We start from the raw sequence: 72089 nt of genomic DNA on the forward strand, positions 1-72089 counted from the left end.
TTTACACCGGTCATGAAATCTTCACTGCTACCAAAGTTGAGAGGAATTTCATCGTTATCAAATCCTGTGAGGTCGAGGCCTTCGTACAAATCAGTCTCCGTTTCAGACCCCTCATTGTAATCTCCTTGTACCTGAACAAATGTCAATTCGTGTTCCTCAGCTACTTGAGCATTAGCAGCTGGAGTTTCTTCCTCATCATGATCTGAAACTATGATGACATCTTCAGAAACAACTCTCTCGGAGGAAGTGGGCTCAGAAGACATCTTGTCAGACGTTCCATGAGATTCAGAAGATTCATCTATTTTAGCAAATTTCCCGAATTTCACGAGAGGATGTAAGCCTTGGAAGTCGACTTTGCCCTTTCGATTTTGCTTAATGAGACCAATCGTGTGCGGGCCTAATGACTTTATATCCAGCTTGTCACCATCTTTGATCATCTCTGGGAATTGGTTGTCGATGAACGTCTGAATAAATCTCGGATATAGCAAGAATGCATCTCTGGTCTCCCGGCTTATAGCGTTGATATTTACCAAGAACTCATCCAAAATGAACTTCGAGAAGTTGAATTTGATGCCAGCAGCCAGTGAAACGATAGCCCCTGTGTTCCTGAGAGAGATTTCATCAGCTCCTGATCTCCTTCCCGAGATACAGCTCACGAACACATGTGCCAAAAATCTCCAGTAGGGAGGCAAAAGCTTCTTCACCGTGGGAGGGTAGATGCCCTCATATCCCATCCTTTTGAGAACTTTTTGAACATCATCAATCCCAATTTCAGTAGGAAAATCAGGTTGATCATTGATCAGCAATGTTTCTCTGATATACTGCTCAGTGATTATGATCTTGCATCATTTAACCACAGCTTTAACAGCAATCGCACCATTTTCTTTTGACATCTTGGCCGTCTGCCAGAACTCCCGGACAATGTTCTGATAAATAACCGGATTCACAGTGATGGCACAAGCCAGGTAGCATTCTCTTAATCTGTAGATCATTGATCTGAAATCTCCATGAGCAACAGGAGGTTCATCCAACACAATCGCCAGGTTATGCATGTCAGCAAACTTAAGATTCGCCATTGATCTGCACTAAAACAGGCCAAGTAAGAAAACAAAGTATTTAAACAATTTGAAGCTTTAAGTTTTCTTAATTAAACAATTTTAATTTGGCCTTAAAAATTATTTTGACCACAAAAATTGGAGTTTACGGTCAATATTGGTCAAACATTGAGTTTACGGTTCAAAGTGGTCAAACAGAGTTTACGGCCCAAATTTGGGTTTACGACCGTAAACCCATAGCAATGGTCACCTGACCGTAAACAGAGTTTACGGTCGTAAACTCGGAGGAGTTTACGGTCGTAAGCCCAAAATGAGTTTACGGTCGTAAGGCCAAAAGGAGTTTACGGTTCTTGAATCTCCCCAAACCGTAAACCCTCCCCAAACCGTAAACGCCGACGAACACTTAAACCCCGATTACTCCTTCAGTTTCAGTCGAATCGAAGAACAAACAGCATTTTCCCAGTCAGTTTTAGCATACCTTCGAAGTGGACTAGTTGATTTCGCAAAAACTCACAAAAAAAATTTCGAGGAGAGAGAGTAGAGAGAGAAAGAGCTTGCGGCTGAAAAAGGGAGAAATGGGAGGTGAAAAAGGGTTTACGGTAGTAAGCCCCACCTTTTATACTTCCTTCGAGATTACCTGTCTCCCACACAGTATAATGCACAGTCCAAATCCCGATTAAAATTTTTAAAAATAAAACTTTTGAGGATATTTAAAATAAAAGTAAAATTAAAATTAAACTAAAAATAAAATAAACTAATTTCTAAAATTTAAGAATTAAAGGATTTAAAAATTAAATTTTGACAATTATAAAAATAAAATAAAATTAAAATTAAAATAAAATAAAAATTAAATTAGAATAACCACAGACAAAATTTATCTTAAAATTCATTGAAAATTATCTTGTGACACTGGGATCAAAGTTGTTAGACAACCTTACTCCACTTGTCGGTACCCTCTATCTTCATGTCTTTGTCTGGTTGATCGCCAGTATTGTGGTCCACTTAAACACGAAAAATTGTGACAAAATTAGGACATACTATTAATTATAAGACAAAGTGATCCTAAGTTCCTAGATACTATATTTTAAGGACCATTCAGCTGACGACGACCAGGGATATTGTTGTCCACCTAAATTTAGCAGCGAGATCTATAGACAATCTGTGAGTGTTCAATTTTAATTGTACTGGAACATGTTTCCCGCTTCCTGATCTACTCCAGTAATCAAGGACTTCCAGAATACTCCTTACATCGGGTGAGCAGACAATCATTAAGAGAGAAGATAGATTTAGAATGCATATGCTATACACCCAGGTCGGATCTCTTCCAATCACGCAGAGGGTGGAACATATGACTAACTGAAGTTTTAGAGGGATTGAGAAGTAGAATGGTGCATATACTGTGTACCAGGTCGGATTGTGAGTCACGCAAAGGAGACAGTATATGGCTAACAGACAGAAAGAATTGCATAGATAGAAGATGCAGAGAAGTAGAAGTGCATATGCTACAGTCCAGGTCGGATTTTGAGTCACGCAGAAGAGGTAACATATGACTAACAGACGGATAGAGAAAGAAAACAATTTTCTACAGACCTAACTTATCGGAATTCACCAGTCACCCCATCAATACCGGGATTAAGGACACAATCCGCACATCGAGGAAAAATTAATCCACGGTTCCAAGTACAGGTTCTTTAATGTGACCAGTAGATTCCCATATATATCTCCCTGCTTAACCTATCCAAGCGTCGTATTGTCAGGCTAAACGGATCTAACTAGGTCAAGATTTGTCAAGTCTATGAATTCATTAAGTTCAACTCTGCCTAGTCATGTCCATTTAGAATCTTTCGTGCCTACCAACGCATCAAACCCAGAGCATAGACCCTTCAACTTTGGGTACGTTACGCAGACTCAGATTGTCTGTTATCACTTGATAATATCACTTCCCAGTACTATATCAACAAGCAAAACTGAAAGCGACAATATTTTTGATTTTTCTGAATTTTTTGTTAATGTTTTTGGATTTTTGAATGTTTTCTGAAAAAAAATAAAACAGAAACAAAATGTTTTTGGATTTTTTTAATTTTTCAATTTTTTTTGTTTGGTTTTTGTTTATTTCTCCCCCTAAAGTTGTGCATGGGGGAGAATGAAAACACTAAAATGCACAAATTTAAACTAACATAATGAATAACAAAAAATTTAATCCTCAAAACGAATCATTTTTAAAAATCCCACAAGCACATCGAATCGAGCTTTGTTAAAAGGCTTGGTAAACAGATCCGCCACATTTTTGGCAGTGGGAACCTGTTCTAGCCTAATGAGCGAGCGCTCATAACAATCTCTGATAAAGTGAATTTTGATATCAATGTGCTTGGTTTTGGAATGTTGGACCGGTGTTTAGTGATTTGAATTGCGGCCTCATTATCACAGTGAATTGGGGTTTCTAGATAATTCAAACCGTAGTCCAACAGCTGATGTTGGATCCAGATAACTTGAGAACAGCAGGCAGATGCAGCAACGTATTTCGCTTCTGCTGTTGAGGTAGAGACGGTATGCTGTTTCTTGCACTGCCACGACACCAGCCTATCGCCAAGGAATTGGCACCCTCCTGATGTTGATTTCCTGTCAAGCTCACAGCCTCCATAATTACTGTCAGCAAAAGCATATAACTCAAATTCAGAATTTTTCGGATACCAAAGACCCAATTTTGGGCTGCCTTTGATATACCAAAAAATTCTTTTGACAGCAATAAGATGAGAGAGTTTAGGATTAGCCTGATAGCGAGCACATTGACAAACTGCAAACATGATGTCGGGACGACTTGCAGTAAGATACATCAACGATCCGATCATCGACCTGTAGCGTGTCTGATCTACGGATTCGCCATCAATATCTGGATTCAGCAGGGGTCTTTCAGCCATTGGTGTCGATGCATGTTTTGCGTCTTGAAACCCGAACTTCTCAAGAATATCCTCCACATACTTAGCTTGATGTAGCAGGATTCCGGTTGAATTTTGTTTGACCTGAAGCCCCAGAAACATGGTCATTTCACCCAGTGAACTCATCTCAAACCGCTTTTTCATCACGCCTTCAAACTCTTTACAAAGCTGTGGACTGGTAGACCCGAAGATAATGTCATCAACGTAGATCTGGACTAGTATCTGATCATTACCAACATGCTTGATGAATAAAGTTTGATCAATAGTGTCGCGAGAGTATCCATGCTCGAGTAAATGCTTTGTTAGAGTCGCATACCATGCTCGAGGAGCTTGATGTAACCCATACAATGCCTTGTCCAACTTGTAGACATGATTACGAAGCTTGGAGTTAATGAACCTAGGGGGTTGATCAACAAAAATTTCTTCCTTCACCTTGCCATACAAGAAGGCAGTCTTGACATCCATGTGGTAGACCGTGAAGTTCATGTAGGAAGCATATGCGAGAAAGATACGAATAGCCTCCAATCGAGCCACAGGAGCATAAACCTCAGTATAGTCAAGACCCTCAACTTGTCGAAACCCGCGAACCACCAACCTTGCTTTATTGCGCACTATTACACCAGAATCGTCTTGCTTGTTACGATAGACCCAACGCGTGTCAATAGACCTTTTGCCCTTTGGTAACTCAACCAACTTCCAAACCCCGAGCTTTTCAAACTGATTTAGCTCTTCATGCATCGCATCTACCCAGCTGAGCTCATTCAAATCCATGTCAACGTTCTTGGGCTCTATTTGAGATATAAAGCAAGAATAGAGACATGCATTTACATCTCCACTCTGACTTCTAGTTTTAACTCCGTCACCCAGCTGGCCAATGACGTTATCGATCGGATGATCGCGTTGAATTCTTGAAGGAATGTCTTGGCTGATATCATTGAGTGAAACAGGAAGAGCGTGAATGTTGAAACCTCCATCATTTGCTGATTGATCCACATTGGATGGATCTGTTACAAACTCATTAGCAATTTCTTCAGGAAAGAGTAGTTCCATAAAAGTTGGATTGACAACAGAAGCATCTCTAGACATGAACTCTCTTTCAATAGGGGTAAGAGGTGTAGCATCAGCATCAGGAGTTCCATCTTGAACTTTAGACTCTGGACTAGTAGGTCGATCAGATGACTCCCCCTCAGGTGGAGCAGAGGACTCCCCCTCAGATGGAGGAGAGGACTCCCCCTCAACCGTTGGAGGTCTGTAAACAACTTCTTCGTCTTCGTCTTCAGAAATAATCTTCGAACCAGAAGAGGATCTATTCGAACCATCTGAAGACACATTTAAGGATTTGAAAAGCGATGTGTAATCAAATAGCCAGTCAGGACCCACTCGAGCGTCTGTTTCATTCTCCTCCAACCAGCGCACGTCATAGGATTCAACAATCTGCTTAGTCTTCTTGTTGTAAACCCTATACGCAGTGCGCGCAGCATATCCTATAAAGTAACAATCATCGGTTTTGGCATTGAATTTAGGGTTGGATTCCAAGTGAAGAAGGGTGCAAGGGCAGCCAAATACACGGAAATGGCTGACTGAAGGCTTGTGTCCATAGAGAATATCGTACGGTGTCTTCATTTGTGCTTTGTTGATTAGAACACGATTCTGCACGTAGCAAGCAGTGTTAATCGCCTCGGCTCAAAAGAAAACAGGTAATTTTGAATCACATAGCATTGTCCTTGCAGCGTCTTTTAAAGTTCTATTTCTCCTTTCAGCAACGCCATTTTGTTGAGGCGTGTGAGCAAAGTTGTATTGACGCACGATCCCTTGTTCTGCGCAAAAATGGTCAAGAACTGCATTCTTGAACTCAGTTCCATTGTCAGTACGAAGCACATTCACTTGGTTGTTGGTTTGTTTCTCAATCATCACAATGAACTTCTTTATTAGATCAGCAACCCCCGCTTTGTTGGATAAGAAGAAGACCCACGTAAACTGAGAGAAATCATCGATCACAACTAGACAGTACGAGCTTCTATTGATGCTCAGGACGTTGACCGGACCAAATAAGTCCATATGCAATAGTTGAAGCACCTGACTAATTGAGTTGACTTGCTTGGGCAGGTGTGGTTTTCTGTGATGTTTTCCTTGAGCACAGGACACACACTTCTCAAATGTAATAAAGTCTCTGACAGGTAAGCCTCGTATCATCTCATTCTTAGCAAGGCGATTCAGGTTTTTCGCGTTAGCATGACCAAGTCGACGGTGCCACAGCATTGCGTTTTGTTCGGAGACTTTTGAAAATAGGCAAGTGACTTGTTCAGGGATGTTGTTGTTCATGTCAATAATATAAGCATTCCCATCCCGCTTAGATTTGACGAGAATCCACTCTTTCGGGATGACAATGCCTGGCTTGAGAATCATGCATTCTTTATCGGTAAAATGGGTAGAATAGCCTTTGTCGCAAATTTGGGAAACACTCAACAAGCTATGCTTTAACTCGGGAGCAATGTTGACATTCTCAAAGCTTAGCACTCCACTTGTAACAGTTCCTCTTTGAGTGATCTTGCCACCATCTCCGCCCGCGAAGGAAACATACCCCCCATTAAAAGATTGAATTTCGCTCAATTGGGAGATGTCTCATGTCATATGTCGGGAGCAGCCGCTGTCGACGTACCAATGACGAACGAAATTCCTCCGTAACTATCCCTGCAAAATGAGCGGAATCATTTAGATTTGGGAACCCAGGTCATTACTGTCCTGGGTTTCCTTTTCGCTTTCTCTGATTTATCCTTTAATGTTTTCAAATTAGAATCCTCATTCCTAATCACTTCAGAGGATGGTAATGATGGATTGGAAATTGATTTGGACATCCAATGATATTTAGGTTTTAAAACATTCTCAGGTGGTTTTGAAATAGGTTTCTTATGAGTTTGCACTGAGCCTCTGGATGTTCTACCAGAAGTGGAAGACCCATAATTGCTTTTTGACGAAACCGATCTTGGCGGAGCCTTGTTCGGTTTTGGCAAACTATTTGGAGATTTGTTAGTAAAAACCCTTTTATTCTTTTGAAAAACCGTCCTTTTTCTGCTTCGATCATCTTTCCAATCATCATTTCGAGAACGAGTTCTTGAGGATTTTCTAATTAAAGACCTTCCTCGAGATTCATTCTCTCCTCTTGGTGACATATAGTTCCCAAAGATCCTATTTTGACAATTCCTAGCTATATGACCACCAACACCACAATTAAAACAAATATGTTTATTACCAAACAGATTTACCAAACAGTTCATCAAACATATCAAAGAAATTGAATTCAACAGTATCAGATGTGGAAGCATCACACGAAACATTATCAGTCTGAACATTAGAAACATAAACATTTTCATTTGAAACAAAAATATCAGAATTAGGAACAGAAACAGAAACAGATTCTCCAGCTTCACACGTTGCCTTATCTAATGGTTGATCTGCAGGGGAAGTAGAAATGTCAGTACTTTCAACATTAATAAATCCTCCTGAAACGAAACCAGATGGCTTGCCATAAACCATAAACGGTTCATTGGCAATCTCATCCTTGGATAAGGTTTGATACTGATATGTATGATTATAAGGAGGAGGTACACTATCAAATCCTAAACCCTTTGACTGGTTTCGTCTGAACTGCATGCAGTGATCAATCATGTTGGCAACTACCTCGCTTGATCCATCAAATTTTCTAAAATCAAAATTTGCAGTTTCAGATTGTCCTTTTAATGTATCAAGCTCGGTAATTAGCGCATCATTTTGTCTTTTAATATAATCATAAAGCTCACACTTTTCACTGTATTCTGCCTGAATTCTTCTAAAATCTTTTATCTTAGTTTCTAACTGGGCCTTAAGGGGCTTTTGTCCTTTCCTAAGTTGGTAGCCCTCATATCTAAGGTCCTCTACTTCTCTACGTAATAATTTAATTTCATCATGAAGAAGTTTAACATATTAATTATAGGCCTGAGAACAAGACGGTAGATTTACCTCACTTTTCCTGGGCTCGGAAGTAGTAAACACCATTAGAGCAAACTGCAGCTCCATCATTTCTGCTTTGGGATCAGCTGCATCATTCTTCAAGGAAGCATCATCAATCTGAGCTAGGTGAGCATTTTCTGGCCCTGAGATATTCAAAGCCTGAATCTGGTCCTCCCAGTCAAAAGACTGAGCGACCATAGCAGTCTCACCATTGACCGCAGCACCTGCACGGTTGTTTCCCACTGCAACCATCGTCCTGTTGTTGTTCGTCCTACGATTAGGCTTTGCACACTCACGAGAAAAATGACCCGGCTCGTGGCAGTTGAAACAACGTAGCATGCCTTTGTTGAATCCCACCTTCTTGTCAGCATTCATGCCCCAGTTGCTCTTCCCTGTCTTCTTAGAAAACTGCTTGGCCCTAAAGACAGCTATAGCAATCTACCATGTGATATCCATCTCCTCCATGTCTTTTGGATGAATCTGATCCAGATCAGCAAATGACAGTTGAGGTGGAAGCTCTCCAGCTACGAAAGCATTGTAGCAGTTAACAAGCCCAGTGGCTAGAGCCAGATTTTCATCAGTGTCCTTTGTGTTTCAGGAAGATGCTACAACTGGTACATTTGGATGGGGAACAGCTTGTGGAGTGACAAATGGTTGACTTTGTGGACTGGATGATGCAGCAACAAAGGTTTGAATCTGAGGTTGTTGAGCAGCAAACACATGGTCTGAGGAAGTCATGATTGAGGAGAGAGCATTGTTGGATGAGATTCCAAGATTCATAGTAGAGTACGAGTTCACATGGTTGATTTCTCTCTGCTTGTCATCAATATCACAAGCTTTGATGATTGCCATGATTTCAGCAAGATTAAGGCGATTTAGATCCTTGGTCTTCTTAATCACAACAACATTCATATCCCACGATCTAGGAAGAGCATTTAGAAGCTTCTTGTTAATCTCTGACTTGGTTAAGAAAATCCCAGATATATTCATGTCAGTGGTGAGAGTTGTGAACCGTTGCAGCTGTGTCTCAAGAGTCTCTCCGGGAATGTAGTTGAACATGTTGAACTTTTGTCTCAACATGTCCTGGCGACTCTCCTTCATATCTTCATTGCCCTCATATACCTCAATTAGGGCTTCCCACAAATCTTTAGCTGATGTGTACTCTCGGAAACCTTGAGCAATATCAGGAGATAATGTCATGGTTAGAGTGGCTAAAGCCCTTTCCTGTTCTTCCACTTTTTCAAACTCTTCATCAGTGTAGTTTTCAACAGCCTTGTCAATCACCTGTCCTCCAACTGTAATAGTGATTCTAACAGGTCCTCTAAGTATGCTTCTCCAGACTTTAAAGTCCTTCATTTTGATGTACTTCTCAATTCTATACTTCCACTCAGGGAAACCATCTGCAGACATTAATCTTGGAATGCGCGTAGTAGTGCCCATGACAGTATCAAGTTCGTGAAAATGATTTTGACTTTGAGATTCCATTTGAAATTGAAGCAAATTAAAGTCACAAAGGTGTTTACGGTTGATGATTATTACGACTGTAAACTGAGTTTACGGTTGAAGGTTTACGACCGTAAACTTGATTTACGGTTGAGCAGTTTACGACCGTAAACTATGTTTACGGTTGAGCAGTTTACGACCATAAACTATGTTTACGGTTGATGAGTTTACGGTTGGTGAGTTTACGGTTTAAGCGTTTACGGTTAATGAAGCTTGGTTTACGGTTTTTGAGGATTCACAGTTTACGGTTCTTCAAGATCTTGAGTTTACAACCGTAAACAGGGTTTACGGTTGGCAGTAAACTCCCAGAAAACCTTCAGAAACACGTTTTTGCAGTTGATTCAGTTCCTTTAACCACTAAAACACTAAAACCAGGCTCGAACAATAAGAATATCAGTTTAAACAGCCCAAAAATCGATTGAATGAAGCTTTGACACCGGTTTTTGCTCTGATACCAATTGTAAGGTCCTGAAAAGGATCTTTACCAATGATCAAGCAACAAACAATCACAAAAGAAGAATAAGATGAAAAGAAATCGAGCTTGCACACGTTTATATTCAGAAAAACGTCAGGTACAACTCGATGGAACACTTTTGTAAATGCAATGGCATCAACAACCACACAATGACCTACACCTCCACTATTTATACTGAACAAGACCGGAAACAGGGTTTACGACCTTAAACGCGGTCGGTTTACGGTCGTAAACGTGTTTACGGCCGTAAACTCTATTTACGGTCGTAAACACACTTTCTGAACAAAAACACTTAAACAACCCACAAACTGTGTTACAGACTCATACTGAACATAATACAATGAAAGCCTAGACCAAACCATTTACTGGACCCTTCACTTTTATACTTTTGGTTATACATTTTTGTTGTATACAAACTATGTATCGAACATATGTAAATATTTTACTTATTAAATGTAATTGTTGTGTTTACTTTGATTACTATGATGCAATTGTTGTGATACTATATATGACGTCCTCCACCCCCGAACGTTTCCGCCATTCCAGTTTGGGGATGTGACAAGTAGACTTCAATTTCTTTTTGGCTAGATAATGTGAAAGGGGAACCTTGTTGCCTTTGGGAAATGTTGATTGCAAGAACTCAAGGAGTTGATCAAATAAAGTGTCAGTCCATTTGTTGTTCACCTTGATATGCATTAACTTTGCTAGAAACTCAAGGGAAGAAAAGGTGCAGCTAGGATACAATTTAGTTTCCACTTCTTCTAACAACTGTGTAAAATCATCATCCACGCCGCTACCCCTTGTATTCGAGGTTCCTTCATCGAGGTTGGTATCATTTTCTCTTGACTCCCACATCACATCGTCGATTAAATCGGTCATTTCGTTACTTGGCACGACGACTGGAGGAATTAAAGATTCACCATGATAGATCCAAGTTGTGTACGACTTACTAAAACCATTTATAAATAGATGAAAGGGGAACCTTGTTATCTTTGGAAAATGTTGATTGCAACAACTCAAGAACTCAAGGAGTTGATCAAATGAACTATCAGTCCATTTGTTGTTCACCTTGATATGCATTAACTTTACTAGAAACTCAAGGGAAGAAAAGGTACAACTAGGATACAATTTAGTTTCCACTTCTTCTAACAACTGTGCAAAATCATCATCCACACCACTACCCCTTGTATTCGAGGTTCCTTCATCGAGGTTGCTATCATTTACTCATGACCCCCACATCACATCGTCGATTAAATCGGCCATTTCGTTACTTGGCACGACGACTGGAGGAATTAAAGATTCACCATGATAGATCCAAGTTGTGTACGACTTACTGAAACCATTTATAAATATATGAGGTTCCACTGCTATCAGGTACTTGAAGTAACAGTTATCACATTTTTGACACGCAGATTTGATTTTACCATTACTATCAAGGTGTGACTTGGACTTCTCGATAAAAGCTTTGAGTCCAACTTGGAACTCAGGATATTTCGATGTGGATTATTAGTCCAGCTTTTACAATCCACATTGTTTCAATTATAGCATTGTATTTTAAATAATTATATTATATTGTTATGTAACATCCTGTTCCGAATCGATTCCTAGTCCGAGGATGTGGCCCGAAGATCAGTCATCATAAGAATTAGGGCTTTTGAAAAGGTAAGATCTAGGCCCATTTGGGTGCGGGTGATGCATTAGAAGTGATCCGGGTGTCGGTTCGTATTTTGGAACGTAGCGGTATTTCGGTAAAGTGTAGTTCGGGCTTTTGTGGAAAATGGATTTTTGTTCGGAAGGTCTTAAGAAAGGATTGAGTTGTTAGAAGTGTAGGGCTTCTCATTACCTTTCCGTTGATATAAGGATTGTCGGATTCGGGCTTATAACGAAGAAGTTATGGCCTTCGGAAGTTTTGTGGGTTTCAGGCTTAGCCGAGTACGCGGAGCGTACACAAAGCGTACGCGGAGCGTACTAGTGAAGAAGGCAGTACGCTAGGCGTACCTTGGAGTACGCTGGGCGTACTGACCAGGATGGTCGCGAAGGTTACCAGGAGTACGTTGGGAGTACCATATGTACGTTGGGCGTACTCCAGTCAGGTCAGAACCCTATTTTAGGGTCTTGGACCCTATTTAAGCTCCTTATCTCATAACCTAACCATAATATCTTCAGCCTTCACCCCTCTAAACCATAGAAATCGACCCTTAGCACCCATTTGAGTGATTGTAGAGCTTCAAAGTGATTTTTGTGTGTTTTGGTGCTTGAGGAGGAAGAAGGAACTTCTTGAAGAGTCATTGTTTGACTTGGAGCTTTTGGATCCAAGCTTTGTGCACCTAGATCTATCTCCTGGAGGTATAAAGTCTTAACCTTGACAACTTTTTCATGTAGATCTAGCTAAATGGTACATTGTTATGGTTTTGGTCCCTTTGAGATGGTTCTTGTGAGTAAAAGTTACTCCAGAACCTTTGAGCTTCATATTTGGTCCTTATGGAGGTTATGGAGTCATAAAGTTTGTATCTTGATGGGTATAAACCTTCCATGCATGATTTGGTAGTCATTTGATGAAGTTTGAGACTTAGGGTTTTGATTTGGACCCCATTGAGTTGTGCTAAGTCATATAATTGGAAACTTTATGACTTAAGATGTCCCTTGAAATCAGATCTGGAAGTTTGGACAGAGGTCTTAAGGTATTAAGAAGTTTTAAGACATTTTGGAAGTAGATTATCATTTTTTTTTTTTTGGAGTTTGAGCTTATGTGGGACATGAAAAGTCACCAAGTCCGTTAAGAGGAACTCATATCTGTGATTTGGACCATTGACTAGAAGTATTAAAGGCTTAATAGCAAAAAGAGCTTAACAGGGGAGTACGTTGGGCGTACAAGCTGGTACGCACAGCGTACATGTCACATGCCCAGTACGCCCTGCATACAACTGAGTACGCCCCGCGTACTCAGTCAGAATAGGTCTTGAGTTAGTGGGCCTCGGTTTGCTCCATTCTTTGGACTTGGCTACTTTGGGCCTTAGTGGGCCAACAGAAGTCGCATATTATGGACTAAGGAAATTATTGGGCTTAATGATAAGACCCATTAGAGAGGCTTGGTCCTAATTTGGAAAATTGGGCCATATGTTGGGCTTTGGCCCATTACTTGTCTATTGGGCCTTTGGATTGTAAGTTGGACCTTGGGCTTGGAACCCAATTATTAATTGGGTGTCGTTTTTGATGGGTTTTGAGCATTCTAACACTCCTATGGTGTACATGCAACCCTAGAAACCTTGGATCTATGTTTTCTCTAATATTCATGCAAATTTGATTTTCCAAGGTTCTCATCCTAGCTTGCATGGCATGGGGTACTTGTAATATAAAAAACTAGTAGAATGACATACCTTTGTTGTTGCTTGGATTCCTTAAGACCTTGTGAGCCTAGCACCCCAAATGTGATGCCTCAAATGTTTCACACAACACCACAACTCTCGGAATAACTTGAGAGAATAACACTTTCACTCAAAAATCGGCTAGCCCTCTTGTTCTTGTCCTAGTGGCCGACTTTGCTCCATATGAGGTTGCTTATATAGTGTGTCACATGTAGGGTTACACCATGTAAACCCTAACGTGCATGGCTTTTCATTTCCCCCATGATCCATGGGTTTTAACCTCCATGGAGCATCCATAGAGCACCCAATGGGTCCTAGCCCAATCTAGTGAATCATGGACCATAAGCCCACTATATAAGAATGAATGATTTACAAATCAGTCCCCATATATTTAATTAGTCTCTTTTTTATCACAAAATTAATTCCAAATTAATTCTTGATCAATACTAATTAAATAATATGATTTCATATTAATATATTAGAACTTATAATATATTAACAAACCATAAGTGTCCTTTTCTCATTATGTTTATCCAATTGTTGAGATGCCGAGCAACCCAAATGGACCATGGCAAGCCGGGTCAAGTACACACCAAATATAGTTATGGACTTAGACACCTTATCCAACAGTCTCCCACTTGGATAAGTCTAATAACTATAGTTGCAAGTATGACTTCAGGAACCGACCAGCAATCGTAGCTCTTTCAAAGTCTCGCGGAACTAAGATGATGATGCGTCATTTAAGATAAGTGATCATATAATCCTCTGTTCTAGATATCAGTCGGACAAATACATGGAACAATGTCATACTTATTGTCTAGCAGTTTGTTTCCCGATTTCCGATTTTGTTTGACATAGAACTAAATTGAACACATCAATTTGGTTCTGATCGAGCCCGGTACATAGGTCAAAACAAAATAATCGAGGGGCCCAGATATCGCTTCTAATCCTCCAAGAACTAGAAGGAACAGATAAACTTCGACTCATATGCTTGTACTAACTACTTGTTGAATCGTACACAAAAGTACGTTTTATAACATCGAGTTACCGATGCGTTTTCGTACAATCAATGCACAACCAACTCATAATCAACAACTCATATCTCTAGGTTTGAAGAATTATATGATATTACCGTCTCACGGTCACTCGAGATCAATTCCATGAAGTGATACAAGTGAGCGTGGGTTGAATCCAATACTCAGAACTTATGAGCACTCATGAATGTTGTAGCATCTTTTCCTATGTCTAACATCTTAGACATCTACAAACTCAATTCATGACAGTCTGGATTCATATCTACTTCCAACATATGACGGACTGTGGAGAGTTTGAATAAAGTAATTATTCTGGAAGTCAAAACATGCAAAATTGAAACAATAGTAAACAATTGACACAAGATAGCAACACTTTACTTATAAATAAACAACAACTTTTATTTAATCATCAAATGTCAATTTACATTTTACAAGTTTCAAAAAAACTATCTAATCTGTAAAACTAATATCATCATTCAGCCCGATGCGCATCGCATGCTGCAAATGCTTAGCCCTACACAGTCCCTTCGTGAGGGGATCTGTTGGTTTCTCATCCGATGATACCATCTTCACCACAAGGAGTCCTTCTTCTATCCAATGTCTAATGAAATGGTATTTTCTGTCGATGTTCCTGGATCTGTTGTGATCCCTTGGTTCCTTAGCTAAGGCAACTGCACCCTTGTTATCACAGAAAATCTCCATAGGTTCCTTAATAGCTGGTATAACTCCAAGGTCTCTAATTAAGTTCTTTAGCCATATTGCCTCTTTTGCTGCCTCGCTTGCCGCTATATACTCTGATTCGCAAGTTGAATCGGCCACTGTTTCGTGTTTGGAACTTTTCCAAGTAATTGCTCCTCCATATAGGGTATAGAACCAGCCTGGCTGAGAACGGAAATTATCCCTATCAGTCTGAAAGCCAACATCACTATTTTCAAGTCATCACTCCCACCAAGGGTAAGGACCCAGTCCCTAGTGAGCCTTTCCCGGATTCCCTTGATATCTGCTGACCATGCTCAAAGCAAAGGCCACATCAGGGCGAGTACAAGTCATAGCATACATGATCGAGCCTACAGCGGAAGCATACGGTACTCGACTCATCTCAACTATCTCAGCCTCTGTACTCGGGCTCTGAGTCTTACTCAGTTTGGCGTTGCTCTGGATTGGCAAGTCTCCTTTCTTGGAATCTTGCATGGTGAACCTTTTCAGCACCTTATCCAAGTAGGTACTTTGACTAAGTCCAATTACTCTCTTACTCCTGTCTCTTAATATCCTTATCGCTAGGATATATGCAGCTTCTCCAAGGTCCTTCATAGCGAAACGCTTCCCAAGCCAGGACTTAACCTCCTGCAAGGTTGGGATGTCATTTCCTATGAGTAGTATGTCATCCACATACAATACCAAAAACCTAACTATACTCCCATTAGCCTTAACATATACACAGGATTCATCTTCACTCCTCGAAAAACCAAACTCTTTGACTTTCTGATCGAAACAAAGATTCCATTTGTGAGATGCTTGTTTCAATCCATAGATGGATTTCTCAAGCTTACACACTCTATTAGGGTGCTTTGCATCGAAAAAACCCTCTGGCTGACTCATGTAAACATCCTCAGCCAACTTTCCATTAAGGAAAGCGGTTTTGACATCCATTTGCCATATTTCATAATCATGAAATGCAGCTATGGCTAGCAAAACCCTAATAGACTTAATCTTCGCTACTGGTGAGAAGGTCTCATCATAGTCAACTCCCGGAGTTTGAGTAAAGCCCTTCGCAACCAGTCGCGCTTTATAAGTGTGTACATTCCAATCCATGTCGGTCTTCTTCTTGAAGATCCATTTGCACCCGACCGTCTTACGACCCGGTACATTATCAACCAAGTTCCAAACTTGATTGTCATACATGGACTGAATCTCGCTATCCATGACTTCCTTCCATTTAGCAGATTATGGGCCTGCCATGGCTTCCTTAAAGCTATTAGGTTCATCCAGATTTACCAATGTACTTAAATGCATCACCTTTCGTAGTAATATGAAAACCATAGGAATGCTCAGGTGGATTCCTAACTCTTGTGGAACGCCGCAGAGGTACAGATTCATCAATAGGAGTTTCCTCCTCAGGTTGATCGCTAGGGTTTGAGGTTCCTTCACCGCTTGACTCTTGAATTTCTTCAAGATCAATTTGCTTCCCACTGTTTCCTTGGCTTATAAATTCTCTCTCTCGAAAGACCCCTCTCCCTGCCACAAAGACCACATTCTTACTGGGTCTGTAGAAGAGGTAACCAAAAGAATTCTATGGGTAGCCGATGAAAATACACCGCTCAGTACAAGGTTCGAGCTTGTCCTGAGTCTCGCATCTCACGAAAGCCTCGCAACCCCAAATCTTGATGTGGTCTAAATTGGGAACTTTCCCAGTCCACATCTCGTGAGGTGTTTTACCAACCTTCTTGGTAGGGACTAGATTAAGGATATGGGAGGCAGTTTCTAAGGCATACCCCCAGAATGAGATTGGTAACGAAGCTCGACTCATCATGGAACGAACCATGTCCAACAAGGTTCGATTGCGCCTCTCAGCCACAACATTTAGCGGTGGTGTCCTAGGAGGTGTCAATTGTGAAACAATTCCACATTCCTTAATATAGTCAATGAGCTTTGTACTAAGATACTCTCCTCCTCAATCAGATCGGAGCATCTTAATGTTCCTGCCCAACTGATTCTCCACTTCCTGTTTAAACTCTTTGAACTTTTCAAAGGTTTCTGACTTATGCTTGATTAAGTAGACGTAACCATATCTACTGTAATCATCAGTAAAAGTCACATAGAAGCGGTTAGCATCCCTTGTGGCGGTTCTGAAGGGTCCACACACATCTGTGTGTATGAGGTCCAACAAACCTTCACCCTTAGCACAAGTACCAGTGAAGGGTCACTTTGTAATTTTTCCAAGCAAACAAGACTCACAACTATCATCTGACTTTAAGTCAAATGACTCCAAGACTCCAGCCTTCTGGAGTTGGCCTATGCGCTTCTTGTTAACATGTCCAAGACGACAATGCCACAAGGATGCCTTATCCAAACTAGTGGGAGAATCAATATACTACACATTATTTCCTAAGTTATCTACAACCAACACAGTTTCATATACACCATCACAAGGTAATGCTTTAAAATAAAGAATATTATTATAAAAAGCATTAATACCACCACATTCATTATCAAATGAAAAAGTAAACCCTTGTTTGTACAAACCGTGAAAAAGAAATAATATTTCTCGCCATTTCAGACAAGTAACAACACTTATTCAAATCTAACACTAACCCACTACTTAGCAACAAAGAATAAACTCCAATCTTGGAGACAGGTGAAGCTTTGCTCCACATCCTCACTTCTTCTTAGGCCCTGCATATCAGCACATATATGAATACCACAACCTGTATCAAGAACCCAAGAAGTAGTATGTGGTGAGTTATTAGACAATATAGTGTAAATATCTGCATGGGTAGGCTTGAGCTTCCCATCTTTAACATCTTGCAGGTACTTGGGGCAGTTTCGTTTCCAGTGCTCCTTTTCCTGACAATAGAAGCATTGAGCTTCTTTTGGGTTGGAAGAAGGAGTGACAGAACCACCTTTGGTTCCACTTGAAGAGGAGCCATCAAGAGACTTTCCCTTGGTACCCTTCGAAGGGGTCTTCCTCTTCTTCCCTCTACTTTGCCCGATTGCCAGAACAGGGGCAGCGATAGGAATTGGAGTAGTAACAACCGATTTACCCTTGAGACCACTTTCGGCGGTCTTCAAAAGTCCTTGAAGCTTGTTGAGTGTGACCTCCTCCTTGTTCATATGATAGGTCATTCGGAATTGATCATAACAAGTAGGTAAGGAGTGCAGTATGATATCAATAGCCAACTCCTCAGGGAAGTTCACATTCAACTTAAGCAAACGGTCCACAAACCTTTGCATTTTCTGCATGTGGCCCGTGATGGGTTCACCATCCTTCATTCGGGTTGTTATCATGAAAGAGATGACTTCATACCTCTCTTGTCGAGCACTTTGATGGTAGCGGTCCATCAAGTCCATGTGCATCTCAAAAGGGTAAAAGTCCTCATAGTACTTCTGGAGTTCAGCTTTCATTGTGGCGAACATGATACATGCCACCTTGGTAGCATCTCTCTCATGTGCCCTAAAGTCAGCGATCTCCTGTGGAGTAGCAGTGGACTCATCAATTTCCTTCTGCTCCTTCTCGAGGATATATTCCTTATCCTCGTAATGTGTGACCATCCTGATGTTCCTGATCCAATCATTAAAGTTTGAACCATCAAAGATGACTCTCCCACAAACGTTCATGAGAGAGAAGGAGACGGTAGGGTTTGAGCCAGAAGCAACATTGTTGGAAGACATCTAAAAAGAAGAAAGACAAGTTTAGATTAGATATAGAATCCTTAATAAGACACCCAAATGTAATATTAAGGCTAGGACCCAACACAATACTTTATAACTTGGAAGAGGGATGTCGTAATCCAAGCTATAAAATATTTGAAGTTAGGCGAATGACGATTAACCAATTTCCACCATGAAAAACGAAATAAATTATTAGGTTAATTGGATTGAAACTCCTAGATCTTTTGAGATTCATTGAACTTTTCGATGGCAAGTTTAAATCTCGATTGTGCCCTCTCAAGTTTGTGACTGGGATGCCGAGGATCACAAACAAGGTGTGAATAACCATGCAAATTAACTTGGTACCCTTAATCTTTATCACCTAATCGATGTGTCAGTTACCCACACGCGTTCCACCGATCTATGATAAATATTAAGTCACCCTTTGCCACTCTTACTAGTCCATGTTAGTGTGCTGGTTACCCACACACGCTCCACCAGCGACTTGGTAAGGTACAAAGTGTAATTTCATGGGATAGCACCAATTTCACATTTTCCTAAAGTAACTAAGATTAGGAATTTATAAAAGGTTTAGTTACTTTATATTTTTTTCATTATACTTTTAGTGAGGATTATAGTCATTGTCCTACCTGTTCGGCTAACGACCCTCCACTAGTCAAGGAAGCGGTGGGTGAGAGTGGACACCAATTAAGCTGCCATTTTATAGGCAACAACCTTATACCCCCTTTAAAAACCGGCTTCGTGAATGAGTCCTACTAACGGTAAAACTGACTTGCTCTTATATATATATATATATATATATATATATATATATATATATATATATATATATATATATATATATATATATATATATATATATATATATATATATATATATTATTAACTTACTACTAGGATACCCACGCGATGCGGCGGCTCGAGAAAGTTTCTTTCGGCGGTTATTGTTTTTTCAGCAGGTTGTTTCGGGATAAAAATACGGTATTCAATTATTAGTTTCTTTTCAACAAGCGACGTATAAAGTATTTTAACGGACGGTAAATAATTTCTATTCTAGGATTAATTTTCTTTGTATGTGTCACTTAGTTAACTATTAGCATCATATTGTGAATGCATGTGAGGTATTTTGCTTATAATATTTTAGTAAATGTTAGTTTATTTAAGAAAAAATATTACTTCAATGATTATATAATAATTACTTGTTTTATCTATTTTCATTAGGATTGTATTCTAAAGTTTAAGTTGAAAGAAAATAAAGAAAAATATCAAAGAAAATTTAAGGGTAATAAATTAAGAATAAGAGATAGCAATGTTTTTAACTAAAACTTTCTATCATTCTTTACATGTCCATTGTAAAAGAGTTTTTTTTTAATTATTTGTTTAATTTATGTCTTGCATTCCCAATAAAAATTCAAATTTTACCAAGATAATACAATTTTCTTTCAATAAGTCTGGTTGAATTGTTTTTTTTAATGAAATGTTTTAATAAGAATAATTCTAATGAATGTATATTCTCATAAGTATAATAACTACATTATTTTCAGTTTAGTTTTAACATTTATATTTTGGATTTGATATTATTATATTTTGTTATTAAAAAGAAAAAGATATTTTTGATAATCTTATAAATTTTGATCACTGTTATCTTTTTTTGAACTGGGAAATACAAATATATAAATCTACTCATAATCTAACACCTAATATCACCTATGTCCACGACGAGACTTGAACCTTCGACCTCAAAGAGGGAGGACACCACCTGGTACCGCTGGGCTAGAAGCCCTTTGGTAATTAATGTTATAACTAAGTATTAATATTCATTATGTATTCTAAAAATTGTCATAAACCAGTTAAAATATTAAAATATACAAATTAAATAATTGTATTCTTATTAAAATTATATTTTTTTAAACATAACATGTATACAACATAAATTATTCTTTTATTTTTTTCTAAAATACGATTAATATGAAAATCATTAAAATAAATATCTTAATATGCTAAATATATATTTTAACTTTTAGATGACATTGTATTAGTCATCTATTAGATTTGTATAATGATTTTTTTCAATTCAATTTTAACTTTTCGTTTGTGGTTATGCCCAATAGCCATAACTCATATGAAATATTAAACCGGACTTTAAATTATATGTTTTTTGATCTATAAAAATACATTGGTTAACTAAACATGATGTAAGATTTTGGTCTAAATCAGTGTTGCATTGCAGACTTGAGATTTGAAATGTATATGAAATTATTTCTCACATCTTTATCGAAAATTGTTCCTACTTTGGTAGAGTATGATTAACAATTAAAAGGCACGCATACGTGACTATTTTAAAAGTTAAAAGGGAGACAATTTCACATTTTTAACTCCTACCTATATTATATAAGGTAACTTTGTTGATTTGTTCGTCTAAAACGACCATAACCAAACTTATTCAAATAAATGAAAAAAAATATATTATACGCATTCTATAAAGTTATTTTATAATTTGAGAAGCCTTTAACATAAAAATGTATCTTTAAGATATTATAATCCTATTTAAGTCTTTTATCAGTTTCGTAAATGTAAAATTACAAAAAAAAAAATACTAATAAAAAAAATAAAACAATATAGATCAGAAATACTTTTTAAAAATATATAAAAATACAAAATAAAATTGAATTTTTTTTCTTAAGATCTAGAAAAGTACAAAATAAAGATATATCCAAACAACATAAACCGGAAATATTTTTCTTAAAATGTATACAAATATTACATAAATTGGAATCTTTTTACTTAACATATATAATAATACAACATTAATCTACAATGCATAATCATTTTTAATCTACACCCCATCTAAGAAAAATCATTAACAAAGATATAAATACCATTCACATAAATACCAACAAAGGTGCAAATGATTAAATAATACAAAAGTAAGAACTTCAGTTTTCATTCAAATGCAATGAGATAACTATCTTGGCACGAAGGTCCAAGAGCACATTTAAACAATCAAAACAAATCTTTTCACAAACACAAATGTATATATACAGATCTGAAAATCTTACAAACACACAACTACACCTATATCAGAAAACTGTTTTGTAGTTTTGCATGTGTATAAACGACAAAAATGAGAGAGAGAGAGAGAGAGAGGCACTTCTGGTAGATCTTCAGACCGGTGGTGAGATATAGATCTGGTTGTGGTTTCGATGGTCTAGGATTTGCATGAGTTGGCGGTGGATAAAAGTTTGGACGGCTCAGGTGGATGGATTGTGATGCCGTCGGCGGTAATGGTGTTCTGGTAGGGTGGTGGTGTTTTGGGGTTATATAGATCTACGATTTTAGTTATGGTGGTGGTGGTTGTGCGGTGATGTCGGAGGTTTAACGGTGGTTATATATATCAACAACACTAATGAGAGCAGGCGGAGAAAGCATTACTAAGTGGTGGTTATGGATGCTTAAGATGGTTGTGTGTCACAATGGAGGGAATAAAGGCTGAGGTTGCAAAAGTGGTCGGCATTTCCGGCTCTCGGGAAGGTGGTGGGGTGGATAGATCCGGTAGGTAGAAGGGCATATTTTAGAGAGTGTGTGACCATAGTGATTTTAAGAGAGAGATGGTTTTAAGATTAGGGTTAAAGATTGTGTCTTCTTTTATAGTGGTAGCAATTGTCTCTTATTGGTTTAATTGTTTTCACTTGGATCACCAGATATTTCATCTTAACCATTCAATAAAAATCTAATGGCTAATATTCATGCTCCTTGTTTTTAAGATAAAAGTCTTAAAAATAGTGGGGTCCATAATTATGTATGTATTATAAAGTAGTAACATAATACTATAAAGTATAAGGGTTGAATTTTAACTTTTAAAACTCTAGGGTTTGGAATTAAAGTTTTCTAAAGTGACTTTACAAATTCCAAAACTTGAGGGTAAGTTTTGAAACTATTCAAAATCATTCATATTCATAAGTTATGAGTTTAATGGTTTATTAAAATGAAGTCTCTTCACTTTATGTAACCTATGGTTCTTTAATGAAAATTTAAAGAAGTGACTTTTGGTAATCCATAACTTGAGGAAAAATTATGGACTTCATCAATAGGCATCAAGATCAAGAATTATATCATCAAACAATTTGCAAATAATTCCTATGATCTTACTAAAACTCATAAGCATGAACATTCATATCAACTATTTCAAGAATCATATAAACATATATAAACTTGAATATTTGATAATAACCATTGTAAATGGATTAGCATAATCATTACCACATCAAAAAACAAATTTTATAAGTCCAAAACAGTTTAGGGTAATGATCCTAGTCCATTTCCAGCAGCAAAACTCGAAATTATGCACACAGGGGCTCCTACTTGCCGAGTGCAAGAACCTATTCGATGAGTAGGATGCATTTTCACTTGGACTCGTCGAGGCCCCCCCCCCCCCCATGGACTCGGCGAGTTCACTGAACAGTGAGCAGAAAAATCGATTTTTTCAAGTAGTTTGCATCAAATACAAAGAAAACAAGTCTAGGCTCTGATACCACTGATGAGTTTTGAGCATTCTAACACTCCTATGGTGTACATGCAACCCTAGAAACCTTGGATCTATGTTTTTTCTAATATTCATGCAAATTTGATTTCCAAGGTTCTCATCCTAGCTAGCATGGCATGGGGTACTTGTAATATAAAAAACTAGTAGAATGACATACCTTTGTTGTTGCTTGGATTCCTTAATACCTTGTGAGCCTAGCACCCTAAATGTGATGCCTCAAATGTTTCACACAACACCACAACTCTTGGAATAACTTGAGAGAAGAACACTTTCACTCAAAAATCGGCTAGCCCACTTGTTCTTGTCCTAGTGGCCGATTTTGCTCCATATGAGGTTGCTTATATAGTGTGTCACATGTAGGGTTACACCATGTAAACCCTAATGTGCATGACTTTTCATTTCCCCCATGATCCATGGGTTTTAACCTCCATGGAGCATCCATGGAGCACCCAATGGGTCCTAGCCCAATCTAGTGAATCATGGACCATAAGCCCACTATATAAGAATGAATGATTTACATATCAATCCCAATATATTTGATTCGTCTCTTTTTTATCACAAAATTAATTCCAAATTAATTCTTGATCAATACTAATTAAATAATATGATTTCATATTAATATATTAGAACTTATAATATATTAACAAACCATAAGTGTCCTTTTCTCATTATGTCTATCCAATTGTTGAGATGCCGAGCAACCCAAATGGACCATGCCAAGTCGGGTCAAGTACATACCAAATATAGTTATGGACTTAGACACCTTATCCAACAGTTTTGGTGATTGATAGTTCGGGAATCTGTCAACCAGCAGCTAGAGTTTATCTTTGGGACTTCAGCAGTGCCAGGTGAGTCTCCTCACCATACCAATGGGTCTTAGGCACCAAGGCTGGACCATTTTATGATATGCAGTCTCCTAGCTGAGATTGTATTATGTGACTTGTTAGTTGGTATGAGCTAGGAAGTATGCTAGTGGTATATGTGGTATGTTTGTATAGAAGACCATGGGAGAGCCCATGACACCTGGATGTAAGACCATGTGGGGAGCCCATGGCTTTCCTATTATTTAGTAGTGTTTATTGTAGATTCGCTACAAATATGTCTGGTATGCATGTATAGGTGGTATGCTAGTGAGTATGTGGTATGTTAGTTGTCTTTGTGATACTTGCATGGAAGACCATGGGGGAGCCCATGGCACCTGGATGTAAGACCATGTGGAGAGCCCATGGCTTTCCTATTAAAGACCATGGGAGAGCCCATGGCACTTAGGTGTAAGACCATGTGGGGAGCCCATGGCATCCTGGAGTAATACCCTGGGGACGAGCCTACGGCATCCGTATATGTTGATATGCATGGATATGTGATTGATATGGTTTATGTAGCTTTTATAGCTAATATGGATTATGTGATTATGTGGATTGTGTGTGGGGTATGCTCTGGGGAACTCACTAAGCTTCGTGCTTACAGTTTTGTTTATTGTTTCAGGTATCATCAGTTTGGAAAGAAAGGGCCGGCTTGATCGCAATGCACACACCCATGTTTTTCTCAATGAATGATTTTGGGATGAACTATGATAAATGTTTTAACTAACGATGTTTTGGAATGTTTGGAATAAATGATATCTATGTTTTGGCTATATTGAAAATATCTTTACCCTTGATTTTTGGTTCGTTACAAGTTGGTATCAGAGCTTTGGTTTGAGAGATTCGGACATATTTTTGGGTGTGTTTGAACTCAAACTGAGGATCTGTAAAGTTTTCAAAAAGAAAAAAAATGTTTTCAAGGAAAAAGTTTTCTAAGACAAGAAAAGGTGTGGTGCATACAATCAGCTGAGCTCAAGTAAGTTTCCCCAGAATATCCATATATGTTATCTGTTATGACTTGATTTATGAATCTGAGAATCGCATGCTAGTTAGGGCTAGGAGAGATGCCTTTATGTGTTGTATGAGCTGGTAGACTTGCATGCTAGTGCTGCGTAGTCAGCGGTAGATTGGCCTGATATGTGATGCTTGTAGCCTTGGGGATACTGGATGTCATGCTAGAATGAGAATGATTATTGGTATTGATAACTGCTAATTGTATGTTTTAAAAATTGTATACGGTTAGGATCTTATAGCCTTAGAATGATTGGTTTGGCTCGTTTCCTGTTATGTGTGCAATTTTCATGCATAATGCAGTTGACGATGAGAGCGGACGTGAGAGCATGGGTTGTGGTACATGGACTAAATGTCCGATGATAGTTTGCAGGTTGGAGAGTGCCCTAGGGTAAGCCTAGGATGAGGTTAGTGACACGTGTTACCTACTTGCAGATTGTATATATGGAGAGACTGACTTGTCTAGTGTATGCTGGTTAGATTTACCGTTACCTGAATACTGCTTGCTTTGTGCTTTGTGGGATTCCTAGTGATGTGGATCAACTACTAAGTGAATATGTTAAGTCACATACAGTACATGTTAAATAATCTAAGAGGGATGGATTTGACCCTATTGTGCAACTCTTGTCTGAGTCTAACCGTTCTAGGGTTGAATCTTTTACTCGAAGGATTATCTGACCTCTGTTGTAGGTGACTATACTCATGATGTAGTTGGTCGACATTAATGGGAATCTTTCAGCAGCTGAGGGCAGGGTGAGGTTGGGAACCTAGGAAAGCCTAGGATATGCTCCAGTGAGCTTAGTGGGGCGGTTCGGTGAAGTTGGGAACCTAGGGGGGAGCCTAGGAGGTGCTACGGTATAGATCGTCTTGCTGTTTAGCAAACATTTAGTATACCGGTGGAGTAAGTGACTTAGAGGATTCAGGAGGATTTCTGAGGAAAGTATGGATAGGTGTGGAAGGTAGTATTGGGCCCGTACTACTGAAAGCACAGGATCCATACTCGAATCGGTGAGAGTCTTGGAGAATCTGAGAAGCTTAAGGGAAGGAAATTCATGGTTATGCCTTGATCGTGGGAATAGTTGCTTTTGCAGAATGAGGATGAGCATGTATGGGAAGGACCAGGGTTTGGTACCGGCTCCGGTGGTGAGCCAGTTAGTGGAAGGACTGCCAGGGTTTTGAGTTCGCCTTAGATCTCTTGTATCAGGCGGCAAGGATTGATTGTGCGACCTATTGCACTTTCGGGACTAGAGACTGTGTCTTAGGGGTAATTTGTAGCCCGGTTTAGAGTAGAGGTTGCTCCAGCTATTGCAGTTCAGCTGTTGACAATTGAGCTGGTGAGTGTGTCAGGGTGCGAGACCCTCAATGTTGTGGATCCCAGAGCCCGAGGGCGGAAGATCAATTTGGAGTACCTCGAGAAGATAGGTTCAGGTTATGTGCATTTAGTGGAGGGTCTCGGGAAGAGACCCAAGAGTTCGGATCAGCTTTTGAGAGGCCAACAGGGTCGGGATTCAGTGCAATGCTTGTGGAGACTGTACGATGGAGTTTCATTCCAAGGGTTTGGATTGTTACTGGGATCAGAAGGAAGTGTTACATCATGTCCTCAGGGTGGTCGATGTAACACAAGAGGAGGTGGTCAGGATTTCTTCTGGTGTTTGTGGATATGCTATCTCCTGCCACTTCATGTGAATATCGGGAATTTGCATCGCTTTGGAATTGTGATAAGTTAGATCTTGGGTTGGTTTTCTGCTATTGTTTGGGTTAGCAAGGGTTTTCAGATGCCATTCAGCATGCCAAGGAATCTTTGAGAAATCTTCAGATGGGCGTATCTCGCGGAGCGGGTTCAGCGTGTACCGTGATTGTTCCGAGTCTTTGTCGGAATCTGTTCAGGGTCTGGGTTGCTACCGGTGTAGCAGGGTGGTTGCGTCATCAGGGATTGCCCACAGGGGGCAAGCCCGTTATACTTTCGTTGTGATCAAGTGGACGACAAGGAGGTCGACTGTCTGATGATCAGAGAGGAGCAGTGAGTACACCTGCTCCAGTTATTTTGGGGTTGTTATCTCTGTTGGTGGTTGAGTTGATTATATTCAAGAAGAGTCATATGTCATCTGCATACCATGGATCTTGGATGGAGTAGCATGAGGTCGTCTCCTTATATACATCAGATTCCCAGTGTTCGAATGTCATCTTGGGTGTAGTCGGGGTTGGATCAAGGGCTTGTGCGAGGAAATCATGACTAGTTTTCAGTAGCCTTAGTATTTTTTGACTGGAAGAGCATTCAGGATCGCCGAGGGAAGAAAGAGTTGTTGTTGAGGTTTTGATTAGACTATCTGTCCGTTGGACTCCGAGATCTGAGCGTGGTATCACTTTTAAGCGTCTGAAGTCATTGATGTTGTTGGGATACAAGAAGTGTTAGCTGGTTTTCAGGAGTTATGTTGTTTTGGGAAGAGTTACTTATGGTGCACTAGTTTGGTAGGCACCGGTCGTCTGCAGATTGATCATTGGAACGAAAGAAGGATTGGGAATCCTTCAATTTTCATGTACCAAGCGGACTTAGTGGAATCTAAGTGGGGAGAATCGCGCAGGTATTCAGAACAGGGGGGCATGAGACCAGGATGGGTTTCTCATCCTCATCGAGGAAAATGGTGGGCCAAGTCGTTATTTGGTGAGGGTTGTGTGAGTTGGAGTTCGATAAAACTCCCCAGTATGTGAATCGCGTATTCTTGGGGGATTGATAGCAAAATTTGGAGAAGCAGGTTGGGGCTCCAGTTATGAATTGAGTTCGGGTGTTCGGTCGAGTGTTTGCTCGACTATGTGTGGGTTCGAATTGACAGATTAGGGGTAATGCATTGGGTTGTGGTTGTGTTAGGACGGAAGTATTGTAAATATGTGGGTGTAGCTGTAGCATTCACAAGGTTGTTGGATAGTGTTGGAAGTGTTGTAAGTCTGCGGGTGTAGCCGTAGCATTCACAAGGTTGTTGGATAGTGTTAGAAGTGTTGTATTTCTACGAGTATAGCCGTAGCATTCACAGATTCGTTCAGATGACTTAGGACAGGATGAGCCAGTTTGCAAGGTTGTGTGTAGGTCACAACATAATTGGAATCAGGAAACGGTAGGTCGAAGGAGACCGGGTATGATGTAAGACTACAGTTATTCTGGTATCATTCACCTTTTTGGGTCGGATTCAATGGCGACAGGTTGTCAGCCTATCATGATCAGATGGATCAAATGGATTGAAGGTGCCACGAGTGGCGGTATAGATAGGGCAGTTATTGTTAGACGATGTATCCTTCGGAGGTCGCATGGGACTGCGACGTGTGATTTTGGCTCAACAATCGGGTAGGTGTCCAGTGTTTCAGACAGTTGGCAGACAAGTTAGTACCAGGGATGTCCCGGTTGTTCTTCAAGAAAGCAGCTATATGGCAGCAAGAGGAGTTGGAGCGACTTCAGTGATTTGGTGTCCGTGTCTAGAGTTGCTTGTTATTTGGTAGCCGCAGTTGACCGGTGATTTTGTTCTTTTGGAAGCCTCAAGTTATCGGGAAGCTAGGTCAATTTGAAGTTTCGAGTTTCGGAAGGATAGAGGTGGTTTTATTCTAGAAGGTTTCAAGATTCGTTCCTTTTCAGGTTGGTAAGTCCTTTTAGGGTTGGTATCGGTTGCCTTGAGGAGACTGTATTTATTCTGTATTGTGGATGTGTGGACCAGATTATTGGATATGCTAGGAAGGAAGGACGGATTTCGAGGATGAAATCTAATTCAAGTGGGGGAGAGTTGTAACATCCTGTTATGAATCGATTCCTAGTCCGAGGATGTGGCCCAAAGATCAGTCATCATAAGAATTAGGGATTTTGAAAAGGTAAGATCTAGGCCCATTTGGGTGCGAGTGATGCATTAGAAGTGATCTGGGTGTCGGTTCGTATTTTGGAACGTATGGGTATTTTGGTAAAGTGTCAGTTCGGGCTTTTGTGGAAAATGGATTTTTGTTCGGAAGATCTTAAGAAAGGTTTGAGTTGTTAGAAGTGTAGGGCTTCTTGTTACCTTTCCGTTGATATAAGGATCGTCAGAATCGGGCTTATAACAAAGAAGTTATGGCCTTCGGAAGTTTCGTGGGTTTCAGGCTTAGCCGAGTACGCGGGGCGTACACAAAGCGTACGCGGAGCGTACTAGTGAATAAGGCAGTACGCTGGGCATACGGAATAGGATGGTCGCGAAGGTTCCCAGGAGTACGCTGGGCGTACCATATGTACGCTGGGCGTACTCCAGTCAGGTCGGAACCCTATTTTAGGGTCTTGGACCCTATTTAAGCTCCTTATCTCATAACCTAACCCTAATATCTTCAGCCTCCACCCCTCTAAACCCTAGAAATCGACCCTTAGCCCCCATTTGAGTGATTGTAGAGCTTCAAATTGATTTTTGTGTGTTTTGGTGCTTGAGGAGGAAGAAGGAACTTCTTGAAGAGTCATTGTTTGACTTGGAGCTTTTGGATCCAAGCTTTGTGCACCTAGATCTATCTCATGGAGGTATAAAGTCTTAACCTTGACAACTTTTTCATGTAGATCTAGCTAAATGGTACATTGTTATGGTTTTGGTCCCTTTGAGGTGGTTCTTGTGAGTAGAAGTTACTCCAGAACCTTCGAGCTTCATATTTGGTCCTTATGGAGTCATAAAGTTTGTATCTTGATGGGTATAAACCTTCCATGCATGATTTGGTAGTCATTTGATGAAGTTTGAGACTTAGGGTTTTGATTTGGACCAAATTGAGTTGTGCTAAGTCCTAAAGTTGGAAACTTTATGACTTAAGATGTCCCTTGAAATCAGATCTGGAAGTTTGGACTGAGGTCTTAAGGTATTAAGAAGTTTTAAGACATTTTGGAAGTGGTTTATCATTTTTTTTTGGAGTTTGAGCTTATATGGGACATGCAAAGTCACCAAGTGCGTGAATTTATGGATTTAGACGTTAAGAGGAGCTCAGATCTGTGATTTGGACCATTGACTAGAAGTATTAAGTGCTTAATAGCAAAAAGAGCTTAACAGGGGAGTACGTTGGGCGTACAAGCTAGTACGCGCAGCGTACATGTCACATTCCCAGTACGCCCTGCGTACAGCTGAGTACGCCCCGCGTACTCAGTCAAAATGGTCTTGAGTTAGTGGGCCTCAGTGTGGGCCATTCTTTGGACTTGGCTACTTTGGGCCTTAGTGTGCCATCAGAAGTCGCATATTATGGACTAAGGAAATTATTGGGCTTAAGGATAAGACCCATTAGAGAGGCTTGGGCCAAATTTTGAAAATCGGGCCATATGTTGGGCTTTGGCCCATTACTTGTCTATTGGGCCTTTGGAGTGTGAGTTGGACCTTGGCCTTGGAACCCAATTATTAATTGGGTGTCGTTTTGGTGATTGACAGTTCGGGAATCTGTCAACCAGCAACTAGAGTTTATCCGTGGGACTTCAGCAGTGACAGGTGAGTCTCCTCACCATACCAATGGGTCTAAGGCACCAAGGGAGAGCCCATGACACCTGGATGTAAGACCATGGGAGAGCCCATGGATTTCCTATTATGTAGTAGTGTTTATTGTAGATTCGCTACTAATATGACTGGTATGCATGTATAGGTGGTATGCTAGTGAGTATGTGGTATGCTAGTTGTCTTTGTGATACTTGCATGCAAGACCATGGGGGAGCCCATGACACCTGGATGTAAGACCATGTGGAGAGTGTTGGATTAATGTCTAAGTCCATAACTATATTTGGTATGTACTTGACCCGACCCGGCATGGTCCATTTGGGTTGCACTTCACCGGCACAATTTATATGGATAGTCTTTTGAGAATAGTATATTTATGATTTATATTAATATATTATAAGTTCTAATATATTAATATGGAATCATATTATTTAATTAGTATTGATCAAGAATTAATTTAGAATTAATTAAGTGATCAAAAAGAACTAATTAAATATGGACTCTTATATATATGGAATGGGCCAAGTTCATTTAGGTTGGGCTAAGCTTTCATGGATGGTCCATGGAGCTTTTAACCCATGGATCCTATGTAAATGAAAGGTCATGGGTATTAGGGTTTACATGGATGTAACCCTAATCCTACATAATATATAAAGGGGTCCTTGGCTCACAAAATTGGTACAAGTGTGTGAAAATAAGAGTGGGCCGATTTTAGTGTGCATACATATTCTCTCAAGTTCTTCCAAGGTGTTTTGGTGATTTGTGATTCCATTTGAGGCTTCCACACTATTGGGGCTAAGCTCTAAAAGCTTGAAGACATCAAGCTACATCAAAAGGTATGTCATCTAACTAGAACTTCGTAGTATAGGTGCTTCATAATATGCTAGTTAGGATGAAACCTTGGAATAATTAATATTTGTATGTATAATAGAGAAAACATAGATCCAAGGTTTATAGGGTTGCGTGTACACCATAGGAGTGTTAGAATGCTCAAAACCCAATAGTGGTATCAGAGCCATGGATTGTTTTCTGTTATATTGATGCAAATGTTTTATTTTCAAGTTGGAAAAAAAGGAAAAAAAAAGATGATGTTTGTCAAAATTTAAGATAATTACTTGTTTTGTGAGAAACGAATTATTTGTAAAAATTTGAATCATTTGTTATATGAGTTGAATTAGGTCAAATTTAGTAAAACATAAAATGATATGATTATTTTATTAGTTTTAAAAGTTTGATCTAAATGTTTTAAGGAGTTACATATTTTGTCATAAAATTTTGGAGCTCAAAAGTTTTTTTTTTAAAAGTTGTGATCTTAAGGGTTTTTGAAACTTCCATAAGTTATGGATATGAAAGTTTTTTTTTAAAAAAAAAAAATTGATTCAAAGTTTTTATGGAGTTACAAAATTTGGTGTTAATGTTTTAAAGAATTTCATAACTTGTTCTTAAGTTATGGAACATGGAAAGTTTCATCATAAAACACCATTAATTCCATAAGTTATGGAATCCAAAGGTTTTCAAGAATTACAAAAACTTGCCCTCAAGTTTTGGAATTTGAGAAAAGTTTTTTATGAAAAAAAAGAATTGAATTCTAAAACTCTTGGGTTCATAACTTAAACAATTAATTAAATGGTTTTAATTTTGAGTTTAATAATTGGAATTATGATGTTTTGTTGAATAGTTCAAATTAACTCTTATAGACTTTATTACTAGTTAATTAAAGCGTTTAACTAAAAGAGTATTATTAATCCATAAATATATGGTTTGAGTTTAATTAAATTAAAAGTCTAGTTTAATTAATAGATTAAACCACCAAGTATTTTAAATGTCTAAAATACACCCTTATACTATTATAATATTAAAAGTTTAATATATTATATGTATAAGAGCAAGTCGTCTTACCATTAGTAGGCCTCATTCACGAAGCCGGTCTATAAGGGGGGGGGGGTATAAGGTTACTGCCTATAAAATGGCAGTTTAATGGGTATCCACTCTCACTTACCGCTTCCTTGACCGGTGGAGGGTCGTTAGCCGAACAGGTAGGACAAAGACTATAATTCTCCCTTCATTATAAGTATAATGATAAATACTAAGTAACTAAACACTTATAAATTCCCAATCTTAGTTACTTAGGAAAATGTGAATAAGGTGCTAATCCATGAAATTACACTTTGCACTTTGTTTAAGCTGTTAGTGGAGCGTGTGTGGTTAACCGGCTCACTAACCTGGACTTCACAAGGTAGGCAAAGGGTAACTTAATGTTTATCATAGTATCGTTGGAGCGTGTGTGGTTAACCGGCACATCGATTGAGGGGTAAATATTAAGGGTACCAAGTATATTTGCATGGTTACTTCACACCTTGTTTTGTGATCCTCGGCATCCCAGTCACAAAACCTGAAGGGCACACTCGAGATTGAAACATGCCATTGAAAAGTTCAATGAATCTCAAAAGAATCTAGGAGTTTCAAAACCAATTAAAACCTAATAATACATTTCGTTTATCTTGGTGGAAATTGGTGAATCGTCATTCACCTACCTTCAAATATTTTATAGCTTGGATTACGGCATCCCTCTTCCAAGTTATAAAATAGTTTGTTGGGTCCCAGCCTTATTATATCATATTGGGTGTTATATTAAGGACTTAAATCAACTTTACGTGAATTTCTCCCATTGTTGATGTCTGGTTTAGACAACAATGATCTTCCCAAACCAAGCTTTCCTAATGAATATGACTTCCCGAGTTTGGCTCATGGAAGTCATACTTCTCTTCCTCCACCTCCTCCAATTATTCTCCCTGACCCATAAGCTTAAAGACTTGAAAAGTTCAAGATCACTCAATCCCTACTCACAATAAAACATCAAATTGGAAGTCCTGTGTGCACTCATGTCTTAGGACTGAAGTCACACAGTGACAGGTTAAGAATGTTGGGTGTCGTTGTCCCAAGGAAGTTGGCTATTGACTGGGTGTTTCAGTCACTTCCTGAGTCATATAGAAAGACTACTATGTGACAGATCACGACATGACCCTAATGGATCTTTCTTATTTTCTTATTGCTGCTGAATCAGAAATGATTTGGTGCAATAGTCAAGCAAATATGGATGGAAGGTCTATTTCTCAAACTTCCATGGACATGGACAATGGTAACATTGGAAGTCCAGAAAAGCTTTCTCTTCCCAATGGAAAGGGCTCGGCCTTGGTCAACCCGGTTGACCGGAAGGTAAAGTGAAAGTCTAAGTCTGGAATAGCCTTTTGTACCATTCCCAAAGAGTCTATATGTTTTCAGTGTGAAGAAAAGGGGCATTGGAAGCGAAGCTGCCCAAGCTACCTGAAAGAAAGAAGAATCAACAGTTTGACTCTGCTTCAGGTAGGTCCACTATCTAACTCTATTAAGTTACCAGTTGATGATTCTTAATACAAAATGTGACTCGGTTGCATTTTGATATTTAGTAGGATCAAGCAAAGGGAAGGAAACTTAAAGAAAAGAGTATGCTGAATCTGATCGCGAATATGGATTTCTATCGCTTGGTTGAAGATCGGATTCTTGAGCTACTTCTTAGGAGTTATGATAGATTGCTAGGAAACATGTAATAGCATAGTTTTCATTTCAAGTTGCATTATAAGGAAAAGTTTTTCCGCATTTTTATAAATAAATAAAAGTTTTACTTTATTTTATATCTCCTTGCAATGGCATTTATGAAAACTTGATGTTTGTATGTTTCTAGCAACATTGGAAAAATGAATTTGATTCTTTCATTTGTGGTAGTGTCTAAATTTACCAAGTAAGGAAAGATTCTCATCACCCAAGTTTCAATTGGACCGAAACTTGGAATCATGCAAGTTGAATAGTATGATGAATGAGAACTTTCAAGCATTGGAAAATCAAGACTAATTACTTGTTCACATGGATGTGTGAGTCCAGTGAAGGACTAAAGGGATCGAGTACACATTCTTGTGCACTGGTCATGTCCACCACAAAGCTCGTTAAGACTATTTGATTTACTAAAGTTTAGTAAATATGGTTATACTTACAAGTTTAAGTATAATTCTGAAACATTGGAAAAGTCTCAATGTATGGCAGAACGAATGGGAAGAATCAAATTAGGCAGAAAGATAAAAGTTTCTCAAATCTGAAAAGATGGGAGAGTACTTTAGTATCATGTTTGTGATCATCTTAATGATTTAGAAATCATATCACAATTAGTCCTCTAAAGGTCATCTTAGTGCATTCTTATGACTAAGAAGAGGAGTCATGAATTGTTGAAATGGTTAGATCAGGAAGATGAGTCATACTTCGTTCCAAAACAATTCTTAGAGTCATACTCCAAGATTGTAACTTGAGTGACATATCTTAAAGAAAGGTTTAAAACACTTGTCAAATGTAAGAGTAAAAGTGTCCTACTCTTGTACATTTGAAATTGGTAAGTTGTGATGTTTTGGATAAAACAAAGACCAACTAAGGCCAATTGTGTGAAGTGTTTGTCTTGATAAAGAATCCGCACTATCTCTTGAATATTTGGCAAGATAGTCTTATATGTCAAGAGGATAGTGGGAGTCTTAAAGATCCTAAAAAGAATTTCAAGAACTAATCAAGAATAAAACCTGAGGTTCTTCACTAGCACACGACTTGAGGTTTATAACCTATCGTGTTGACATATTTTGTGCCCATTCCAGTTAAAGTTGGCTTTGCATAGGAGTTCTGAAAGTTCTCAATTGGTTGCATAACAACTTGGAAGCAATGGCAAGCCCTGTACTGCCAGGTGGCAAGAAGTTAAGATTGCATAATTTCAGTCCATATGAGTTTGGATTTGTCATTATCCTTGTCTTGTGACTATGGTTTTGACGATTCACATGGATAAGAACACATACACCATAAAATCTAAGGGTCATAAGGTTTCTCTCCAATTCATGAAAATGATGGTGAGGAAACACTTCCACCAAGTAGATTTGAAGCAGATGGCAAAAGGTCTAAACAATTGAGACTATGATTACGGCATCCCTTTTCATAGTTCTGAAATTGTTTAGACACACATGCATGCTATCTAAGGAAAGGTGTATGATTTTGATAAAGTTTTATCATTGCATCTCGTATCAGAAATCTGAACTTTGGTAAGAAAGTCAATAAAGTATTGATTTCTAGAAGTCCAGCTAATTTCTGAGTACATGTCAACGCTAGTGGGAGCATAAGTGTTATGCTAATAATCATCATGTTAGTGGGAGCATGATAATTATTGTTAGTGTTGCAAGTTAGCAATGTTAATTATAGAAAAAAAAAGTTTCAATTCGTGAGACTGCAGGGATTGAAAAAGTTGTTTTGCTATAATTAAGGGATAGGATATACTTCATTTCTGTTCTAAAGTCTTAGATTGAGACCTTAATCATCTTTAGTCAATAATATATATATGAATTTCATGTTGGATTGGTTCAACTTAAGGAAATTCTATATATTGCGCTCTCAAAATTCGATTATGATTACGACATCCCTCTTCATAGTCAAATTTTGAAAACATGGCAAATAAAAATATTGTAGCAAAAGACTGGTCTAGAATCATGTCTTTATGTGAGACATCATGAATCGTGTACCATTTGCTTTGGGTACAGGATCGATTGCATGTGCTATAATATTTGTCATTTCTAAATTTTTCCAAATGCCCAGAGGCATTAAGAAGGGAAAAGGTCTAGAATTGGATATGACTAAAATGATTAAGCAATTGTCGAGGACAATCTGAGGTTTACCAAAGATTGGTTGCTCAGGGACAGTTGGAAGTATAGTGCTAATTTTGGAAGGACCATATTGACATATTCTGAAAAGAGGCATCTCTTATTCAGAAGTGATAGTCAAAATAAGAATATGGAGTTGTCTCCATAGGTGGAAGTTATCTGTGTAAGATTAGAAAACTTAATGCAAGAAGCATGTCCAAAGCAATGTACTTTGAATATGAGACTTAGTTTCCGTGGAGTTGATCTCCATTGGAATACCTTATAATGAATGTTGACAAGTCTTTGTGACTTTGTACATATTCATTACAGGAGGGTCAGTGCATATAAGTTTAAAATCTAAACAGATTTCGATAAATGATAGGAATTTGAAATTCTCACATTTTTCGATAAGGATTTGGGAGTGTGAAATTAGAATCATTGAAATTATGTTCAATTGGTTTATTTCACAAAGTAAGGATCATAGACAAACATAGAGTGCATACTTGGTGTATGGCAAAGCTATTGTTTAAGAAAAACATAGTGTACATGCTTGGAGCATGGGACAACTAGTGTTTTTAATTCAAGTATAAAGTTGATAAAACCGAAACAATGAATAATGAGTAATCAGTATGGTGATAAATAAAAGTGTTTATTTATATTCATAGGGTTTGATACCATATTTGATTCATTTATTCTTGTGTTTCACTTTGCATGTTTTGACTTCCAGAATAACTAAGTCGCTCTTCCTGAATGATTAAGTTATTCAAACCATCCACAGTCGGTCATATGTTGGAAGTAGATATGAATCAAGACTGTCATGGGTTGGTTTGTAGAGGTCCAAGTTGGTGGACAAAGTGGTGCTACAACACTCATGAGTGCTCATAAGTTCTGAGTATTGGATTCAACCCACGCTCATTTGAATCATTTCATGGATTTTATCACGAGTGATCATGAGACGATAATATCTTATATTCTTAAAACCTAGAGATATGAGTTGTTACTATGAGTTGGTTATACATTGATTGCACGAAAACGCATTGGTAACTCGATGTTATAAAACGTGCCTTTGTGTATGATTCAACAAGTAGTAGAACAAGCCATATGAGTTGAAGTTTATCTATTCCTTTTACCTTCGGGATAAAAGCGATTTCTGTGGGCCCCTCGATGATTTAGCGATGACACATGTGAGTGCTTGGCCAAGCCAGGACTGATTTGATTTGTTCAATCAGTCAGTCATCATAAATCGAAAATCGGGAAACAACAAATGGACAGAGAGAATGATTATAATCCATGTCTCAGTCCATATGATATCTAGAATGGAGGAATATATGATCCCTTATCTAATGGACAAGTCATTGACAAGGTCAGAGTTCGACAGCGGCTTTAAGAGCTACGATTGCCAGTTAGGTTTTGAAGTCAAACTCAATAATAGTTTTAGACTTATCCAAGTGGGAGACTGTTGGATTAATGTCTAAGTCCATAACTATATTTGGTATGTACTTGAACCGACCCGGCATGGTCCATTTGGGTTGCACTTCACCGGCACAATTTATATGGATAGTCTTTTGAGAATAGTATATTTATGATTTATATTAATATATTATAAGTTCTAATATATTAATATGGAATCATATTATTTAATTAGTATTGATCAAGAATTAATTTAGAATTAATTAAGTGATCAAAAAGAACTAATTAAATATGGACTCTTATATATATGGAATGGGCCAAGTTCATTTAGGTTGGGCTAAGCTTTCATGGATGGTCCATGGAGCTTTTAACCCATGGATCCTATGTAAATGAAAGGTCATGGGTATTAGGGTTTACATGGATGTAACCCTAATCCTCCATAATATATAAAGGGGTCCTTGGCTCACAAAATTGGTACAAGTGTGTGAAAATAAGAGTAGGCCGATTTTAGTGTGCATACATATTCTCTCAAGTTCTTCCAAGGTGTTTTGGTGATTTGTGATTCCATTTGAGGCTTCCACACTATTGGGGCTAAGCTCTTAAAGCTTGAAGACATCAAGCTACATCAAAAGGTATGTCATCTAACTAAAACTTTGTAATATAGGTGCTTCATAATATGCTAGTTAGGATGAAACCTTGGAATATTTAATATTTGTATGTATAATAAAGAAAACATAGATCCAAGGTTTATAGGGTTGCATGTACACCATAGGAGTGTTAGAATGCTCAAAACCCAACAGAGAGCCCATGGCTTTCCTATTAAAGACCATGGGAGAGCCCATGTCACTTAGGTGTAAGACCATGTGGGGAGCCCATGGCATCCTGGAGTAAGACCCTGGGGACGAGCCGACGGCATCCGTATATGTTGATATGCATGGATATGTGATTGATATGGTTTATGTAGCTTTTATAGCTAATATGGATTATGTGATTATGTGGATTGTGTGTGGGGTATGCTCTGGGGAACTCACTAAGCTTTGTGCTTACAGTTTTGTTTATTGTTTCAGGTATCATCAGTTTGGAAAGAAAGGGCCGACTTGATCGCAATGCACACACCCATGTTTTCCGCAATGAATGATTTTTGGATGAACCCTGATAAATGTTTTAACTAACAATGTTTTGGAATGTTTGGAATAAATGATATATATGTTTTGGCTATATTGAAAATGAAATTTTTACCCTTTATTTTTGGGTTGTTATATGTTGTTTTCTATTGTAGTGGTTTACTTTATGTTTTCGAAAACATGCATTTTATTTCTTCGCGTTGTATAATAATGAATGATAACTTAATGTATTAAGTCACGTGATTATTTTTTATTCTTTTAGTACTTTATTACAATTACATTTTGTTTCTTTTTTACCGTGTATATATATATATATATATATATATATATATATATATATATATATATATATATATATATATATATATATGAATCATTTCATTATTAAAAATCATTTTAAAAATCATTGAAGTTAGTTAAAATTCGTTTAATCAATTTAGCCCAATGAATATGTTGTCATTTCTTTTTATGTTTTTAAGATTTTCAAACAATTTTTCTTACATAAGTATTATCATTGTTTTTTCACAACCTACATTTTTTTTACAAAAATCAACATCTTACTTTATTTGTAACATTGTACTTTTATAGAATCTTACTATTATACCTTTTTATATTTTTATTATTTATAACTTTTTTTTGTTTTTTTTTTCAGTTATAGCATTGTATTTTAAAGAATTATATTATGTTGTTGTTTTCTATTGGAGTGGTTTACTTTATGTTTTCGAAAACTTGCATTTTATTTCTTCGCATTGTATAATATTTAATGATAACTTAAGGTTATAAGTCACGTGATTATTTTTTATTCTTTTAGCAATTTATTACAATTACATTTTGTTTCTTTTTTACCGTCTATATATATATATATATATATATATATATATATATATATATATATATATATATATATATATATAAGTAAGTTCAAATAAAAGCAGTAAATAGTATGAGAACGTAAAAACACTATATTTATGTTATTATTCTGTAATGAATTTTGCATATGTGTATTGTTGAAGTAATTCTAATATAAATATTAACTTTCGATTAGTCATATATTCATTACAATATTATTATTCTATTATAAACTTATGTATGTGTATTTTTGTAGTAAATTCTAATTTTAATTTTAACCTTTGAATTTTCATTTATTCTTTGCTGAATAATGACATAAAGTTGTCGATACAAAATTCATTGCAGAATAATAACATAGAAAAGTGTTTTTACGTTCTCACACTATTTACTGTTTTTATTTGAACTGTCCCCATATATATACCATAAAAGTAAAGTTATTACTTATATAATTTGGTATATTCGGAATCACATTTACCTCTTTGGATGGTTAAAATTCATTAAATGGTTGTTGTTAATCATTTCACTATTAAAAATCATTAAAGTTAGTTAAAATTCGTTTAATCAATTTAGCCCAATGAATATATTGTCCTTTCTTTTTATGTTTTTAAGATTTTCAATCAATTTTTCTTACATAAGTATAATAGAATTTAGCAAAAAAAGAAAAAAATACAAATTTCCAAACAAATTTTCTTACATAAGTATAATAGAGTTTAGACTTTGATAATCAAAATATATTTTATAAAGTTATAAATAATTGGTTTATTTTATATATACTCGTTAAATAAACTTTTTGTTAACATAGCTTATTAGTTGTTTCATAGAATAATTTATTATTATAGTAAAAACAAATAACCTAAAATCAAAATCAAATTGGTAAACACTGAAAAAAAACATAAGAGCATCCTACTTACATACATAATAGCATCCTATTTATACCAAAACCACATACTTTCACATAATACACAAGAGCATCAAATACACATACTTTCACATACATATACCACATATACAACAAATACACATACATTCACATACACACATAATAACATCCTACTTATACCAAATACACATACTTTCACATATATAGATAAGAACATCCTACTTATACCATATACACAAACTTTCACATGCATATACCACATATACATCAAACACACATACATTCACATACACACATAATAACATCCTACTTATAGCAAATACACATACTTTCACATATATAGATAATAACATCCTACTTATACCAAATACACAGATTTCACATTCATATACCACATATATACCAAATACACATACATTGACATATATACACCAAACTTACATAGTTACGTATATCAAATATACACACATATGCCAAATTTCACATAAGTTATACAAGTACACATATTTTGCAATTAAACTCGAATGTCATAGTAAATAGAAGTAAATGGAACCTGTGGTGGCGAAAATCAAAGAAATGGTGCTGTGGTGGTGGTAGTCGTCAGTGGTGATAGCCGGGAAACTAACTCAAAAACTGAAATTGACAATTTTTTGCAATTAATCACTAAAATAAGCTAAAAGTCGATGTTACAAGAGAAAAGGGAAAGGAAACTAAGCTGGAAATATCTACCGTTGCCGGAGATTAGTCTTCAGTCGCCGGTCTATCTCTACTTTGCCCGCCGGTATCTTCTTCATTGTGGCCAAAATTCCTTAATTTCGACGGTGATGGTGTTAATGCTTGCGAATCGACGAAGAAGGGGGAAAGAAAAAACACAGCAACAGATGGGAGCGAACAGAAGTAGAAAAGGAAAAGGGCGTCGATTTTTTCTGGTTAACTGCGTCGATCTTTAGTGGCAACACCTTTACCGGCGACACCTATCAATAGCGTCGACACTTCGGAGGAAATTATTGCCGCGTCATTTATTCGAAATTTATTGGCGACAGGGTTAGGTCTTTAGCGGCGACTTGTGTCGTAGGTATTGGTTGTGTACGTTCCACGAGTACCCCAGCAGTTGGATTAGAAACACAATCGAATGGCTCTAGTTTACTAGAACGTGAAAACACGGATCCGTGTCATGGCCCTTTAGCGGAGACACCAATAGCGGTCACATGTACATTTAGCGGCGACATGTACATTTAGCGGCGATAAATTGATATGTCGTGACTAAAGGGTCATGTCGCCGCTATTGGTGTCGCCGTTAATGTCTGTATTTCTTGTAGTACAGATAAAGTGGCTTAGAGAAGAGGTGGTGACATCATAAGAGTCTTTAGAGAAGACTGGAGTGACATCAACTTATTCTTCAAAGAGCATAAATCGAGTGTGTAGCATAGGTCATGGTAGACACTACATCAATCTGGAAATGGTGGAGAAAATGGTGAGTAGCATAGGTCATGGAGGTGGTTAAGGTCGCCGGTAAGCAAAAAAAGAAAATGACAGTGGTGGTGGTGGTGGTGGTGTTGGGGACGACGGCTATGGTTTTTCTTGAGAGAATGAAATCATCCCTTTAATATGATTATAAGACTTTGTGGATGGAGATGATGAGGGAGATGGTGGATAGTGGATGTCGAAGATACTAAGGCTTAGGAGGGAGATTATAGGGTTTTTGAAAAATATGTTAAGTGAGATGCAACTCTTACGGGAATTTCAAATATGGACTAAATATGAAGTGGGAGTATATATATATATATATATATATATATATATATATATATATATATATATATATATATATTAAATTATGTAAATGTTACTCAATTCTGATTGGCTTAATTTATTTGACTTGGATCACTAATTTATAATTAAATCTATACCATTGAATATGATCTAATGGTTCATATTTGAGCTCCTTATTTTTTAGACTATGGTCTTAAAAATTAAGAGGCCCACTATTTATATATATATATATATATATATATATATATATATATATATATATATATATATATATATATATATATAGGTTCCGTTGAGATTAAAAATAAAATATAGATTTGAGATTCAACGTCAGCCACATATTTCACATCTACCACTCTAATCCTCCGACGTGCCAAGCCTGTTATAATCATAAATGATTATATAGCGTCGCCCGTTCCTTTCTCCTCCACCACCATCCCCACCACCATGATCGCCGTTGCCGCTACCACTACCACCACCTCTAACACCAGCCGACCCTACAACTATCACCTCCGTCACTTATACCACTGCCACCTCTGTCACCACCACCTCTTCTGTCATCAACCGTCATAATCGTATATGATTACTATATTTGTGAACAAAAATATATGTATAATCATTTATGATTAGACATATACGTATACATATGTATAATCATATATAATTATATCTCTTTTCCATATAATCATTTATGATTAGGCATACCTTGCTGCTGCCGGTACGCTGGCGCGTTAGAGTGACAAATGATTAATATGTGGCTGAGGTTGAATCTCAAGATCTCTACTTTTTTTTAATCTCGAGTGAACCATTCCCTATCCTTTTTCAATTTTTAGAGCTTATTTTTTGTCGAAAAAAAAAACTAAAAATATCTAAATTCAAAACTTCACATTGTGAATGCTTATATATTTTTCGGATTCACCGTGTGAATTCAAATTCACATTGTGAATCTGCACAGATTCATACTGTGAATTTGACAAAAAAAAGTAATTTTTTTTATCGAATTTGATATCATTGAAAAAAGGAAAAAAAATTATGAATTTTTGTATTTTTAGGTTTTTTATAACAAATAAGTTCTAAAAGTTAAAAAAATATTGCTTCTTTGCATAAAATTGTTAAAAAACAATATATAAGTACAATGCTATAAAAATAAAAGTACAATGCTATTTAAAGTTACTTTTAAGTATTATTTTTTAAATTTTGGCATATATGTTTAATCTTTTGCAATTTGCAGCATAGTTTGCGTCGATGGGCTGCAGAATGTACTTTTAAAGGGGCGTTGGAGACTGTGTTGAAAAAGTACATTATAAAACTAAATAGTAGGCAAGTTGAATTATTTCGAGAGACGGCTTTTGGGATCTTCATTGGTATGCCAATCCCGAATGGTGACCTGATGCTCTATCATTTGATGATGTTGCATGAAGTTCGTGATGTAGAGGTAACTAGGGTTGGGAGGTTTCGGTTCGAGTTACAAGGCAGGGTGGTTGAATATGGTGAAACGGAATTTTGTTCGATTAGCGGTTTGAGATTTGGACCGTATGTTGATATAATAAATACAAAAGTCAGCACAAGTTCAAGATTAAGGAATCGGTTGTTCCCTAATGTGAGAGATGAAAATTTCCGGCTGAAAGATTTAGAAGACTACATAAAAGGGCCAGCATTCTCGATGTGTAGCGATGAGGATGCGGTAATGGTTATGCAAATGATGTTTTTGTTGAGGAGTCTCATAGGACGAGACGACAATACGTGCATTCCGCAGGCAGTTTATGAGCTAGTCGATATTCAATATAATTGGAATAGGTATTAAATTTATTATTTATAATTTATTCTATAAATACTTGATGATTTATATTAATTATAATGAGTACGACAGGTTTGCGTGGGGTACGTATTTATGGAGGTATAGTGAAGCACAATTACGATTATGGTTTGGTAAAATCTATACATATTTACAACAATTTTATATACTTATATTTAATTTTTTAATTTTGCAGGAAAATAACATCCCACGTGTTTTTAAACCAACGCCTATTGAGATCAATTTGCCATTCTTTGTGTGTTATGTAAGTTGGACTCTAGACAAAGTGCAACCGCCACGTTTAATGACAAGCATACATGTTCTTCATTACTTATACACCCAAATCATAGGCAAGCAAATAGCGAAGTTGTGGGAACCATAATACATGGCATTATGGGTCAATGAAGTTTGAGAGTTTGGAAGCCTAAAGATATAATTAGAGATATGAATTCTTTGCTACAAATAAATATGAGTTATTCACAAGCGTGGCGTGCTAGAGAATTTACTTTGGGATTGATGATGAGACCTCGAAGAAAGTTTCTCTAAACTTCAAGTTTATTTTCACAATCTAAAGAAACATAATCGTGGTACTGTGGCGTACATAAAAAGTGATTCAGAGGATCGTTTTGAGTATTGCTTTTTCGCTATTAGATGCGCGGTAATATATTTTTAAATATATTTGTTATTTTTTTAAATGTTTATAAATAAATTATATTGTTGATATATTAATGGTTTTTATATTGTTGTTGCAGATACGTGCTTTCAGAGAGTGTTGTAGAAAAGTTATTATTATGGATGGTGCTCATTTGAAGGGAAAGTACAAAGGCATCATCTTGCATGCAGTAGCCATGGATGGAAAAAATCAGATCTTGCCTATTGGGTATGGAATTTGCCCAAAAGAGACTACGGATTATTGGACATGATTTCTTGAAAAAATATATGAATGCATTGGTGATGTGGAAGGTCTGACAATGGTCACAGATAGGGCACCCGCAATTTATGTAAGTATTCAAAATGCTTTTCCAAATTCTCAACATGGATTGTGTGTTTTTCATCTAATAGGAAACATAGTCCACACCTTTGGAAAAAACAAAAAAACAACAATTTTGTTTTGGAAGCTGGTAAGAGCTTACGAAACCACTGAGTTTGAATTCTATTGGGGGAGACTTCGTAATATAAGAGATGATGTAGCGACATATCTCAGTCAAATTCCACATGAGAAATGGACCAGAGCGTATTTCCCTACCACAAGGTATGATTATATGACCTCAAATAGTGCGGAGTCCATGAATGATGTATCAAATAAAACAAGGAAATTGCCTATATTACCACTTCTTGAGTTCTTTCGCGCACTTATGCAGAAATGGTTTTACAAACGACGGATGGCTACATGTATGATTATGTTTAATTTTAAATTATATGATAAATGTAATATATAATAATATATGCTTGTTTTAGCAGAAAAAAGTACAACAATACTTACGAAGTGGGCTGAAGATATCGTTAAAAAAAATAAAGTGGGGATTCAAGGATGGTCGGTATCCGGTGTTGACAATACAACATATCAAGTGCATGACTTCAAAAGTGGCGGTATAGTGAATTTGAGGGAAAAGACTTGTTCTTGCAGATATTGGCAACTAACTGGTTTTCCATGTGGTCATGTGATAATGGTTTTAACGCACTTGAAAAATGATCACAGTAGGCATATGGCTGTAGATGCTTATAAAATTGAAACATATCGAAGAACGTACGAGCAGGCCGTATACCCTCTTTCAGAACTTTGTGATTAGGAGGTTCCGGATGACCTTATGGTTGTTAACCCTCCTGTGATGGAAATACGTCAAGCCAGTAGACCAAAAAACACCAATCGTATTCCCTCTCAAGGTGAGGCACCAAAAATAAGAAGTTGTAGTAGATGCCATAACACAACTCATAATGCAAGGACGTGTAAGGAAATCATTCCAAAGAACCAAAGTAAAAGTAAAAAACGTACTGGGGCGTCAGGGAGTGGGACAAAAGCGAAAGAAGAGGGACCGACGCAAGCGACCAAAAACCAATGGCAGCATGAGCCAGAGAACCAATGGACGCAACATACCGAACAATAATGGCAGCAGCAGCCAGACAACTAATGAACACAACAGACCGAACATCAATGGCAGCAGAAGTGATGTGAGCCCTAGTGTGGAGGATCAGGCACTTGCGTTCCTAGAGGCCCGCGATCGTGTGACTAAAGGGGCTTCACGGAAACGGCCATAACTTTGGCTACGGATCTCCGTTTTGGGCCTACGACCAGTCAAATCGAAGCTTGAAGCAAGGAGCACATCTAGATAACTCCCCAAAAGGGTATTACCCATTTTTGAGTCCAAAAATCGCTTTCTAAATTGGACTTATGGACATTTTTGTGTTTTTTTTCATAATTTTTGGACTTTGTTTTTGGGTTTGTGTTTGGCCCATGTCTCTTTAGGGTTTCTTTTAAAATTATGCTTTTTCTTTAAGTCTTTCTAATGTAATCTGGATGGTCATTGATCAGTTTAAAGAACTTTCATTTTTCTCTTAAAATTTCGTGTGTGTTTACCGAATTTTGAAGCCAATCCCACGGTATTCATAAAATCAACGTGGTTTGGGCAAGATTATCCTGGGTATTCTTCTAGACTCAACGGTTTTGATATTTGGTCATTTTTTCGCTGCATCAGTTGGTATCAGAGCCGAATTTCTGGTTGAAAATGCCTCCAAGGAGAAACAGACCACACGGTGATGTTCATGAACAGGAACTAGAACAACGTTTTATGGAACGGATGGAGGAGAGGATGGATCAAATGGTTGACCAGTTGACTAGTCGAATGGTCGAACTGATGAATCAAGGAGGAAACAGGTCTCAAACTCAGTCACAAGTGGAAGATGAAGAGTTTGGGAGTCCGTTTGGTGATGGTGGCGGTTCGTCTTTCGATGAGAACCCGGTGAGGCAGACAAGGCATAATCATGGGGCTGATAATAGGCGTTGGGAGGATGGATTGAGAATTGATATACCAGAATTTGATGGGGTTAGTTTGAACCCGGAGGGATTCATCGACTGGTTGGCAACAGTTGAAGAAGTGTTTGAGTTCAAAGAGGTTCCTGAAAACAAGAGAGTTCCATTGATCGCTACCAGGCTACGTGGCAGGGCATCCGCATGGTGGCAACAGTTGAAACTGACTCGAGATAGACTCGGAAAATCAAAGGTTGTGACTTGGAGAAAGATGAAGAAGTGTTTGCGGTCCAACTTTCTGCCCCATAATTTTCAACGATTGATGTACCAACGCCTACAGAATCTGAAGCAGGGTCCGAAGTCGGTTGATGATTATACAACCGAGTTCTACCAATTAATCGCTCGAAATGATATTCAGGAGACAAAGGAACAACTTGTGGCTCGATATGTTGGAGGTTTACGAGTTCAGATCATGGACTCTGTGAATATGTTTGACCCGGTATCCATTTCTGAAGCACACCAACGAGCATTGGTTTTTGAGAAACAAAACCGTCGGGTGGGCAGTTCATCTTCGTCAGCCATTGTTGGAGGAAGTTCCGGGACGGGTGGTATAGTACCCCGTGTTATGCCTAATCAACAGAGGCCAACAGGTACCAGTGTTGGACCAATCCCTAAGGGGCCTGGTAGTAGTGGCTTAAAGTGTTTTAATTGTGGAGAGACGGGTCACCGACAATCAGAATGCAAGAAGGCTGGTAAACGACACTTGTTTGCTGAACCCGAAGATTGGCAAAATGATGATGTTGGTGAAAATTACGAAGATGCCCTGGTGTATGATGACAAGCCTCAATTCGAAGAAGAAGTTGTAACTAGAGATGTTGGAGTGAATTTGGTGGTGAGACGCTCTTGTTATACACCAAAAGTTATTGGTGATGACTGGCTCAAACATAACATCTTCCAGTCAACATGTACTATTTTGGGTAAGGTTTGTTCCTTCATTATTGATTCAGGAAGTTGTGATAACCTGGTATCTGAAGAGGCGGTTCAAAAGTTGGCGTTGAAAACTGAAAATAGATCCAAGCCTTACAAGCTACAATGGCTTAAGAAGGGTGGTGAGGTAACTGTATCTAAACGAGCTCTTGTTCCATTTTCTGTTGGTACTACATATAAAGATAATGTTTGGTGTAATGTGGTTGTGATGCATGCTTGTCACTTATTGTTGGGTAGACCTTGGGAGTATGATCGTAATATAGATCATAACGGGAGATCCAATACTTATAGTTTCATGTTTGGTGGTGTGAAGATAACTTTGGTTCCCAGTAAGCCAAAGGAGCCAGTTGCAAGACCTTCGGGTACTCTGTTAACCCTTACTCAGTTCGAAGAGGAGTTAGAGGCGGAAGGTGGCATTTTTGTGTTGATAGGGAAGGAGTTGACTAAGGAGGTTGAAGTTTCTGAGGCTATGGTTCCTTTACTTAAGGAATTTGATGATGTTTTCCCTAATGAATTACCTGATGGCCTGCCACCTTTACGTGACATCCAACACCATATTGCCATTTACAACCAGGAGCACAGTTGCCTAATAGGCCACATTACAGAATGAGTCCTGGGGAGCATGAAGAGTTGCGTCGACAGGTGGAGGAATTAATTTCAAAATGTCATGTTCGGGAAAGCATGATCCCGTGTGCTGTTCCTGCTTTGTTGACTCCTAAAAAGGATGGTACTTGGCGTATGTGTGTTGATAGTCGTGCCATCAATAAGATCACAGTGAGGTATAAATTTCCAATTCCTCTACTTGATGACTTGCTTGACCAGATCAGTGGTGCCACTATCTTTACCAAATTAGACTTAAAGAGTGGGTACTACCAGATTCGACTTAGACCGGGTGATGAATGGAAAATTGCCTTCTAGAATCGTGAAGGATTGTATGAGTGGTTGGTGATGCCTTTTGGTTTATCAAATGCTCCTAGTACATTCATGTGTGTGATGAACCAATTGTTCAGGCCCTTTATTGGTAAATTTGTAGTTGTCTATTTTGATGACATACTTATTTATAGTGCTACTCCTGGAGAGCATGTCATCCATGTGCAATAGGTCTTGACCTTACTTCGTAGGGATAGTTTGTATGCAGCTGTGAAGAAGTGTGTGTTCATGGTCCCAAAAGTCTTGTTCTTGGGTTATGTTGTTTCTGGTGAAGGAATACAGGTGGACGAATCTAAGGTGGCAACTGTTAGACAATGGCCAACTCCAAATACCATCACTGAAGTACGAAGCTTCCATGGTCTTGCTTCTTTCTATAGGCGTTTTATTCCAAACTTCAGTTCCCTTATGGCACCTGTGACTTATTGCATGAAAGGGAAGACCTTTACTTGGACAGAGGCGGCAAAATCGGCTTTCCAACTGGTTAAAGAGAAGCTTACCTCAGCACCGATTCTTGTATTACCAGATTTTTCTCAAGTTTTTGAATTACACACGGATGCTTCAAAGGTTGGAGTTGGAGCAGTCCTAAGTCAAGGGGGACGACCGGTTGCCTATTTCAGTGAGAAGTTGACAGGGCCAAAGCTGTGTTATAGCACTTATGATGTTGAATTCTATGCAGTGGTCCAAGCTATAAAGCATTGGTGTCACTACTTGTTTCATAAAGAGTTTGTTTTGTTTACAGATCATGATTCTCTAAGGCACATCTGAAGTCAAGATAAGGTGTCCCATAAGCATGGGCGGTGGATGGCATTCTTGGAAAAGTTCACTTTTGTTGTGAAGCACAAGTCTGGAGTGTCGAATCGGGTGGCAGATGCTTTGAGCAGAAGAAGTAATTTGCTAGTTTCCATGAGGGTTGGTGTTCCAGGGTTGGATGTCCTCATGGAGCAGTTGGCTGTTGATCCTTACTTTTCTGTTATTTTGCAGGATATACAATCTGGGCGGAGGTCTGATTTTCTAGTGCATGACGGTTTCCTTTTCAAAGGGAATCAGTTTTGTGTCCCCGATTCTAGTCTTCGTCTTCAAATCATCAAGGAGTTGCATGGTGAGGGGCATGTCGGGCGAGATCGCACTTTACAGTTGGTGCAATCATCTTACTTTTGGCCTACTATGCGCAAGGAGGTGGATCGATATGTTAAACGGTGCAAAAAATTTCAGGTTTCGAAGGGCACGACTACCAATGCTGGACTCTATATGCCTTTACCTGTTCCGTCTAAACCTTGGGTGGATATAAGCATGGACTTTGTGTTGGGGTTACCAGGGACTCAACGGGGCAATGATTTAATCTTTGTGGTTGTTGATCGTTTTTCCAAGATGGTGCACTTTATCCCTTGTAAAAAGACGACGGATGCAGTTAATGTGGCTCAATTATTCTTTCGAGACATATACCGTTTGCATGGCTTGCCATCTTCTATTGTTTCTGATCGAGACACTAGGTTTTTTAGTCATGTTTGGCATAGCTTGTGGAAAATGGTGAACACTCAGCTTAACTTTAGTAGTGCTTATCATCCTCAAACAGATGGGCAAACAGAAGTTGTCAATCGGTACCTTGGTAATATTTTGCGGTGTTTGGTGGGTGATCATGTGAAGGGCTGAGATCAGAAACTATGTCAAGCTGAGTTTTCTCATAATCATGCAGTCAACCGAAGTACTGGATTTAGTCCATTTCAAGTGGTCTATTCTGCTCAACCTCGGGGACCACATGATTTGCTATTCAATTTTTTGATTTTATGTCTTCCCCAATTTAGGGTTCAATCTATACAACACCGTCAACTCTAACTTTAGTTTATTCCAATTTCGATGGTTTGAAGGTTTTTCTTCAATCGATGGATACTAGGCCGCAATCCAAACACCTTCTTGCCATCACCATCAAATATCGGACTTGGAATTCCTTCCTTAAACCTTTCCAAAGCTGATTCATCTATACTCTTTGAAGGAGATGTCTATATGGGTTTTCCTTGATTCAAAGGGATTTATCAGTTTTCTTCATCTCTAATATTCAGGTTTACCAACAAACTGTTCGTAGGAGGTATCTCTTCCCACTTTATCTTGATTTGTATGTTGTATATTTTGTTCACATCTACTATTGGTTCCGATGTTATCTATACCACTCCAATTTGATCCTAATATTTTTTTTTCTTTTGGTGAATTTTTTCATCTCAATTCTAAACCCTAAACAAATTTACGAAATCATTATGTTTATAGTAGGCATGATACATACAGATGAGCTTTTACTGCAAGGTAGTGATTACATAGGGTTGGAATATGTTTTTTTTGTTGAAAAAAATTATTGTCTCTTTTGGTTTCTTTCAATTACAAGTAGTTTGTTTGGTAGTTTGGTTTATGTTGATAGCTTGATAAATTGGTAATTGTTAGTTTGTTGGTTTGTTAGTTTGGTTGTTGGTTTGACTTTGGAGGTAATTAAATAGTTTGTTAGTTTGGTAATTGGTAATTTAATAGTTTTCTAGTTTGTTAGTTTGATAATAGGTAATTGGTTTATGCTGGTAGTTTATAGTTTACTTATATTTTGGTGATTGTGAATTTGTTAGTTTGGTTTATGTTGTTTAACTTATAAGTTTATATGTTATTTATTATGTAGTTGGAGAATCGTCGATAAATGGTCAATAATCTGGCATGTATTGTGGAACTTATAACATGTATTGCGGTAAATAAACCACTAACACTACTACAAAAACACCCTTTTACGACACACAATGCGTGTCGTAAAATGATCAGACGACACGCAAATGCATGTCAAGGAAGGTCATAACGACAGACGACAAGCTTTTGCGCGTCGTCTATTTACAACACGCATTTACGACGTTCCTTTACGATACACAATGGGTATGAAGGAAGCCCCTGTCATAAAAGAAGACGACACAACCTTGCGTGTCGTAACCTTACGGCACACGTTTACGACACGCAATGCGTATCAAGGAAGCCTCTGTCATAAAGGAAGACGACACGCCCTTGCGTGTCGTAAGCTTACAACGCGCGTCTACGACTCGTAATGCGTATCATTAAATATATTGTCATAAAAGAAGATGACAAGCATTTGCGTCTCATAAACTTCAGCTGCCAGTTACGATACACATTTACGACGTGCATTTATGATACGAATTTACAACGTGAATACACATAATAAAAAAAACAAATATATACCAAAAAATTCAATTTGATCTAAATGTCAAAGAAGTTAACTAACATTACATGTCAAACAAGTTACCAAAACATTCAATTTCATCTTCTAAAATACACAACAAAACTTCATAAAACAACAGTTATACACCCACCCACCATATCAACTCTTATTTTCTTCTCATGTAAGGAAACACATTAACGAATTTTAAGAAAATGGTAAAAAAGTTACCCGACAAAAAGATTCTAACAAGCAGCCTGATCATGCTCCAAAAACTTGTTGATAGGAAGGATCCTTGTCATTTGAAGAAACAACCAAAAAGCCTGCACATTCATTATAATCAAATCCCTGTAATTTAAATGGACAAATGAGAAACAATGGACTTTAAAAACTTACATGTAACAGGATGATAAAAGGCTTCATGGTCTGAAAAGGATACACATACACACATGTTGGTACAAAATTAGGTAGAGAAGCTAAATAAATAATTTTAAAATGATAAAATTTGAAGTCTTAGAACTGTGTGTAACTTTCACATAGTATAATTAGGTGAAACACTTACAGAGATGGGTATAGTTTCAATAGGTGATGGCTGTATGCATCATCAATAACCTGTTTTAACTGCTTCTTTGTTACCTACAACTTACACTACATGGGTAAATTGGCTAGTAAACAAGTTACTTAACATGAAAGCATTGTAACATGTAAACAGATAAATTTATACCTCAACATTTGGTTGTTGAACATCTGATTGATGCATACAACATTTGCAGTTAATTTGAAGCTCTATAGGCTGTAGGGTTGAAGTGTAGAATTAGTTTCTTGTCTACAAACTAAACGCAGCAGAGCTTCAACTTTTTCGTATCATCTACATAACATCCCACATATACAAAAAAAAAGGATACACTATTGGTTTAATTAGAGTTTATGATTGAAGTTGAGGAATTTTAGGTTTATAGGATGAAGGATAAAAAGACGGGGGCAAAATAGTCTTATTTCACTGGCATTTTGCAACACCGTCAGTACCATGGACAAAACCTTGCAACAAAACTATACTAACGAAATATATAGTTCAAAACCATAACTTTTGAAATATCACAAGGACAAATTTGTAATTTACTCTATAAATAATAATAGTGGCATGTTACTTGGAAATAACCAAGACCAAAATTGTAGAATGAGTAAGTCAACAATATATCATCACCTTAATAGAACGACAATTACCTGTTAGTCCTTACCTTAAAAACAATAATAAAATACTCAAATAAAAAAAAACGCATTTTAAAAAATTTGAAATGAATTTGCAATAAATATAATATGTGGGTCATAGAAGTTGAAGGGCAAAATAGTCATTTACCTGCCATTGGTTTTTGATAGTCATATACTCCTTGATGTTTTAACTGAGAGAAGACATTTCCTCTCTGCATATGTTGAACACTAAAAATGCCCAAACCTGGAATTACATGTCATTAACAGATTTAGTAAAAATTAGTTGAAAGGGTAAATTCGTAAATTTAACCAAAATATAAAAAACCTCTTTTCGTAAGTGTTCGTAGAATATTCTCTTTTTTAAAAGCATCTGGATCCATGACTATGCCTTCAAAATCCAAAAAGCTTGACCACTGTATAACAGAAATAATATTATATAATTTATTTTTCTATTAACTTTTATAACAGAAAAGCAATGTATTTTACTATTTTTACCAATAATAGCAATGTACTTACATTTCTTTACCCATAATAGCGATGTACTTACACTTCTTTACTGATAAAGGTTGTACTTTGTTCTTCATCCATAATGAAGTATGTTGCTATTTCCTGAAATTCACCCTATATAAATTAAAAACAAATGTGTGTTACCTCTTTAACCCTCAAAGGATGCTTTTCGCATACCAATGATAATTTATCAAAATGCCAAAAATAATACCCTTTTCATGATAGAGTAACAACCTCGAGAGGGTCAGGGGGCACAAGGGCCTTTTACGAACTATAAGGGCCATTTGGTTGCTGCTTGAACATGGAAATGAAAGAGATGAAAAAGACAAGGGCAAAATGGTCAAGTTTAAATATTTAACATCTGTATTGTTAACATTATGAGTACCAAAATTTCAAAAAATATTCATTTTTAAGGAATCTTTTTAGGGATTAAGGTATAGTTATACTCCTTAAACGTATATGACACATAAATTTCAAGAAAAGTTGCAAGCTAGAGAATAAACACATTGACACCATGAAATGAGTAACATGTTTTCAAAAAGAATCTATTTTAAGAATTTAGGGTTTAGTTTTTATTCCATCAACATATATGAAAATATTTTTTATAGAAAGAGAAACAAATTCTTTGAAATTTCATCATGACAGGTACAAAATGATCATTTACATAAAATATAACTTCTAAGTTGTTAGAGTTGACGACCCAAAGATGATCATAACAAGTCAACAAGATCAAATTATAGCAAAAAAGAATGTAACAACATATACCTGATGATAAAACAATAATAACATTAACATACTGCAGTCCTATTGTTTGTTTTATCTGATAAAAAAAAGGCAAAACTTGTCAGAAAGCACACAAACTTAGAATGAAGAGTAAAAATACACTTTTGGTCCCTCATTATAGCTAATTTATGAATTTGGGTTCTTATTTGAGGTTCTTGTAACATTTCCGGTCCTTCTCCAAGTAAAGTGGCTATTTTTGGTAACCACTAGTTGACTTTTGCAATTTAGGTCCCAAAACTATTGTAATTTTACTTGAAAAAACGATCAAAATAGTTACAAGCCTAAAAAATGGACCAAAATTGGAAAAATCAGTTACACTCAGGGACCAAAATTGTAATATTACTCGAAAAAGATGGAAAAACCATGCGTATAATGTTATTTAATTATTGTTACAGAATCATTGATATTCAATGATGAAAATTATCTATAAAGTACTAATAGTAATTTTTTTATCTATATAACATTTTTATTTACAAAAGGGAATTGATTATTACCTCATAAGAGAAATGAAAGCAAACACCAACACCCTTTTTATTTTGACCACTTGTTTTTAACACTTCAATCCACCAAATACCACACCATGTGACATTTCCCATCCCTGATGTCCCAATTCGCTAAATAGAAAAAACACTTTTTAAATAAATTAAAGAATTGACTAAATTACAAATATCTTTTGTAAAGAATTACCAAGCGTATTAAATAAGTGCTGAAGTTGATTTCCATGCAATACTCAACATCTTTTTTTGATAGATTCAACATGAAGAATGTTAATCCCATCATTTCATGAAGATGATAAATATACACAAGTTTTAGAAACAGAGGGGTATTTCTGGAAATACACAAACATGGTCATAGACTCATACGATCTTTTGTAATAAATAGATAGAAGGCGATAAAAAATCACCCAACACCCTTATCTGATACTTTATGAAAAGAATAAAAAACAAATTGTATCACAAGAAATGCACTTACATAAAATTCCCATGGATTTGATTCATGATGCATACAACATTTGCAATTTGAAGCTCTATAGCCTATAAGGTGGAAGTGTGTAATTAGTGTCTTGTCTACCAAATATGCATCTGTTAGATGGACGTCTTCTTTATAACCTTATAATTAAAAGACCGATTTCAGTTAAAAAATCCAACAATAAAGACAGTTTTTTAAATAAATAACAATTGGTTTGATAAATACAAAGATTCTTTTGGGTTTAGAATCACTCGTGTGATGGGGGATAAATGCAAGTCCTGGTGCAAAAAAAGAAGAAAGTACATGAATGCCATGATCGAACCTTTTGATTCAACCTAAATGCAACACTGGCTTATTTTATTTCTCTTCTATGAGTTAAAAGATTCAGTTTAGCTTCAGTTATGTAACAACCAGTCAAACATGTTAAATTTAGCAACAACCAATCAAACATGACAATAAAATGTAATTACTCATTCCATTCTACCCTTAAAATATATTGATGTGATTATAAACGTTATAGAAAGAAAAAGTTCACCTGAATAAATAATAGACATATTTCGCACACTGCTCATACTCCTTTCACCCAAAAACATTTACAATAGTTGCTGGTGCCTTATCTATTTACAAAATTTCAATCATAAAATTATAATTTATCTGCATCCCATGATAAATTAAATTCATGAAATTTTTTTTACCGATCATTAGCTCATAAACTAGTTTAGAACGTCTCTGAGCTTCCTGTTCTTGAACCTCTTCATGTTTCAATGTCTTTTTATTATTAGGTGGTGGTGGTGATGGAGGTTCGCGGTCAGGTGAGTCCTGGGGCGACTTTATGGTGGCAGGTGGTGGCTACTACCACCTGGGGTGCTTTTTTAAAAATATCCCATCTGGCCGAAGTACCTAAACACCCCACATAAAATAAGTTATATATGAACATTTAATTTCTTGATTCAAAAGTTGATCATCATAATAATAAATAAGAAACGTGTTCAAGCTTCATGATTTCTAAAGCAACAATGGAGCCCTGACGTGGGAGATGAACTTTAGCAATTAGCCAATCATCGAAGGCACCTGGCATGCCTAGCTGTAGGACCTGTTTTGCCAGCCATAAAGCCTTCCTCTTACCAAATATTTACATTTTTTAAAAACAACTTCTACAATTATAATTATAATTAAATAATATATAAAATGGTGTTAAAACTATAACTAGTAATTGCAAGTGATGTACATTTGTAATACCTGATCCAACCACCATCTTGAAATTGGAAAAACATCAACAAGATCTAATAAAGGGAGACTTAAATTTTATGGGACCCGCTACATACCACATCACAACAAACAAAACAAGATAACAAATTTTAACAAAATGAAAATCATAACAATAAGAATCTGAATTCATAGGAAAGTTAAGAGTAATTAATTAATTACCTCACTAGGGAATTCTGAATCACCATAATTAGTAAGAATCCTAATCCCAGATGTTGGATTTATAATATTGTCCTCCAATCCCTTTAAAGGCTGCACTTCTGACTTCTTTACTATATGACTTGAAACAACTATTTCATGGTCACTATAAGAATCCTTAAATGCTTTTCCAATTTCCTTTACTTCAGTCCTCCATGTCAAATGGATATTCAATGTAGACAATAGGATACTCTAATTATACCCGACAAAAGTTATAAAAAATAATAATTTAGACTTACGTACTTCCATTAAGTAATTAAGTCAAAACTATCTTCAAAACATATACCTTTACATAGTTCTTTGTACATCTCAACTATATCATCTCCTGACTTGAAGTTTTGTCCTGGTCTATTTGGAGATTTATAATTCAAATCATACTTTGTACCTAAATACAAAAAAATGTCAACTAATCAATGACATGAATATCTACTCAGTTATCATAGAGAAAGTTGTTTTATATTTCAATAACATGCCTATAATTAAAGCTAACTTGTATTCCTCAAGCTTTTTATTTTCCTGTTAATATGACCATGGAATTATTATTATTATACACAAAATATGGGACACAAAGACCATACATGATCCGTATTTTATTCATATCTAAAAAATGAAATGGAATATGTGTATATTTAAGCACACATTGCTTGTAGATAGTTTTAGAACCAAATTTGTTTTGATATTAGAATCAAATTTCTCCACTTGTCAATCTGAACTATGATACAAAATCTAAAAAACTAATTCTTCATTAATGTGATCTTTTGTGGAATTCTGAATGCATTTCACATTTTATTACCAAAATTTGTACTAATCAGATGAACTAAATCTTCACTTCAACATCTTAAAAATTTAGGTTTCACAACAACAATTCAACTTACAAAAAGGAATGAAAACAACAATCTAACACACTCCATTACCTAGAATAAATAGTAAAATATTACAAATAGCTTTTAATAGTCGATGAAATTGTTGGGTTTTATGTACTATAACACTCATATGGTGCACATACAACCCTAATGCTTTGGATCTAAGTTTTCTCTAGTTATACATGCAACAAAATCATCCAAAGCATGAAACCTATAACTAGCATACAAATTTAATATTGCAACATAAAAACAATTTAAGTTGGTACCTCTTTGTTGTAACTTGTAGAGTTTTGGCCTTTCAAGAGCTTAGCACCCCAAGTGTAATGCCTCAAATGGTTCACAAAACACTATGAACAAATGGAGGATAATGAGAGAGAGGCTAGGAGGCACACCAAAATCTACTAGGGTTCTCTGAGAACTCTTAGAGTGGTGATTTTGGAGCTAAGGGGTTACTTTTATAGTGTGGAACTCCTAGGGTTTCAACTTGTAAACCCTATTTCATCCCCTTGGGCCTTTAACCCAATAATTCATATGACAAGCCTTATGGACTAACATTTCATGGACTCTAACATAAACTTAGTCCATCACTAATCAATCATGGATCATTGGCCCAAACTATATGTATTACTGATTTACTCAATCAGTCCCCATTAATTTAATTAGTCTCTTTTGATCACTAAATTAATTCCAAATTAGTTCTTGATCAATACTAATTAAATAATATTATTTCTCAATTAATATATTAATAAATCACAAATAACCGCTTTCTCAAATATCCATCCTATCAGATTGCTCTGGTGAATGCAACCCAAAATGGACGATGCTACTCTCAGTTCAAGTACATATCAATTATAGTTATGGGCTTAGACACCTAATCCAACAATCTCCCACTTGGATAAGTCTAATAACTAAAACTGCAAGTACGACTTCAAAAACCGACTAGCAATCGTAGCTCTCAAAAGCCGCTGTCGAACTCTGACGCGTCCATTAGATAGATCATATATTCCTCCATTCTACAAGATATCGTATGAACTGAGACATGAATTATAATCATTATCTTTGTTCATGCGTTGTTTCCCGATTTCTGATTTATGATGAAAGACTAATTTAACAAATCAAATCAGTCCAGGCTTGGCCAAGCGCTTAGGGTTTCATCATTAAATCATCGAGGGGCCCATAGATATTGCTTTTATCCTCTTAGGGTAAAAGGAACGGATAAACTTCGACTTATATGCTTGCTCTATTTACTCATCAAATCACACACAATGATACGTTTTATAACACCAAGTTACCGGTGCGTTTACATATCATCAATGTGCAACTGACTTGTAAACTACAACTATATGTCTCCGTTTGAAGAATATAAGATATTATCGTCTCATAATCACTCGTGATAAAATCTATGAAATGATTCAGATGAGCTTGGGTTTAATCCAATACTCAAATCTTATTACAGAATTACTCATGAACACTGCAACAAACTTGTGCTATGTCTAAGCACTTAGACAATCTACAGTCGGATTCATGACAGTCTTACTTCATTACTTACTTCCAAAGTATGAACGATTGTGGATGTTTGAATAACCTAGTTATTCGGGAAGTAAAACATGCAAAGTGAAACACAAGAATAATTGAATCCAATATGGTTTCAAAACTTTTGAATATAAATAAAACACACTTATTATTTAATCACCATATTGATTACACGTTATTCACTGTATAATGTTTCGACTAATCAACTTAGTATTTGAATTAAAACGATAGTCATCCCATGCTCCAAGCATGCACACTATGTTTACCTATGGTCTTTACTTTGTGAAATAGATCAATTGTAAACATTTTCAATGACTCTCATTTCACAATTCCAAATCCTTATCGTAAGTGTAAGAATACGAAATTCTCGCCACAATTAGAATGTGTTAGATTCTAAACTATCATGCAATGGTCCTTTTGTAATGTCAAGGCACCAAAGTCACAGAGACTTGAACAATGATATTACAAATTACTCCACTGGAGATTGTTACAGGACCATTCCACAGATACGAAGTCTCATATTCAAAGTACATTCCTTTGAACATCCTTCTTGCATGAAAGTTTCTAACTTACACATAGATTCTTAATATCCAACTCCCATTATGGAAACATTTCCATATTTGCCATGTGACAATCCTATCTATTCATAATCATGTCAATATGGTCCATCCATTACTATACTTCCAACTGTCCATAAGCAACCAATCTTTGGCGAACCTTGGATTGTCCTTAACAGTTGTTTAACAACTTTGGTCATATACGGTTCTGGTCCATTTTCCTTCTTAATGCCCTAGGCATTTGGAAAATTCGGAACACACAAATATTATAGCATATGCAATCGATCCTATACCCGAAGCATATGGGACACGATTCATAATGTCTTACATAAAGACATGATACTTTACCAGTCTCTCGCTATAACATTTCCATATATAGAATTTCCTTATGTTGAATCATTTCATCATAACATTCATATATGTTCATGACTAAATTCTATTAAAATCTCAATCTAAGTTTTTAGATTTGAAATGAAGTATGAGTTCCTCTCCCTTAATTATAGCAAAACAACTTTTCAAATTCTGCAACTTTGCGAATTTAAACTTTGTTTTCTATACTTAGCATTGCTAACTCGCAACATGTATCGTAATAATTGTGCTCCCACTAGCATAATAATTACATTCTTACTAGAATAACCCTTATGCTCCCACTAGCTTTGACATATATCCGGAAATCAGCTGGACTTCTAGAAATCAATACTTATTGACTTTCTTACCAAACGTCAGATGTCTGATACGAGATGCTTCGGTAAGCCTTTACCTAAGCTCATACACTTTTTATTAGAAAGCCCATATGCCTTTTTAAACTATTTCAGAACTTAGAACAATAAGTGCCGAATGTCCAAACTATTTGCCATTTCTCACAATTCGAACTATGAAGAGGGATGTCGTAATCTTAATCGAATTTGAGAACGCAATTAACACAACTGCTATCTTCTCAAAATCTACTTAGTGAAAGTGTTTCCTCACAATCATTTTCATGAATTGGAGAGAAACCTTATGTCACTTAGATTTTATGGTGTATGTGTTCCTATCCATGTGAATCTGTCATGCCCAACCATTATCATAAGACAAGGTCTATGACAAATTCAAACTCATATGGACTGAACTTGTTCAATCTTAATTTCTTGCCATTTAGTAGCCAAGAGCCTACCGTTGCTTCCAAGTTGTTCAGCAACTCACCCTTACTGATCAATGAGCTTTCACTGATCAAGATGCTTTGCCTTATGCAAACAAATGAGAACTCATAGAACTCACATGCATAGTCAACTTTAACTGGAATGGGCACAGAAACAAGAATATGTCAACACGATAGGTTACAAACCTTAAGTCGTGTGCTAGCGATGAACAATAGGTTTATTCTTGATTAGTTCCTGAAACTTTTCAAGATCTTTAAGACCCCCACTGACTACTTGACATGTAAGTTTCTCTTGTCAAGAAACATTCCTTGACTAACTAATATCCAAGAGTTAGTGTGGATTCCTATCCCTTCACACAATTGGTCTACCAGTTACAAATGTGTTATAAACCTACTTAAGATATGTCACTCAAGGCATAATCTTGGAATATGACTCTAAGACTTGATAGTAGAACGAAGTATGACTCATCCTTTTGATTTTAACCATTTTAACAATTCCCGATACCTCTCCTTAGTCATATAAATGCACTAAGGTATCCTTAGAGGATCAATTGAGACATGGTTCCATAATCATAAGGATGATCATAAAACAGGATACTAAAGTACTCTCCTTTCCTTTTAGATTGGAGAAACTTTTATCTTTCTGCCTAATTGATTCTTCTTATTCGTTCTGCTATACATTGAAACTTTTCAAGGTATTAGAATTACACTTAAACTTGTAAGCATAACCATATTTACTGAACCATTAGTAAATCATGACAAATAGTTTTTATCATCCTTTGTGGTGGACCTGACCAGTACACATCAATGTGTACTAGATCCTTTCATCTTCCACATGACTTACATGCATATGTAAACAAGGAATTAGTCTTAATTTCCCAAGTACCAAGATTTTCATACATCATATGATTCCAGGTTTCTATCCAATTGAAACTTGGGCGATGAGAATCTTTCCTTACTTAGAAAATTACGACACTACCACAATTGATATAACTAAGAATCAAACCATTTTCAATATTGCTATTAATAGAAACATATAAACAACAATTTTCACAAATGTCATTGCAAGGAAATATAAAACAAGACAAAATCAAAAAAAAAATTCTTTATTTATAAAATGTGCGGAAAAACTTGTCCTTACAATGCAAATACAAATGAAAACTATGTTGCCATCTATTCCTAAGCAATCTATCATAACTCCTAAGCAGCAGATCAAAAAATCTGATCATCAAACCATGCGATCGAAATCCATCTCTTCGCGATCAGAATTAGCTTACTCTTCTTTCAAGCTTCAGTTCTCTTCTTTGATCCTACAAAACATCAAAATGCAATCTTATCACATCATGTATTAAGAATCTATAAGTAGGAACTTAATAGAGTTAGATAGGTAACTTACCTGAAGTAGAACCATACAATTTGATGATGAAGGGCCTTCAACGATGCTTTGTTTATTACGCATTGGTAGCGGAAACTAGGTCCTGCTGATAGCCTTAAACAACAATCATCTTTAAAGAAATTATCAACGAGAAAGGTAGCAATTGCGATGTTTACTTGAACTTGCATAAATAATCCGATGACTTTGTTAGGGTTCATACACATCATCATTGATTTTGCCAATTTCCACTCATGTTTCTAAGTGGTTGTTATCGAATTGTTGTAATATATACAAGTCTTCTACGATAACATTTATAATTGGGGATTACACGTTTTCTATTGAAAACCTAACATTTGAATCATCATATTTTTATGACTTTTCTTGTTTTTTCCCCTAGATTCACTTAATTCCCCCCTTTTAAACTTATTCCATATTTATATAGGCAACATATGATTTGATTCAGAGATACAAAAAAATACAAAGAGAAATCATGGCAAGGAGAGGTTATATAGTAATCTCATTATTTTGAATTTGATTTTTTTTTTGTAAAATCTTTTTCTCTCCTAAATCTCATTTAATGAATTTATTAAACAGATAATAGAAGCTACGGATAGTAGAAAAATTAGAACGATTAAATGTCAGAACTACCCAACATGATACTTAGGGCGTGTTCGGCAAAACTAGCTGGTAGCGGGTGGCTTGTAGCGGGTAGTGGGTAGCTTGTAGTTTGTAGCGTTTTGTTAAACACTACATGAAGTAGCATTTGGGTTTTGAGGTTTTTATTTAAACTAAACGCTAGAAGCTTGTAGTGCCGAACAGGGCTTTCTGTTCAAAACGGAACGTTTTGTCAAACGCTAGAAGCTAGAAACTCTCAAACGCTCTATGTCGAACACGCCTTAGATGGCTTGAAGTCGTTGATTGCAAGGTGCCACCCAAACTATGCATTTTCTTCCTTTAATTAATTGTGTTGTTTGCTTTATATTCGTATCACTAACATGTTGTTAACTCTTCCACTCGGGTGCTATAATTATTTTCTATTCGTAATCAAATATTGACAAGTTTGACCCGTGCTAAATTTTGACCTGCACCCATCAGATTTTGATAATTTACACCCGGCATGCAGCTATTGGTGTTTGATATATTGAAAATTTTAAATGTGAGTAAATGACCCTATTATTTAAAAGCGATGTTGAATAAGTGTTCATTTGATATAAATAATAACACGAAAGCAATTATACTTAAACACTCAATGCCCATGTGTTATCTCTGATTCTTTTTAGAAGAATCACTTAATCAGGAATAGAATTTCATTTAGAAATTCCATAACCTTGCAAATAAAAACACAAACATACCGTTAGCACATATTTCTTGGTTTAATTTCCTCCAACATTCCTGTACGTGGATATGAAATGCAATAGGATTAAATAACAATACTATTCTGAATTGGCGCATATATGTTAACCTTCTTGAGGCCTTTAATCTTCCAAATTTTTGTAGGGTTCTGTCATGTCAAATAGTATTTGCAATCATAGGCCAAGCCGTTAAAATTACCACTACCGAAATGAATGTTTCCCTCTACACATTTGTTATGGACATCAAAAGTAGTAGGTTTGGCAAGATCATTTAAGGTAATGGGCAATGTGTCAGTGAAAAGTTTGCGGGGCATATTTGAGGGGTATTAGGGGCGACATTATCTATATATGTAAAGCAATTTGTACCAACTAAACCCTAGCCATTTGATCTATGGGATAAATCGACGGTCAAAGTAATAAGCACACGGATCGCTGATATGGGTAATATTGTTTACTTGTCCCCGTTAATGGGCAGGTATCGCCTCTATTATCCAGATTTCTTGTAGTGACCAATGTCTGTTTGTTAATTATAATGATAACCATACCATTTGTGGAAAAGTTGCCTCCAAAATTAGCAAGTGACAAATAGTTTAGGGGTTATTTCTGTAACTTATCATTTACTATTCATAGTTTGACTATGAATAGTAATATAAGTGTGAAATTGAAAATGAGAATGGACGGTGAGTTACATGTGGGGCGCCTAACTTCTTCTTCGTCTACAATTATGGACGGCTTTTTTTTTCTTTTCATATTGATATGGCCTCTTCTTCCTTCCTTTTCATATGTTCTCTTTTGGCTATAAATAGCCTAAGCCAGAAGGCTTGAAAAAAAAAAACCCACGAACCAAATCAAATATATATATATATATATATATATATATATATATATATATATATATATATATATAAAATGCATTATATATATATATATACATACATATATATATATATATATAATGCAATGCATTATATATATATATATATATATATATATATATATATATATATATATATATAAAATATGCATTACATATATATATATATATATATATATATATATATATATTCTGATACACCACCGTATATTTTAGCTCTCCCACTCTATTTGTAATTTTTTTCATAATCCCTGTATATATATATATATATATATATATATATATATATATATATATATATATGTGTGTGTGTAATGCTTTACTATATATATATATATATATATATATATATATATATATATATATATATATATATATATATATATATTCTGATACACCACCGTATATTTTAGCTCTCCCACTCTATTTGTAATTTTTTTCATAATCCCTGTAAACACTGCAAATTATAGTGAATTGTTTCTCGGCTTCCTCCGCCCGTGGTTTTTTCCCGATTTGGGTTTCCACGTAAATTCCTGTGTCTCTATTCTATTTATTTTATTCGTATTACGTTGTGATTATTACACTTTGATAATTTTTGATCTCATTCCGCATTGAGCTAATATTATTTAAGTCAATTTGGATCCGTCGTATTTTACAACAATTGGTATCAGAGCATCCGGGTTGTGATATTAGCTCGTTGGGATCATTTTATCAAGTAATTAATCATGTCTTCGGTAAAATACGATATTCCACTACTGGATCGTAACACCCGATTTCCGTTGTGGCAAGTAAAGATGAGAGACATTCTCATTCAGATGGATTTACACAAGGCGCTCTTGGGTTTCAATAAGATGTCTGATACATGGACCGAAGAAGAAAATGAGATGAAAGATCTGAAGGCTTTATCCCAAATTCGTTTGCACTTGTCAAATGATGTTTTGCAAGATGTTCTAAAAGAAACGTCAGCGGCTTCTTTATGGCTAAAGTTGGAACAATTGTTGATGACCAAGAGCTTACCAAACAAGTTGCATTTGAAGCAACGGTTGTTCAATCTCAAGATGATTGAAGGAGGCTCTTTAACTGAACATATATCCACATTTAAAGAGTTAGTAAATAACTTAGAGAATATGGATGTTCAGTATGAAGATGAAGACTTGGCTCTATTCTTACTATCGTCGTTGCCAGAATCCTATAGCCATTTTCGTGATACTATTATCTATAGCCGTGACACTCTAGTTTTAGATGAAGTCTATACAACTTTGGATTCAAAAGAGAAGATGAAGCATATTACTGGTGGTGGTTCAAGTGATGCTAAAGCCGAAGGTTTGAATGCCAGAGGAAGAACAACAGAGAGAAGTAGAACTTCTCAATCTTCCAACAGAACCAGATCCAAGTCAAAAGGCAAACGAAAGTTTTGCAACTATTGTCACAAGAAGAGACATGTGCTTGAAGAATGCTTCAAGTTGAAGAACAAAGAAAAAGAGAAGACGGTAGCAAATGGTAAACAAGCTAGCACTTCGGGTGAAGCCGATCTAGCTGAGGTCGAAGGTATTGGAGAACTTTTGACAGTTTATTCAGATAAACTGGATTCCACTGGTGATTGGATACTCGACTCTAGTTGTACTTTTCATATGTGTCACAACAAAAGTTGGTTTTACACATTTGAAAAGGTTAATCAGGGCTATGTGTTGATGGGTAACAATACTACATGTCCAGTTCTTGGACATGGTTCAGTCAGGATCCGTATGTTTGACGGAGTTATTCGAACCATGGGGGATGTTAGATATGTTCCTGACCTCAGAAAAACTTGTTATCTCTCAGTTCCTTTGACAAAAAGGGATACGAGTTTGCTGGTAAAGGTGGAGTTCTCAGGGTATTCAAAGACGGTTCCGACAAACTGAGAGCCGAACGAAAAACCTCAGATCTTTACTTTCTTGACGGGCAAACAATTTCGAGTGATGCTGCTGTTGTGTCAAAGTTTTTTTTTCTGATCCAGATCAGTCCCGTCTTTGGCACCTTCGACTCGGCCATATGAGTTTTCAAGGCATGTCAGAATTGAGTCGAAGAGGTTTACTTGGTCAACAAAAGATTGTTGATTTGGATTTCTGTGAAGACTGTGTATATGGCAAGGCAAAACGAGTGAGGTTTGCAAGTGGTATCCATACAATGAAAGGACCACTTGATTATGTTCACTCGGATTTGTGGGGACCGGCTCGAGTTGCTTCAAAAGGTGGAGCTATTTATATGCTCACTATTATTGATGATTTCTCCAGGAAGGTGTGGTCTTTCTTCTTAAAAAATAAAGGAGACGTTTTCTCTATCTTCAGAAATTGGAAAGTTCAGGTTGAAAAGCAATCAGGTCTGGTGGTAAAGTATCTTCGTACGGATAATGGACTTGAGTTTTGCTCAGAAGAGTTTAATGTCTATTGTCAAAAGGAAGGCATTACTCGACATCGCACAGTAGTCCATTCACCTCAACAAAATGGTGTAGCTGAAAGGATGAATCGCACCATTATGAAGAAGGTCCGGTGTATGCTTTCTAATTCCAAATTGCCAAAGTCTTTTTGGGCGGAGGCTGCTTCGACTGCTTGCTATGTTATCAACCGATCACCGTCACGAGCAATCGAGAAGAAAACTCCGTTTGAGTTATGGTCCGGTAAACCTGCCAATTATTCAGATTTAAAACCATTCGGATGTCCAGCGTATGCACGAGTTGACAATGGGAAGCTAGAACCAAGAGCAATCAAATGCGTTTTTCTTGGGTACAATCAAGGTGTAAAGGGTTACAAGTTATGGAGCTTTGATTTGAAGAAAATTATCATCTCAAGAGATGTTACTTTTGATGAGTCTGCTATAATTCAACCAGTTGCTGACTCTTCTAAAAGAACAGATGCATCAGATGTATCATCCGAAGCAAATAAAGAGAATGCTCAAATAGAGGTGGAGCTTCCTACTTCACCTACCACTAATCAGAGTACAAATCAGCATCAAGATTCTTCTTCGTCGGATGAGCATGTTGTTGGTGAAGATTCAACACCTTCACAACCACAAGCTACTACTCCAAGCATTGCAAGAGATAGACCTAGAAGACAGATTATTCCTCCGAAGAGGTATGCTGAATATGATTTGGTTGCCTATGCTTTTATTGTTGCTGATAATATTGAGTCCGCAATGGAGCCTACGAATTATGACGAGGCTATCAAATCTGAAGACTCAAATGATTGGATGCTCGCTATGCAAAATGAGATGGAATCCTTGCAGCGAAACAGTACTTGGAATTTAGTTCCTATTCCGAAAGGGAAGAGACCAGTTAAATGCAAGTGGGTCTACAAGCTCAAGGAACCTGTCAACCCAAATGATAAACCAAGATACAAAGCTCGGTTAGTAGCTAAAGGCTACAGTCAGATTCCTGGTATTGATTACACTGACATTTATTCCCCAGTTGTCAAACATACTTCCATTCGTGTGTTGTTGGGGTTGGTTGCTTCTAACGATTTTGAGTTAGAACAACTTGATGTCACTACAGCTTTCCTAAATGGTGAGCTTGAGGAAGAGATTTTTATGCAACAACCTGAAGGTTTTGTAGTTCCTGGAAAGGAGAACTACGTATGCAAGTTGAACAAATCTCTTTATGGCCTCAAGCAGTCTCCTAGACAATGGTACAAGAGGTTCGATTCTTTCATGACCAGTCACAAATTCAGCAAGTGCACCTATGATAGCTGCGTTTATTTTAAGAAAGGTGACAATGGTTCAAAGATCTACTTACTCTTGTACGTGGATGACATGTTGATTGCAGCGAAAGATATGAAGGAGATTCAGAAGTTAAAAGACCAGTTGAAAGCTGAATTTGAAATGAAGGACTTAGGAGCTGCCAAAAAGATTTTAGGTATGGAAATTATTCGTGACAGGAAGTCTAGGATCTTGCATCTTTCTCAGAAAAGTTATATTGAGAAAGTCCTAAGACGCTTCAGTATGCACGAAGCAAAGTCTGTCAACACACCTTTTGCAGCTCATTTCAAGCTATCATCCGCTTTGAGTCCTACTAATGAGACTGATATGGCTTACATGGCACGTGTTCCATACTCTAGTGCTGTTGGATCTTTGATGTATGCTATGATCTGCACGCGCCCTGATTTGGCTTATGCTGTTAGCATGGTTAGTAGATACATGGCGAACCCGGGGAAAGAACACTGGAAAGCAGTACAGTGGATTTTTCGTTATTTACGCGGTACGTCTTCTATGTGTTTAAGTTTTGGTAAATCTAACACTAGGGTGTTCGGATATGTTGATTCAGATTATGGCAAAGATTTGGATAAACGAAGATCAATTACAGGGTATGTGTTTACTCTAAATGGTTGTGCTGTTAGTTGGAAAGCCCAGTTACAGTCTACAGTTGCCCTGTCTTCTACCGAGGCAGAGTACATGGCGATTACAGAAGCAGTTAAGGAAGATATCTGGTTGAAGGGGTTATTTGGAGAACTCGATGATAGAATAAAGGTGCCCACAGTTTTCTGTGACAACCAGAGTGCTATCTTCTTGAGTAAAGATCAAATGTTTCATGACCGAACAAAGCATATTGATATTCGTTATCATTTTGTGCGGGATATCATTGAAAAAGGTGATTGTGTTGTGGACAAGATTCATACAGATTATAATCCCGCTGATATGTTCACTAAAAGTCTTCCTATAGCCAAGTTCAAATTATGTTTGGACATGGTGGGTGTTTCTGATCGCAGTTGAGCCTGAAGGCTCGTAGGTGGAGGAAGTATTATTTATTTTTCGGAAAAAAATTCTCTCTATATAAAATTTGCAGGTTCTTATGGAAGTTTTAGAGTTTGATGAGCTATATGTTTTGACTAATCGTAAAGCATGACTTGCTTAATTTTGACGTCAAGGTGGAGATTGTGGAAAAGTTGCCTCCAAAATTAGCAAGTGACAAATAGTTCAGGGGTTATTTCTGTAACTTATCATTTACTATTCATAGTTTGACTATGAATAGTAATATAAGTGTGAAATTGAAAATGAGAATGGACGGTGAGTTACATGTTGGGCGCCTAACTTCTTCTTCGCCTACAATTATGGACGGCTTTTTTTTTTCTTTTCATATTGATATGGCCTCTTCTTCCTTCCTTTTCATATGTTCTCTTTTGGCTATAAATAGCCTAAGCCAGAAGGCTTGAAAAAAAAAACCCACGAACCAAATCAAATATATATATATATATATATATATATATATATATATATATATATATATATATATATATATATATATATATATATATATGTATAGTAAAGCATTACATATATATATATATATATATATATATATATATATATATATATATATATTCTGATACACCACCGTATATTTTAGCTCTCCCACTCTATTTGTAATTTTTTTCATAATCCCTGTAAACACTGCAAATTATAGTGAATTGTTTTTCGGCTTCCTCCGCCCGTGGTTTTTTCCCGATTTGGATTTCCACGTAAATTCCTGTGTCTCTATTCTATTTATTTTATTCGTATTACGTTGTGATTATTACGCTTTGATAATTTTTGATCCCATTCCGCATTGAGCTAATATTATTTAAGTCAATTTGGATCCGTCGTATTTTACAACACCATTGTTTTGTTATTGTTGTAAGTCCTTGAAACCTTTTGTTGTATTCACATTGTCCTCCTATATACATACATATCTATACTAGTATACAAATGTGAAAGGAAAGGTAACTAATTAACTAAAATTTCACTAGATGCTATCTAATCAAAGCTATTGTTGTGTTAAGTATTACATAAGTCCCACGTTTTTATAACTCTTAAGTAGATTCTTGAAAGCCCCTGTGGTTTGCTTCACCGTTGATACAGCTTGTATAGAGTTCATTTGATTGTCCACCTTCTCCGTGCCTTGTAGGTTGGATAGTTTCATGTCATATAATTAATAAAACATTTTAGCAAAATGCAAATAAAACAATTAACAAACTTTATGCGAAATGATTAATGATAATAATAAATAGTAAATACATAGTTTACCTTCAAATAAAGTCTCAATCATTGCTTCGACATCTTCAGGTTGATACTTGATGTACTTATCGATGCTCTTTGCTCCTTCAAACTGTGGCTTGTACCTGCCAACAAATGACCTATACGCTGGACTGACGACTGCAGTTATGGAAACCCTAATCTCGGATAACAACTGATCATCGCTCACCACCCATGTGCTTTGGGTCTTGTATATCTCGTCGAACATTGCATTAAAATTCTTCAACCTCTCTTTCAATATTCGTCTATTTGGCTTCCCTTTGACTTGGACACCTTCTTGTGTAAGGCATTGTAGTAGCCTGTTCCATGTTTCCCTCTGGTAACTCTTGTGGTAGTTCCTCACATCTGATGACTTCCGCCGACACCAATTATCTCCAAGCACTCCCTTCATCTCCTTCACGGTTTGCAATATAAACCGGTCGTTGTTCATCAGGAATATGTACCCCAATGATGCGTCTTTGTAAAGTGCTGACTTTGTTTCAAGGTTACTGTCTAGCAGCTGGATCACAGACAATAATTGTTTCGACAATATTGAAGACTCCTCCTCGGTGTCGTCATCCGCTAGTTTGGTGTGTTCTCGGAACACGTATTCCAATATGTGTTGGTACTCGTCAAATGCGCATTTTATATAGTTCATGACGTAGCGTGTGGTGGGGTGTACTCCGCCTCCCTGGATGGGAGTTTTGTTGGCATCGTTCTTGATGGAGCTCTTTAGATCATTGAACATGTTGAGGACGACTTGCCCGATGATGTATGTGGCAGATGATATTTCGGACGTGAGGCTGCAAGATTCTTCTAGTTTCACGTTGCTGGAATCCGAGTCATCAATGGAGTCGCCAAGATCACGGATCGCTACGTACATTTCGAGGAATTTTAGCAACCTCTTTGCCTTGGGCTTTGCCGTTGCTACAACAGTCACAGATTCAACAAGTAACGTGGTAACACCACGGAGGAGGTTGATAAACAAGGTTGCGAAAACCTTAAGGTGCTCGGAAAACACAGTCTCACCAAGCTTCCTTTCGGCGGGGAAAAGGACGCTGGAACAATGGTTGGCTAATTTAATCCATCGTGTTATATCTGGTTCAAGCGACACCCATTTCAATTTTGGAACATCTTCAACGTTAAATTTTTCAAATTCAAACCTTTTGACTTGCTCATTTAATCCATCTTTCCGCATCGTACTATACACCTGACAACATTCGTA

General features: G+C 36.8%; 2 protein-coding genes across 2 annotated transcripts in view; one reads left to right on the plus strand and one right to left on the minus strand.

Moving 5' to 3' along the window:
* Positions 1-46987: 46987 nt before the first annotated feature.
* On the plus strand, positions 46988-49794 carry LOC145131742 (uncharacterized). The gene is made up of 2 exons (XM_079066398.1): positions 46988-48353; positions 49304-49794. Exons 1-2 carry the CDS (start codon positions 46988-46990, stop codon positions 49792-49794), a joined length of 1857 nt encoding a protein of 618 aa, XP_078922524.1.
* A 20813-nt stretch (positions 49795-70607) lies between these two features.
* The window catches only part of LOC145134065 (exocyst complex component EXO70C1-like), a 2142-nt gene continuing 660 nt past the window's right edge, over positions 70608-72089 (minus strand). The window contains exons 1-2 of the mRNA XM_079068988.1: positions 70877-72089; positions 70608-70750 (exon numbers count right to left, since the gene is read on the minus strand). The exon at positions 70877-72089 is cut by the window's right edge and continues 660 nt beyond it. Coding sequence (XP_078925114.1) covers positions 70635-70750; positions 70877-72089 — 1329 coding nt within the window. The 3' untranslated portion in view covers positions 70608-70634. The remainder of the gene's footprint in view (positions 70751-70876) is intronic.

The sequence above is a fragment of the Lactuca virosa genome, chromosome 8 (assembly GCF_052849685.1).
Source record: "Lactuca virosa cultivar CGN04683 chromosome 8, Lactuca_virosa_CGN04683_v6, whole genome shotgun sequence".
Lineage (NCBI taxonomy): Eukaryota > Viridiplantae > Streptophyta > Magnoliopsida > Asterales > Asteraceae > Lactuca > Lactuca virosa.

Excerpts from the sequence above, each read along its gene's own strand:
- LOC145131742 (XM_079066398.1), top strand. The coding sequence starts at position 46,988 with ATGGTCGAACTGATGAATCAAGGAGGAAACAGGTCTCAAACTCAGTCA. Across the intron at positions 48,354-49,303 it reads TAGACCTTGGGAGTATGATC|GAATACAGGTGGACGAATCT; the intron begins GTAATATAGATC and ends TTTCTGGTGAAG.